At 45.7% G+C, this 70,060-nt stretch overlaps 8 protein-coding genes across 9 annotated transcripts in view; 4 read left to right on the forward strand and 4 right to left on the reverse strand.

Moving 5' to 3' along the window:
• The window catches only part of LOC123044303 (uncharacterized), a 3,206-nt gene extending 739 nt beyond the window's left edge, over nt 1-2,467 (reverse strand). Inside the window, exons 1-4 of one of the 2 annotated variants that reach the window (XM_044467011.1) lie at nt 910-2,467; nt 763-867; nt 364-593; nt 1-257 (exon numbers count right to left, since the gene is read on the reverse strand). The exon at nt 1-257 is cut by the window's left edge and continues 398 nt beyond it. In XM_044467011.1, coding sequence (XP_044322946.1) covers nt 1-257; nt 364-593; nt 763-867; nt 910-2,356 — 2,039 coding nt within the window. In that variant the 5' untranslated portion in view covers nt 2,357-2,467. Of the gene's footprint in view, nt 258-363; nt 594-762 lie in introns of both variants that reach the window. The other variant, XM_044467010.1, reaches the window with a different exon arrangement.
• Nucleotides 2,468-8,377: 5,910 nt separating this feature from the next.
• On the forward strand, nt 8,378-11,346 carry LOC123044304 (uncharacterized). Its single transcript, XM_044467012.1, has 3 exons — nt 8,378-9,575; nt 10,473-10,619; nt 10,815-11,346. Exons 1-3 carry the CDS (start codon nt 8,435-8,437, stop codon nt 11,111-11,113), a joined length of 1,587 nt encoding a protein of 528 aa, XP_044322947.1. The 5' UTR covers nt 8,378-8,434; the 3' UTR covers nt 11,114-11,346.
• Nucleotides 11,347-13,609: 2,263 nt separating this feature from the next.
• LOC123041043 (uncharacterized) lies at nt 13,610-14,934 on the reverse strand (the record flags this gene model as incomplete). The annotated part of the gene is made up of 2 exons (XM_044463743.1): nt 13,610-14,276; nt 14,573-14,934. Coding segments are annotated over 2 exons (735 nt in total), but the record flags the coding sequence as incomplete, so codon positions are not given.
• A 16,155-nt stretch (nt 14,935-31,089) lies between these two features.
• LOC123041044 (putative invertase inhibitor) lies at nt 31,090-31,861 on the forward strand. Its single transcript, XM_044463744.1, has one exon. It carries the CDS (start codon nt 31,132-31,134, stop codon nt 31,654-31,656), a length of 525 nt encoding a protein of 174 aa, XP_044319679.1. The 5' UTR covers nt 31,090-31,131; the 3' UTR covers nt 31,657-31,861.
• A 2,513-nt stretch (nt 31,862-34,374) lies between these two features.
• LOC123041045 (putative pentatricopeptide repeat-containing protein At1g26500) lies at nt 34,375-36,294 on the forward strand. Its single transcript, XM_044463745.1, has one exon. The coding sequence runs from the start codon at nt 34,477-34,479 to the stop codon at nt 36,025-36,027; it is 1,551 nt and encodes a 516-aa protein (XP_044319680.1). The 5' UTR covers nt 34,375-34,476; the 3' UTR covers nt 36,028-36,294.
• A 1,307-nt stretch (nt 36,295-37,601) lies between these two features.
• Nucleotides 37,602-42,468, forward strand: LOC123044306 (disease resistance protein Pik-2). The gene is made up of 2 exons (XM_044467013.1): nt 37,602-38,278; nt 38,875-42,468. The coding sequence occupies exons 1-2, from the start codon at nt 37,761-37,763 to the stop codon at nt 41,339-41,341; spliced, it is 2,985 nt and encodes a 994-aa protein (XP_044322948.1). The 5' UTR covers nt 37,602-37,760; the 3' UTR covers nt 41,342-42,468.
• A 744-nt stretch (nt 42,469-43,212) lies between these two features.
• LOC123044307 (pentatricopeptide repeat-containing protein At1g26460, mitochondrial) lies at nt 43,213-46,980 on the reverse strand. The gene is made up of 7 exons (XM_044467014.1): nt 46,306-46,980; nt 45,568-45,784; nt 44,884-45,363; nt 44,140-44,346; nt 43,890-44,030; nt 43,633-43,819; nt 43,213-43,523 (listed from the first exon to the last, which is right to left on the reverse strand). The coding sequence occupies exons 1-6, from the start codon at nt 46,941-46,943 to the stop codon at nt 43,637-43,639; spliced, it is 1,866 nt and encodes a 621-aa protein (XP_044322949.1). The 5' UTR covers nt 46,944-46,980; the 3' UTR covers nt 43,213-43,523; nt 43,633-43,636.
• Nucleotides 46,981-48,845: 1,865 nt separating this feature from the next.
• LOC123044308 (COBW domain-containing protein 1) lies at nt 48,846-52,746 on the reverse strand. Its single transcript, XM_044467015.1, has 10 exons — nt 52,461-52,746; nt 51,846-52,063; nt 51,136-51,250; nt 50,817-50,906; nt 50,486-50,644; nt 50,289-50,408; nt 49,992-50,102; nt 49,625-49,706; nt 49,456-49,537; nt 48,846-49,223 (listed from the first exon to the last, which is right to left on the reverse strand). The coding sequence occupies exons 1-9, from the start codon at nt 52,602-52,604 to the stop codon at nt 49,482-49,484; spliced, it is 1,095 nt and encodes a 364-aa protein (XP_044322950.1). The 5' UTR covers nt 52,605-52,746; the 3' UTR covers nt 48,846-49,223; nt 49,456-49,481.
• Between the last annotated feature and the right edge of the window lie 17,314 nt (nt 52,747-70,060).

Below are 70,060 nucleotides of genomic sequence, written 5' to 3' on the forward strand. Positions count from 1 at the left end.
TCAACAACACAGACACTCAAGATAGTAGCCTGGACGGTTTCTGTAAGTCGCTCAAAACATAACTCTATCGTGCAAAAGGAGTTGCTAAAGAGCGCTGTATCTAAACCTTCACGATCACCGGGGTAGGTCTGGAAGTGACTGATCAATGCTTTGTCACCAGACCATGTTGTGCCCTTTACTTTGAGTTGGATTTCGAAGTCAACATTGTCCACAGCCACAATCGCACGAGACGGGCCAGTCAGGTGCAAAAAAGGATCCTGCAAGGATCATAATCGTCAGTATAGTTGAATGCAACAAACAACGACACTTGCAGGAAGAAGAAAAAGGAGAAAATGAAGAACAAAATGGAAGACCGTATATTACCTCTAGAGTGAGTTCTTGGTAGTCTTCCCTTTGCCGAGAGAAGAGAATGTTACGGTTGTGATCTACGGCATCTCGGGCAGCGACGACCCTATAGACATAGAGTGGCCACTTCAACTTTCCCTTTGTTTCAACAATCTTGACAGAGTAGATCTGCAAGGCGCTCACAGTGCTAGCAGTGTAGGGGATCAGTCCCAGCGTGCAATGTGTAAAGTGCATAGGACTCAATAAGGCTGCAGCACCAAATTAATGAAGTGTTAGCCATGTTCCAACATGAATTACTTACTTATATGCAATGACTGAAGGAAGGAAGGACGAAAGGGAGGGGGGGTCTGCTTGCATTGCCATTGTTGGAAGATGAATACGATGAGAAGGAATCAATGGGTGTTTAAGTTTACTTACTCAAGTCTTCGAAGTCACTGCGGTCTCCCCATGCAGATTCCCAGCCCTTACGGCGTCTAGCAAACGACCTGTCCTCCAACTCCATCTCCTCTGCCTCATCCTGATGTGAGACAGAGATCCAGTTTGGCGTGTCCTTATCATCCTGATGTGAGACAGAGATCCAGTTTGGCGTGTCCTTATCATCCTGCTCCTGGACTTTGAGAAAGTTGGCTTCCATCTCTAATAGCTCCTTCTCAAATTGGTCAGCCATCGCTAAATCCTCCGGGGTCATCTTCCCCTCCTCCTCCTCCTCCTCACATTCGAGCATCTTCAAATATTTGCGCATCTCCATGGTCATACCCTGCACTTCATGCTCCTCATCGGAATCCAGCACCATCACCACTGCCTTTGTGCTTGATTTGCTTTCGTTGCTTGATTTGCCTTCATTGCTTGAATTGCCCTCGTCCATCACCCTCGATGCATGCGTCTCCGTACTTGATTGGCCTTCATTGCTTGATTTGCCTTCGCTGCTTGAATTGCCCCCGTCCATCATCCTCGACGCATGCGTCTCCGTGCTTGATTGGCCTTCATCTGTCATGGGATCAACCATCTCCATGTACTCCGTGGTACTCTGGTTCTCGTGAGAGTGGACAGTCGCCTGGTCACAAAGGCCACTTATAGGATCCGCTGCCACGAAATGTTCATCCTCCTCATCAGTCATCTGGCCATCAGGACAGTAGGCAGCCATCTGCGGCGTTTCCATGTTTGATTTACAAAGGCCCATTGTCCGATCTGTTACAGATGCATCCACATGTTGCTTGGTTCCCTGGTTCTCAAAACAGTGGGTGCTGGATTTGCCTTTGTCCTCTTCGGCCCTCTGGTCCTCAGCATTTTGGTCAGCCATCTTTTTATCTGCATTCGCGGTTGAATGTAATATATCCAGGGAGATCTTAGATAACCTCTGCGCCGCGTTTAACTGATCGAAGACCTTGTAATAGGAGATAACGGGGATACTGATTTTGGCCAGAATAGATGCCATGGATGCCATCTCGTCGCACAAGGCATCCGTCAGTTGCAATATATAACTGAATAAGCAGTTTAGGCGCTCGCCCTCATCCTCACCGCCGTGGGGCAAATATACATGCTCGGAGTTGGATATGAATCCGGAGGCAGGTTTGATTTTCCCCGAGTCAATCTCCTTCTGGTCGCACCGCTCGGGCATCTGCTCAGAGATGCAACTGACTTGGGAGCTCATGCTCTGGGTATCGCAGTTGGGCAGATCCACGCCCTCCTGACCGGCCATGTTCTCCTCCTTCTCCGCGACCCTCCGCACAGCAGCGAACTTTTTACGCCTCCTCGCCACTGTGCGTTTCGCCTCCGGAACCGAGGCTTTGCGCTCCCTCGCCAACTTCTGGCATGCGATCTCGCTCCTCAGGGACGTGATCTTCCTCGCGATCTCAGGGTCGAATTGAAGAATGTCAGACTGGTTCTCCCTGAGCAAGTTCACCAGGGATGCAATCTCCATCCTCAGGATCTCTGCTTCGGAAGGAACTTCCAGCTTCCGATCCATCTCCCGAGGCGTCCTCACCACTCCTCCCCCGCCGCCACCCGACATCGATCTCTCTTCTCTTTCTTTTTTTGTTGAGATTGCTAACCAGGCTTTGCCGTCTGGTATTCTCGCCGCCGCCGCAGTTTCCGCCTCCGCCAAACTTAGGGTTTCTATGAGGAACGAACGGGGGCCGATGGTTTACGCTTATATTGATCTCACGCTCGACTCCGGCTCGGCCCGGCCCAGACAATCGAGACGGACACCGGCTCACTCGGATTTGCAAAGTGAGACAGTAACCAAACTCGGATTTGCCTAAAAAAACCAATTTCTTTTCTGTAGCCAATGCGGGTGGGGTGGGGAAGCTCCTGGCCAAATCACATTTCACGCTTAAACCAACTCTACTAACTCCCGTCCCTTTTCAAAAAAAAACTCTAATAGCTCCTGATTGGATGGTTAGGATGGTAGTGGTATCCCCAGCCCATCAGAGTTTAAGTCATACACTTGATATTGGTGCTCGCATAACTCCTGTATATTTCAGTCTTCCGGCGATGTTCTTTCAGTAGGAGGAGACGTTACGTCAACTGCGAGGCATTTGTGGTCACTTCGTAAAATCTCAAGATGTTATGCCGTCTCAATCTCTCAAAAGTCCTCACAAGGATAGGGGTGTGTGTGTGTGCGTGTTTTATAAGGATGAGTGCATGTTCATGTATGTGAGCGACTTCGAATGTACGGTGTTAAAAAATAGCCCATGTATCCCTGAAAAATGACCGTTTATCAGAAGTTGGGGTAAAAAAGCCTCATTCCGTAAATCCGAATTTTTGTATGGGTTCTCTTATAATCACCTCTCTTGTCACTTACGTTTGTGGGAAGATGGTCTTCTCGTATAATTTTGATGGGTGAATAACCGTCTAAAACTTTACTAGAGGTGAGCCTTGTGCCGCGCCGGGTAGCTGGGTTGCCACGCCGCTGTTGTCGCCGCCCTGTCGTGCAAGCCCGCCGCCTCCCCTGCCACGCGCCGTTGTGAGGCCGCCGCCGCTCAGTCTCTTACCTTGTCCCACAAGGTCATGCTGCCACGAGGCCGCCGCCAGGTCACGCCGTGACAAGGGCTCTCACCTCCAAGTCGCGCCACCGCCGCCGCTCTGCCCCGCCTCCTCTCCCCTGCGCTGCAAGGTCGCGTCGTCGCTAGGTCACGCCACCTCACTGCTCCGCAAGCCGTTGACACGTCGTCTCGCTAACTTGCGGGCCCAGCATCATGTCACTAACTTGCGGCCCAACACCATTTAGTAAGAAATGGGAGGGAAAATATTTTTAGGGGAACAAGTTTTATGAAAACACCCTTTAATTTATACTGCCATCCCGTAAAATGACTTTGACGGAATGATTTTTACGGGAGCTATTGGAGTTGCTCTAAGGCGCCAAAGAGAGGCCAAATTATTATTTTTTGAGAAATTTTTGATAATCCAATAGAGGCCAAACTTTACAACGCGCACACCTCCCTTTTTGCTAGATCTAAGTGGGCTTGCAGGCCATTATATTTCCTCCCACCGATTTTTGGGGTTGGGTTTTATGTGGTTCTGTTTTCCCTAGTTTTTGCCTGGTGTTTTCGTCTTTTTTTCTATTTTTCGTTTTTTCATTTAAAAAATGCATGATATGTTCATCAATTTTGTGAATTTTTTTGGGAAACTGCATACTTTTCTAAATTTTCAGGAACATTTTCAAATCCATGTTCATTTTTTAATCCATTAAAAATTACAATTGGTAAGTTATTTCAAACTCATAAACATTTTCTAAATTTACATTTTTTATAAAATTATGAACATTTATAGATTCATAAAGTTAATTTAAATCCATTATTCTTTAAGAAAAAGATGAATATTTTATGAAATTGATGGATTTTTTTGAATTTGTAAACATTTTAAAATTTATAATAAATTTTTAAATTTGTGAAAAAACGTGAAATAATTTATATATCATGATTTTTTTTAAATATAGTCTTTTCTCGAATTCATAAACTTTTTTCAATTCATGAAGTTTTTAAACTCTATAGAAAAGCATAGCTAGTTTTTTACAAGCCAGAGTTTTGTTTTCTCACGTCTGAGCCAACGTAACGGGCGATGAGAGCGAATAGATATTGGGCTGTGGCTTATTATTTTATGCGCATGAGCGGCAACGTCCTATTCAGCGGGTGCCCCTATATCTCACCTTCAGCAAGAGTGCAGGAACCTTCGCTGAGCGACATGGCCGACCCAGAAGCGCCGGAGGCCACATGATTTTTTTCTGTTTTTTTTCACTTTTGTTCTTTGCTTTATTTTTGTAATTTAATTTACATTTTATAATATTATAAACATATATATCATAAAAAATTGTACACAAAAACATTTGGAAAATGTGGACCAGACATTTAAAAAATGTTAAATGTGTATAAAAAATGTTTATCACGTATATGAAAATGTATAAAAAAATCTAAAGTGTATAAAATAATTTGATCATGTATTTTCAAAAAGTTAATCAAGCATTTGAAAAAAAAATCTTGAAAAAGTGTTTGAAAAATGTTAAGCAATCATTTGGAAAATATTAAATGTGTATAGAAAAAATGTTGATCATGCATTAAAAAATGATTAAACAAATTTGATCATGTATATAAAAATGTTAATCAAGCACTTGAAAAATGTTGAAAAAGCATTTTTAAAATGTTAAATGTATATAGAAAAAATGTTGACCATGTAGTAAAAACGATGAAAAAAAATTCTCATTTATACAAAAATGTTTATGAAGCATTTGAAAAAAAATGTTCGACAAGTATTTGAAAAATATTAAGCAAGAATTTGAAAAATGTTATATGTGTTTAGCAAAAATGTTGACCATGTTTTAAAAAAGTGTTAATATTGCATTTAGAAATTGTTAATGAAGCATTTGAAAAATGTTAAATGTGCATAAGAAAATGTTGATAATGTATTAAAAAAATTGATCTTGTATTTGAAAAATATTAATCAAGCATTTGAAAGTGTGTATAGGAAAAATGTTGATCATGTATTAAAAAATGTTAATCAAGCATTAGATTTTTAAATGTATATAGAAAAATGTTGACCATGTATTATTAAAATGTTAAATTTGTATTAGAAAAATGTTAAACATGTATTACAATAATGCAGTTGACATATACTCCCTCCTTTTCGGTTTATAGGACTTATCTCAAAATTTTAGGTTTCCGTTTTATAAGTCTCAGTTTGATTGTTCTCTATCATATGTTCAGATTTTAAGGTGCATTAAATCATGGCATGCAAGGATTAAATGAAAATTGACCAATGCATGTACTTCATGCATGCATGCATTGCAACTAATGCATTAGTAACACAATTTTTTGAGGAAAACGAGCGCATTAATTGAGTGTATCAACCCCTATGCATAGATTGCCCCAATGTCACCTCGGGAATCCGCGAGTTGAGTGTCAAAACATATATCAAGTGAATCAATATAATACCCCATTGTTATCACGGGTATTCATATGCAAGACATCTATCAAGTGCTCTCAAATCCATAAAAATATTCAATCCGATAAGAACGAGATCTCAAAGGGAAAACTCAATTCATCACAACAAGATAGAGAGGGAGAAACACCATATGATCCAACTATATCCGACCCGACGTATCCATAGAGCAGTAGGAATCGGGCCTGTCCAGCCCGGACATCCGACCGAAACCCCGGACATCCGCCTCTTCGTGAGCCGCTGGACATCTGGCACCTACTTGTGCAGAGAGACTGGATCAAAGGCCTATGTACCCCTTCATTTCGTCCCAACTTGTACTGGCATTATAAATAAATTATTCCCTCCTCCTTCTAGGGTTAACAAAGGTTATAGCTCATTTGAGATAGAGCTCTGCTCATCCACTTACCACTCTCAGGAGTTAGAGACCTCCATCTGAGAATATCCCCCAACTGGATTCAAGACCCCTTCATGGGAAGATGCTTCTAGGATTCAAGACCTCTCTCCTTTAAGGATTGGGATGAACTAGTTACCCTATGCATCCTGTTGCGTTGACTTTGGATCCTTGTATCTCCTCTTTGTGTATGTGGATTTAGCATATGTGTGGTTGGATCTTGTGTATTTGAGAATTCTTCCTGTGTTCCTCTTTGATTTGCTCTCTTCCCCCCTCCAAGTGTGAAAAGATCGACCATTAGGGTTCCACCCTACATCATTAATTCAATGTCGAGCTCTTCTTGAGTCTTCGGTCTAAAAAAAGTGTGAAAGTGGTTGGGATAATTTTCGATCGAATCCGTTTCTATAAGCTACGGTAGGAGATTTTTGACATCTGGTCTGAATCCAAGTCCGACTAATAGGATACGGTATAGGATATGACACTACTAATATTTTGAGTCTGTTTATTAATAGGATAATCTAACATCTTTAAACATGGATATTCAATTTATGTGTAAAGTTTTAAGTATTAACTACCAATATGTGAATGTCATGCTTATGAGACGAGACATATGCTTATTAGTGATTTATTTGGCTTATTTTAGCATTTTCTAGTGCTTTATGTGTGCTTAAAATGTAAAAGTATAAATACTTTCTCATTGTTTTTGTATAATTTTAGTTTAAAACTTTAAATCATTTGTATATTCCTCGTATATGCATGTGGTATATGACCATATTCGATTCCAGTCTGTCCCATTACCGTACCATGTTTGAATCTGCCATAATTCGGTATTCGAATCTGCACAATCCGGTATTGGAATTCATATACCTCTCGCTTCTGAAAACAAAAATAAATATGAAATAGGATACTGGTATAAGAATTATGCACCTGAATCTGATCTTATTTCACCCTTAATGATACTGATGAAAGTCATGTGACAGCTTTGTTGGCACCGATGATGGTAGAACATTAGGGGTGTTGTTTTCCTCCTTAAAGGCATCGTCGAGTAGCATTGGACACCTTCTCCAGTCTATGCGCTCCACTTAGAAGCGTAAGACTAGTTCTCTGGATTGCACGATGGTCATGTTTTGACATTGTTTCCCTCGTTGGAGGCGTCATCTTGGATGACGACCATGTTTTGACATTGTTTCCCTCGTTGGAGTCGTCATCTTGGAGCCATCGGTGTTTTGTTGGTTGGCCACCGTGTGTGCATAAGGCCTTGTTTGTTTGGGCTTCACCTTTACGGCCATGTATTCGTTATGCTTTTTGGCACTGAAGTACATCAGAATGTGCTTTAGCCAAATACAATAGAAATTGATCGAATCAAATATTGGCTGATTTTTCAAAGCTGATTCCAATAGCTTTTTGATATGAATCAAAGTCTTCTTTGATATGAAGGTTCATACTTTGAGTTAGGAACGTTAGGTTTGAGTTTAGGTTACAGAATGAAGACACGGGTAATGAAATATGGTGGATGCTCTATGTTTTTTCAGAATTATTTATTTCAAGAAACATATGAAATTTAAATGAGCCTACTCCTAGATTGCCTATGCACCAGAAGTAGACATGTCGCAGAATGATGCTCCCACTATTCGGTTTGAAATACCTATTTTAACATAGTTTGATGGTAAAAGGTCTACAATACATTTCTTCTTAGGCCTTATCCGCCACAAAATGTTTTTGGAATGATATTTTTCTGTGTACATGGGATTGAATGGCTGGTAATCACGCCTCTGCATCGATGTCGTGCATGCACATTCAGTTGTATGAATATATGTGATGATAACTCTGATGTCATTTATCCGGCAACAAAACCTCCATTTTCATTTTTCCTTAGGAAGTCAGCTGCAATTTTAGTATAAAAAATGTCATCCTATTCTCTCTTTTCCAGAAAGACCATGATGTCAATCATGGTGCCTGCTATGAGAAATATTCATGATCGGCAGTGCGCGTGCAACTAGGTTTAAATGCATCAAAGTGCGTGATCGAATAGAAACAATGGCGCAGCAAAGCGCACGTTACCCTTAGTACAGAATGAGGCAAATGGAGATTCAACCAAAGTAAAACACTGGAGAAGAAAAAAAAATAAGAGCACTAGAATTAGACATCTCATGGGCCTGGTTCTCGGCCCCTGGCTGAAAAGAGGCTGAAAACCTCGACGGACCGTGCCGCACAGTCGACGGTCTACTACTCCACACCCCCACACCACATCCAGTCGACGACAACATGGCCCGCCGCCGCAGCCGCAGCCGCCGCCGCGCTCGCCCCGCCTCGCCACCGGCGGCGCTGGAAGACGAAGACCTCCTCCGGAAGATTTTCCTGCTCCTCCCGCCTCAGCCCTCCACCATTCCCCGCGTCTCCGTCGTCTGCAAGCAATGGCGCGGCGTCGTCCGCGACCCCCAATTCCTCCGCGGCTTCCGCGACCACCACCGGAAACCTCCCCTCCTCGGCCTCGTCATGGGTCACACCGGGCACCCCTACTTCAGGTCCGATCTCGACCCTCCAGACCACATCCCGCACGAGCGCTTCTTCCCTCCAGACATCCTCAGCATGTACATGGACTTGTTCGACTGCCGCCATGGACGCGTCGTCTTCTTCGACCACCAGCTACGTGAGGTCATGCTGTTTGACCCCGCCACCGGAGGCCGCCGTCATGTGGTCGTTCCACCAGTGTTTGACGAGAAGGATATTGGCGTCTTCAACGCCGCCGTGATTTGCGTTGCCGGCGACGAAGGCCACGTGCACGGCGATTGCCACACCAGCCCATTTCAGGTGGTCTTGATAGGTATCCACGATGACAATAAACGAGCATTTGCCTCTGTCTACTCATCGGAGACCGGAACATGGGGCGAGCTCATCTCAACAGCAGCAATTCGGTATATGCGTGAGCTGAGCCGTCCCAGCACCCTTGTAGGGGATTCTGTTTATTGGGTGTTTGATGGCAATGAGGATGGCATACTCAAGTTTGATTTAGATAAGCATAGCCTAGTTAACATCGAGATGCCGGATTTCGGGGATTATAGCTGCTGGAGCAGCTTTAAGATCATGTCGACAGATGATGGCAGTTTTGGCCTTGCTGCCTTGGAATACCAAAAAATCGAAATGTGGGAGAGGGAAGTCGATTGTGATGGTGTTGCTGGATGGGTGCTGCAGAAGACCTTTCAAATGAACACGATCCTTGGTCTAGGGCCTATGGGAGGAATGGATAATCTCATGTTGGGGTATGATGAAGATGATCGTGCGATTTATGTAAGGACAGATATTGGTGTCTGCATCATTCAGCTTGATACAATGCAGTTCAGAAATCTTGGCAAAGATAATTTCACGACCACCGCCTATTATCCGTACAAAAGTTTCTATACTGCAGGTATTTCGCTCTTCACATTTCCAGAAAACAGAAACATGGAAATAGCCAAATTATTTTTTGCACTTGGTTGCTGGAATACCTTCATTGTCGCAAAGTGTTTGTAACTGATTAACTGTACTCTGTTGTGGCACTTCAATATTCTCATCTTCAGAGAGAGGAAGCAGTTTTAACTAATTTATTCTATAACATTGTGTATAAATCCATTACAGAATCTGGCAAAATCGTAAAAATTAAAAGCTTATTGCTTTCTTTCTATACATACATTATACGATGGTTATGTTCGTATGTACCAATATTACATATCTTTTGAGGATGGGCTGCATATGGCAGTTGGAAATTTGTGAGATACAAACTAAAATTAAGTTTAAACTCCGATAGTGTGATATTATAGGTAAGCAATTTAGTGGTTGTTTGGCCCATTTCGAAGCACAAAGCTAGTAATATTATTCATTCAATTTTTTTCCGATGATATAATGTTCATCTCTAGGAATCTTTCTATTAATCACACATCCGTAATATGAATAAACTTATATGTAATAATTAGCTCTCTTTATCTTCTGTTGAGGAGACCTGCGCGCTGCAAGTCTAAGTGTAAGCCTTTCAGCATTCAGATCTTAGATACTAATTTCTGATGCTGACCTTTTCAATTGTTCAATCTGGTGTGTTTACTGTCATTATTCAAAGAGGCTCATTTAGTTTTTATTGACATTTTCTGTTTCTCAGTTGCCTTCCATCATTTTCTGTTTTTGTATCATAGTATATGCACAAAGCTTATCACCTATTAACACTCAGACTCAAGACACGGAGGTCTGAGTGCACTCTCTTGCATCTTCTTAGTATCCCTTCTCATCACTTCTTTTTCCATTTTCTCAATCTGACATCAGTTCTCCCTGCTAGTGAGTGACTTGTCAGTATGCGAAAGAAGAGTTGGTGGCATCTCCAGATCTCTGGCGAAGGATGAAAGCATCATGGTTCCTGCTTCAAGGGGGGCAGGAGCGGCAGGAGACAATGCCGCAGCTGCTTCGACCCGAACCATACCAGGAGGTAAAATACATGCATCCTGATTTATGTTTCTATAGCCAGTTAGACATTGGCCACTTGGGACTTGGGTATATCAATTAATAGCGGATTTGTGGTTTTCCATTAGCAATATCCGAAATGTAGAATGATCATCTGGGATTGGGGACATTGCAGCAACCGTAGCATGTGGTTTAATCCTTTATTCTTCTCGCTCCACAGATATGTTAGACAAGTCAAACAGCAGAGTTCAAGGAATCGATACAGGTCTTGTGCCAAGCCGGGTACTGACACAAACCCGAATCGACGTGATATTCAAGAAAGAGATGGAGACAAGATCAAAGCTTACCAAAGCTTGGGCAAAATGGTTCCGCAGCAACGGGATTCCTGAAAGTAAAGCAGACTGCCCACACTTCCGCAATGCCATGAAGTTAACGCAGCAGCTAGGTACCCGCTTGCCTGTTCCTACAGGCGGTGAACTAGGGGGCGTAAATCTGGACGCCGAGGAAGAACTTCCGTAAGTAGATGCACATGTTAACTACTTATCCATGGCCTGATGACTCGTGCCTTTGTAAGGGTTAGTTAAGTGCTGCCTCATGAACTGTTCTGTGTTCTGAGTTCTGGTTGCTTATGAACTTTGGTCTAGCGATGTTGAGTTGGTTATGCACCATTTTGGTAATTTCCTCAACTTTGATGTAAGAAACAGCTTTGTTCGTAACTAAGTACAAGTAGGTATTTCATCATATTGTTTTTATTTTGATCTTCTTGCGGGTTATGAAGATATTGGTTATTGTGTGTCTCGGTCACTTGATTGTTGCGTGTGCGTGTGCGTGCGCGTGTGCGTGCGCGTGCGTGTGTGTGTGTGTGTGTGTGTGTGTGTGTGTGTGTGTGTGTGTGTGTGTGTGTGTGTGTGTGTGTGTGTGTGTGTCTGTGTGTGTGATCTTGTAATTCCTAGCTGGTTAATGGCTTTGTTAATTCAAAGCTGAGCTCTTTTTGAGTCTTCGGTCTTAAAAAAGAGTGAAATTGGTTAGGATAATTTTCGATTGAATCCACTTTCGAATCCGTTTTTATAAGCTACGGTAAGAGATATTTGCCATCTGAACCGAATCCAAGTCCGACTGATAGGATACGGTATAGGATATGATACTACTATTGTTCCGAGTCTATTTTTAAAAGGATAATCCGACATATTTAAATAATGATATTCAATTTATGTGTAAAGTTTTAAGTATTAACTAGCAATACGTGAATGTCATCTTTGCTTATGCTTATTAGTGATTTATTTGGCTTATTTCAGTATTTTCTAGTGTTTTATGTGTGCTTAAAGTGTACAAGTATTGAGATTTTCTCGTTGTTTCTGTATAATTTTAGTTTAAATCATCTATATATTCCTCCTATATTGTAGTATGTGGTACTCTTTTTTTTTGCAAGTAAATTCGGGAGCTCTTTATTCAACATCAACAGCTCCAGCAGAATCTGCTAGGAGGCTGGTTACAAGAAAACTTGGAGTAGATTCCAGCCAACACTTTTGTAACATCTAATGTGCTCGCTTGCTTTGCACAAAGATGAGCGGAGACGTTGGCTGCCCTACCAACATGCTGAACTACGAAAGACTTAAAAGAAGGAACATGCTCCCCAATTTCATCTAAGATAGGCGCCACCACCGCACGGGATGTTTGGCGCGAATTCTAGAGATTCACAATCTCCAAATTGTCGGACTCAAGAACCACTTCTGCATAGCCTCTCAGACGGGCGAAGATGACTCCGTCGCGAATGGCAAGAGAGCTTCAGCTATCAGCGGATCCGTGACCCCAGGGTAGGGTTTGCACCATGCCGCAAGGAAGGATGACCGAGATCGAGCAACTCCTCCTGTCCCTCCCCTCCTTGCATCCATTGCAATACTTCCATCAGTATTTATTTTGATCCAGCCCAACTTTGGTGGACGCCAGCCATGGCCAGGTAAAGTACGAGCATGCTCACGAGGCAGCTCCAGAACTGCTAGGGTTTCCCGCACCCTTCTCATGGATTGAATAGGATTGAATGCAGCTTTGTCGTGGGTGATATTGTATCGAGAGGTTCAAATCGTCCACATAACAGTCACTAGAGTCGCTCGTTCAGACTCTGAAAACTTATCATCACATAGGATGTCCCTTGACCAGGTTAGCAGGTGCAGGGTTGGCCTTTTAACATTTAGCCACTTCGGTGTTGCATCCCAAAACTGTCTGGCATGAGGGCACTCCAGTAGGGCGTGCATCATGTCTTCGTTAGAGTGAAGACATATTTTGCAAGTGCTTACCGTCGCAATATGGCGGTATTTCAGAGTGGCTTCAACGGGGAGAATGCCTTGCAAAACCCGCCACAAGAAGACTCTCACTCTGGGAATGACTTTGAGCTTCCACAAACGAGACCACATCTATCTGTCATTGAAGATTCGGTAGTCGTCCCTTCCTCTGGAGCAATCTGCTCGTTGCGAGTTATTAGAGCACGATACGTTGATTTTACAGTGTAGCAACCCGATCATTCGAAAGCCCATGCCAACGAATCATCACCCCCTCCCTGCCTCAATGGAATGTTGAGAATAGCATCAGCATCTGGGGGTATGAAGTTCTCGCGCACCACATCCGCCTGCCACGACCAGTTGTTGGAGTCAATGAGGTCCGTCACAACATTCACCTGAGCAGTACCAATTCTGCGGACCGGTGACATAGAAATAGTGCCCGGAATCCACGTTTTAGATTTGTCTAAATACGGATGTATCAAGTCACGTTTTAGTATTAGATACATACGTATCTGGTCAAATCTAACACAAGAATTTTAGGACGAAGGGAGTATATGACAGTTTTCGGTTCCAACCCGTTCCTTTACCGTACCATGTCTGAATCAGCCATAATCCGGCACTTGAATCTGCTTTCATTGTGCTTTTTGGCACTGAAGTAAGTACGTACATCGGAATGTGCTTTTACCCAAATATACACTGGGAAAATGCTGGAATCAGATTTTGGCTGATTTTTCAAAGCTGATTCGAATAGCTGTTTGTTCTAAAAAAGCTGTACCTGGTCCTGAAACTGAAACAAACACCGCCTAAGTGTCCCTGCGTTGTCTCGGTTAGCGATGCCGGTCGAGTTACAATGATTATACCGGAGCTGAACTGAGCTAAAACATCAGTTTAACCAACAATCTCCTACATACAACAAAATCCCATCAACACGGAATGTTACAATGGTTTCTCCAAATCTAATCCTACAACCAATCTCTCTTTCTTTTCACCCGTACACATTGCACCGATCAATCAGTGCTCCGGCGACCTCCATCTACCGCAGCAGATGGAGCACGAGCAACGCCAATGGCACGGCGACTAGCCGCGCCGAGGCTACCGGGTGTGGTGTCGCTGCCGCGCCACTCACGTCGCCGGTGGCCATGTTGGCGAGCCAGGCGTCGCTGCTGGCGCCCCCGAGGATCACGCCCTGCCCCTGGATGCTGCCACCGCCACCAGTGCCGGCCTCGCCGCCCATCGGCATCGGCATGCTGTCCGGGTTGGCGTCCGTGAACGTCATCCCCGGCATCATCCCCGGCATATCCGTCCCGGGCACCGTCGTTGTCGGCGTCTCCGTCCGAGGCACCGTCGTCGGCGTGGGCGTCGTCTGCGTCGGCGTTGTGGCCGCCGGCACCGTGGTCGACTTCTGGCTGCTCGTGTGACAAAAGGACAGAACAAGGGCACGTGGTGAGGTCACGAGAATGGCGGAAACAGTAAACCAAACGCACATAACGGCAAAGAAAGCTCGTCTTTTATGCCCACCCTGTTCTGCTGCTAAGCTAAAATATCTTGCCTAGATTCAGATCTGCAGATCTCTTCCATTTTAATCACACGGAAAGTCTGTAATCTCTTAAACGGATCAACCCCCCTTGGCAAGGCAAGAACCAACCAGATCCGGACTTGGAAGGTCAAATGGAGGAGAGCTGGGACTGAGAGTGAGGCTGACCTCGGGGTGGCGCCGGGGCAGAAGGTGACGGTGTAGTCGGGGCCGCCGGCGCAGGTGAAGGTGGAGGTGGGGTCGTCGAAGGCGTAGCTGTAGGAGCGCGGGCAGGCCATCTTGAACACCTGCGAGTAGGACGTCGGCCGGCACGTCCCGGGGTTGGCGTACGCGCCGCTGCAGCAGTACTCGGGCCGCCCGAACGCGTCGCACGCGCTCCGGCAGGCCGCGCCGCCGCCGGACCGGAGCTCGGCGGGGCACATCGCGTTCAGGTCCGCCGCGCATCCCGCCGAAGCGCAGGACCCTTTCTTAACTTGCCGGTAACGAGATTGAACGAGGTATTGGGATACCGACGATCGAATCTCAGGCAAGTAACGTACCGATTGACAAAGGGAATTGTATACGGGGTTGCTTAAATCCTCGACATCGTGGTTCATCCGACGAGATCATCGAGGAGTATGTGGGAGCCAACATGGGTATCCAGATACCGCTGTTGGTTATTGACCGGAGAGCCGTCTCAGTCATGTCTGCATGTCTCCCGAACCCGTAGGGTCTACACACTTAAGGTTAGGTGATGCTAGGGTTGTATGAATATGAGTATGCAGCAAACCGAAAGTTGTTCAGAGTCCCGGATGAGATCCCGGACGTCACGGGGAGTTCCGGAATGGTCCGGAGGTAAAGAATTATATATGGAAAGTCGAGTTTCGGCCATCGGGAAAGTTTCGGGGTCCACCAGTATTGTACCGGGACCACCGGAAGGGTCCCGGGGGTCCACCGGGTGGGGCCACCTATCCCGAAGGGCCCCATGGGCTGAAGTGGGAGGGGAACCAGCCCCTAGTGGGCTGGTGCGCCCCCCCGGGCCCCCCTCTGCGCCTAGGGTTGGGAACCCTAGGGGAGGGGGCGCCTCCACTTGCCTTAGGGGGCACTCCACCCTCCCTTGACCGCCGCCGCCCCCCTAGAGATCCCATCTCTAGGGCCGGCGCCCCCCCTTGGGGTCCCTATATAAAGAGGGGGGGTGGGAGGGCAGCCGCACCCAACACCATGGCGCCTCCCTCCCCTCCCTGCTACACCTCCTCCTCCCGTAGTTGCTTGGCGAAGCCCTGCCGGAACCCTGCTGCATCCACCACCACGCCGTCGTGCTGCTGAATCTTCATCAACCTCTCCTTCCCCTCTTGCTGGATCAAGAAGGAGGAGACGTCACGCTGATCGTACGTGTGTTGAACGCGGAGGTGCCGTCCGTTCGGCGCTAGGATCTCCGGTGATTTGGATCACGACGAGAACGACTCCCTCAACCCCGTTCTCTTGAATGCTTCCGCACGCGATCTACAAGGATATGTAGATGCATCTCTCTCTCTTGTTGCTAGATGAACTCATAGATTGATCTTGGTGAATGTAGGAATTTTTTTATTTTATGCAACATTCCCCAACAACCCATGCATATGTGTGACGCCCGGATAATTAGGCTATAGTAATCACGTGTTAATAATGCCAAGCCATCAAAGTTACTGTCGTTAATCTCGCGTTAGTTCAGAACCGATCCAAATTCAAATTTGAAAAAAAGGCAAACAACAAAACTTTTGAAACATTAAAACCAAAATGTTCGGTTTGTGGCAAATAATCCTTACTAAATATTTGTGAAGGAACCACACTTTTATTATGTGTTTTAATGCACTAAAATGATTTAAATATTAGCAAACCTGATTATTTAAATGCCTTTATAGATTGATAAAATATCAAACCAAATTAATTGGGGTCTAGACTTTTGTGGCGGTGGACTAAATCGAAATGTTCAAATTAGATGCAAGTATATATTTTTACAGAACCTAAAATAATAGGAAACAAAAATAAAACAGAAAAGAAAAGAGGAAAATAAAGAAAATACAAAAGAGAAAACAGAAAACAAAAATAAGAGCAAACCCCCCCGGGCCGTGGCCCAACTGGGCCAACACCCCCAGGCCCGGCCGGCCCACCCCGCCACCCCCCTCCTTATCCACTCCCTCCCCCAAACCCTAACCGACAGCCACCCACTCGCCCCCCCCACTCGCTTTCTCCCTCTCCCCCCGATCCAATCGGGATCGGGCCCGACGCCGACGCCGCCCCTCCCGCACTCCCCTGCGCTCCACGCCGCCTGGACCGCGTCGGCCACCTCAACCGCACGCCGTGCGCCTCGTACCCGCCGTCCCCAGCGCCCGTGGACGGCCCGCCGTCGCCGCTCGACGCCGTCCCGCCGCCAGGAACCTCCCCCGCCGGACCACACGTCGCCGCTGAACGCCTCCCCGCCCTCCTCCTCGCCGGTCGTCCCCGACCGCCCCCGAGCACGCTGCCTAGACCCTACGCGCCTCCCCCCCACCGTGAGCATCGCCCCGCTCCTCCCCCTCTGCTCCCGTCGCCGGATCCGCCGCGCCCGCGACCTCCCGTGACCGCACCCCGGCCTCCTCTCCCTCCGGCGACGCTGGCCCCGTGCTCCCCCGCCTCGGCCACGCGCCCCGGCCACCACCGTCGCCCGCTCGCCCTCTGGCCTCGTGCCACCCGGCCCCGCTCTCCGGCATCGATGCCGCCGTCGCTCGGGTCCGCCCCGGCGGCGCCCAACGCCCTGCGCCCATTCCTGGCCGGCGCCGTTCCCCTCGCCGTGGCCACCGGCCTCCCTCGCTCCTCCTCCTCCCCTGAACCCTCACCACCTCGCCCCGGCCTCGCTTCGTCCGCCCCGACGCACCGTCCTGGCCACCCCCCCCTTTTGCTCGCCGCCGTATGGGCAGCTCCTGCCGGCCCGCGTCGCCGGTGGCGCCCTGCTGCTCCCCCGTCGGCGTTTCCCCTCCGGTGGCCGCCCGGCCTTGCCCCGGTCCTCCTCGCCCCGGCGATTTGGGCGATTGCCCAGTCGGGCGCCACACCCGCTCGCCCGCACCCACACCCGTGGCCCGACCCGAAATGGCCTCTGTGCCACTGACCACAGGGGCCCACGCCCCATAACGTTTCATAAAAAAAAGGGAATTAAAAAAAATAATAATAAAAAATAAAATAAAATAAAAATAAATATATTAAATAAATAAATAACAACTAAAATAATTAAAATATTAATTAATTAATTAATTAATTAATTAATTAATTAATTAAGTTAATTAATCCTGATTAGATTAACCTAATCACTAATTAAATTAACTAATCTGTAATTAAACTAAACAGAGTATGACAGGTGGGTCCCACTGGACCCACACGTCAGGTTGACCAGGTCAATGGTCAACGTTGACCTGCTGACATCACTCTGATGTCATGCTAACGTCATACATTCATTTTCGAATTAAATAATTAATTAATTAAATTCCAGAAATTAAGATAATCTTTAGAAAATCATATCTTTTAATCCGTAACTCGGATGAAAATACTTTCTACATGAAAGTTGCTCAGAACGACGAGACGATTCCGGATACGCAGTCCGTTCGTCCGCCACACACCCCTAACCTATCGAACTCGCAACTTTTCCCCTCCGGTTCATCTGTCCGAAAACGCGAAACACCGGGAATACTTTCCCGGATGTTTCCCCCCCTTCGTCGGTATCACCTACTACCGCGATTGGGCACACCTAGCATCGTTACTTGTCATGTCATGCATCGTTATGCATTTGTTTGCATTGTATTCATTGTTTCTCCCCCCTCTTCTCTCCGGTAGACTACGAGACCGACGCTGCTGCTGCCCAGTTCGACTACGGAGTTGACGACCCCTCCTTCTTGCCAGAGCAACCAGGCAAGCCCCCCCCCCCTTGATCACCAGATATCGCCTATTCTACTCTATACTGCTTGCATTAGAGTAGTGTAGCATGTTACTGCTTTCCGTTGATCCTATTCTGATGCATAGCCTGACATTGTTGCTACACCTGTTGATACCTTACCTGCAATCCTAAATGCTTAGTATAGGATGCTAGTTTATCATCATTGGCCCTACATTCTTGTCAGTCTGCCTTGCTATACTATTGGGCCGTGATCACTCGGGAGGTGATCACGGGTATATACTATACATACATACATACTATACAGATGGTGACTAAAGTCGGGTCAGCTCATTGAGTACCCGCAAGTGATTCTGACGAGGGGGCTGAAGGGGCAGGTGGCTCCATCCCGATAGAGGTGGGCCTGGGTTCCCGACAGCCCCCGACTGTTACTTTGTGGCGGAGCGGCAGGGCAGGTTGAGACCACCTAGGAGACAGGTGGGCCTGGCCCTGTTCGGCGTTCGCGGATACTTAACACGCTTAACGAGATCTTGGTATTTGATCTGAGTTGGCTACGAGCTTATACGCACTAACCATCTACGCGGGAGTAGTTATGGGTATCCCGACGTCGTGGTATCAGCCGAAGCACTTCAGACGTCAACGACGGAGCGGCGCGCGCCGGATTGGACTGGAACGCCACTAGGCTAGGTCTGCTTCCGGCCGCCCACGCAACGTGCAGGTGTGCTCAGGGCGATGGGCCCAGACCCCTGCGTGCTTAGGTTTAGACCGGCGTGCTGGCCTCTCTGTTGTGCCTAGGTGGGGCTGCGACGTGTTGATCTTCCGCGGCCGGGCATGACCCAGGAAAGTGTGTCCGGCCAAATGGGATCAAGCGTGTTGGGTAAGTTGGTGCACCCCTGCAGGGAAGTTAATCTATTCGAATAGCCGTGATCTTCGGTAACAGGACGACTTGGAGTTGTACCTTGACCTTATGACAACTAGAACCGGATACTTAATAAAACACACCCTTCCAAGTTCCACAGACAACCCGGTGATCGCTTTTCTACAGGGCGACGAGGAGAGGATCGCCGGGTAGGATTATGCTACTGCGATGCTACTGGAGATGCCACTTGGAGATGCTACTTGGAGGACTTCAATCTACTCTCTTCTACATGCTGCAAGACGGAGGCTGCCAGAAGCGTAGTCTTCGACAGGATTAGCTATCCCCCTCTTATTCTGGCATTCTGCAGTTCAGTCCACCGATATGGCCCCTTTACACATATACCCATGCATATGTAGTTTAGCTCCTTGCTTGCGAGTACTTTGGATGAGTACTCACGGTTGCTTTTCTCCCTCTTTTCCCCTTTCCCTTCTACCTGGTTGTTGCAACCAGATGCTGGAGCCCTGGAGCCAGACGCCACCGTCGACGACGACCCCTACTACACCGGAGGTGCCTACTACTACGTGCAGCCCGCTGACGACGACCTGGAGTAGTTTAGGAGGATCCCAGGCAGGAGGCCTGCGCCTCCTTCGATCTGTATCCCAGTTTGTGCTAGCCTTCTTAAGGCAAACTTGTTTAACTTATGTCTGTACTCAGATATTGTTGCTTCCGCTGACTCGTCTATGATCGAGCACTTGTATTCAAGCCCTCGAGGCCCCTGGCTTGTATTATGATGCTTGTATGACTTATTTATGTTTTAGAGTTGTGTTGTGATATCTTCCCGTGAGTCCCTGATCTTGATCGTACACATTTGCGTGCATGATTAGTGTATGATTAAATCGGGGGCGTCACAAGTTGGTATCAGAGCCAACTGCCTGTAGGAATCCCCCTTTCACACTTCTTGGCCGAAGTTGAGTCTAGACATTGCAAAACTTTTACTAACTTGGCTGTGTGCCTTACGGGCCCACGTCGCCATTGGGTGGTACTAGGATCTTTTACTCCTCGACCTTTACTCTGGGACTCTGAGCTCTCTTCTATTCGGGTTAAATGATTTCGCTAAAAACAAAACTAACTTTAGGTTCTCGCAAGTACTTTCTCCCGGAGAGCCACTTGTTACCAATGACCGCCTGCTGCACCAGAAGATTCCGAAGATACTCTACGATGTGCTCTCGAGACTATGTGCCATTGCTTTTGCAATTCACTTCCATCGATAAATCCCTCTGGATAACTACTTACACCTATCGTTCATATTGTCATCCCCAGTTGCTCTTGTTATTACAAGATGTCCTGAAATACTCTTCGATATTCCGAGAATTCTTTACGCTTACTGCCCTGCAGTTCCTTGCTGCATGAATACCCCTACGGATAATTACTCGCGCTTGCCGAGTATCCGCTCATCCCCAGTTGTTCTTGTGTTTCACAAAAGTCTTCAAAATAATATTCGATCTTCCGAAAACCCTCTGGAGCCTTTGGCTCTTGAAATTCTTGCTTGCTTGCATTATGGTTAATCCATAAGTCTCGTAGTCTTAATGACATTCATTGTCATTATCATTTTGAGTCTGTTGACTCAATATGTTTGCGAATACACGCAATCATCATTGATCCTTATAAATTACCTTTCCGGCTGAGCTTCCATTCTTTTAACTGGAGTTGGTTCTCGACCAGTCCAATTGTCGTTGGTTGTACCCTAAGGCTATTCAACTTATCCATCCCTAATCAGAGCATTGCTTCTGCTCCCTTGATTTGGAAATCATAATTCTGTTGCATTTGACAATTGAGTTAGTCAGTTGTTTCTATAATCTGATCTCCTTGCATTCTTCTTCCTCTAGTTGAGTACCGATACTCGTATCAGATCCTTTGTGGACCATCAAGTCCTTTGTTGGATTGTTATCTGACAGTGTCCTTCACATTTGATCACCTTGTGAGTTCTTCCCCTGATACATAATGCCTTTGTTAAGTTGTATCCTCTGCTTGGCCAACCATGCTCTGCTTTCGGGCTTGTGTTATTTACTCTTGAAACTTGTGGTATATGTTTCTAAGAAGCCCCTATGGGTTGAACATATGCTTTCTCTAAACCGTGTGAACCTGAAAGTTTTCACGAGTCATACTCTTCTAGTGCTTCACCAGATAAAATTTCAACACTGCAACTTCATCGAACGTGAGAAGTGAATGAAAGGTTATGCATTGGAGAAGTGGGAGTCGACCTTGAACTTGTGTTCATGCCCATGGACACGATGTAGATCTTATCATTAAAGCTTCTCTTAAATTAATTATTCCCTTGGTATAAGTACATCTTATATCTGGGATCTGGCCTTTTGCAATCGTGGTTCCGACCATGATCTCCTTTAAATACCATTTCTCGTGCATGTTTAAGCACTTATCTTCTTTAGAGCAATACCCTAGTCCAAACTCTACTTTGATCTGTCGTCGAGTATTACCCCCCGGTATCTCGAGATTATCATGGAACTGCATAAATTCTTATGAGTTCTTCATGAAGTGCTACATTCTCACTGATTCCAATTTTTTCATGGACTCTTAGTTATTAAACACTCAAAGACACCGATAACTGACTCGAGTCCGCACCGCGATTAAACAACTCTTGGTAACCTTCATTACTTACGAGTTTGTACTCGATCACGTCATTCCTAGCCTGATTGGCTATATCATTATCGTGCTAAATTTTAATTGTGCTACCGGGTCCTTTCCGGAGCATAAATTTCGACGGTGAGCTAATCCTATAATCGATCTTCCTCGTCATATCGTTTGTCCTTGAACAACAAGCTTGGTTTCGAGTTTGTGACATACCCATGGTTCCAATAACCTTTCGCTTCATCATTCGTTTGACTGATGTCATCACCGATCGATTACATCTTCATGAAATCTCTCGACAATTGTGTCGTGATCATCATCAACATTCTGAGCTCTTATAGGAAATCAATCGAATCCTGATGAGAAATACCATCCTTGCCCCTCGATGATTTGTGTTATCATCGACAACATTCTTGCCTTCCCCCAACACACTTGTTCGTGTTTTGTGCATACCTTGAGATCCTTGCTATCCAGCATTTGTTATCCTTTACCTTGGAGTATTACCATCTTTTTATGTCAAGAATGTCGTGGGAATTTCACCACCTCTTAAGAATTCTTGATACAGGTGATACTTCTTGCCATATCCGTTCCTCCCTTGGTCCCCGTGTTGTTCTAACCGGAGAACCGACAATTGAACTATTATGCATGACTTCAAAACTTCTAGCAACCCTATTGCTTTGAAGTTAATGGTCGATAATTCATTCTTAGACCATTGGTTATCGAATCACCATTCTAATATTGATCTTGCTACCTAAGCCCATAATTCCGGTGCACCTTTCACCCACTGGTTAATTGCGTATGTTTTCCTTAGGCATACATCATGATATCATTTGATATGACAAATGTTATCTCCTTGGTCACATGATTGTGGAAATCCATCTTTTTGGAAATCTCGAGGAATTGTCGCTGAGACCATCAGCCACCCCCTCATCCTCTCCTTGGTTTACTGATGAACTCTTGTTTCTGAACTTGCATCCATAGTTCAATTCTGGAGAATCTTAACATATCATCTCGACAATTTGGTTACACCTTTTCTTCTCAGGCATCCTGGGTCTGAGGTATCATGACCCTAATCAGATCTGAATCTCGGTCAGATATGATGGTTGGAACATATTTTCAAGAGTTATAACATTGATCCTCATATGACCCGGTAAGGTGATGTCATGCACACCTGACCGGAGGACCAAGTGTTATAGTTTCCTTTTCAGCAAGGTTATCCATTCTTCAATGAGGAAATTGTAAGACTTATTCTATAAGTTGTTCCTGATGGATCCTGTTGTTTCCAAAGTTTGATCTTCACCTGAAGACCATGTCAATGCTATCTCGAAGCATGTCAATGGTACTCCGATTTGCAACAGGAACATTTGAAGCACGATGCTAGATTTATTTATCATTTATCCTAACACCGTTGTATGGGTAATATCATGAGATTCTCCCCCCCCCCTTAACTAAGTGGTTTTCTACTTTATATCCTGTCATGGATATCTTGCTCTGCTTGTCCTTGGGAAGGATATACCCTTGAATTATGTGTTTTAACACATTTTCCTTTCCATTGTTCTGTTTAATCTGATATTCATAATTTCCTTTCCATTGTTGTGTTTGTCATTCTTGTGATCTATATAATCTAAGCAGTAAAGATTCACTGCTTATGTAAACACCTCGATGTATAATTGGTCAGTAAGACCCTGTTACGATTGTTGATGATATTCCGGTAACCACCGATGGACGAGAACTTTGCCTATTGGCCCGCCTCGTTCAACGAGCAGGAAAATGGTTCTCTTCGTCCCTCGCCCTTGGTATCGACGTTGTTGCCGACTTAATCGACAGGCTACCCTCTGACATGCCTTGCTTGCATGATCGCGCAAGACGTCTCCGCCCTTCCTATTTTTAACCCACATGGTGGGCCCATAACCCACAGTTCCACAGGATCGAAACCTGACTCTCCTGTACACCCCCTATTCCCAAAGTTATTCCTCACGCGTGGACTCGTATGAAATTCATGAGCCACCTACCGATGAGATCATCTATTCTGGTATCAGACGCAATACTTACTCTCGTTACTCTGAACCCCTTTCTCACTCTGGTTCAGACTTCGAGCAACTATCTATCCACTTGGAACCTCTTATTGTACCTTCGTACCTTACTCTTGATGTATTCGATATGTTCAGCTCGAGAGATAATCTTACGCTCATTCATGGGTTAACCCCCAGATTGTTTCCCTCATAAACATTCTGTCGTAGCCGAGCTGCCCCTTACCTATTCGCAAGTACGTTGGAGTTCCCGAGAAAAGGACGACATCACCATGATGACCTGAAGCAGAGAAATGAAGACGTCAATCTAATGGATCGACCTCTTCAAGAAGAGCAACCAAGACTGAGAAGATTCGTTAGCATTTCGTAACCAGACCTTTCCCCCTTAGTCCCCCTCTTAAATCTCGGGACGAGATTTCTTGTAGTGGAGGAGAATTGTGACGCCCGGATAATTAGGCTATAGTAATCACGTGTTAATGATGCCAAGCCATCAAAGTTACTGTCGTTAATCTCGCGTTAGTTCAGAACCGATCCAAATTCAAATTTGAAAGAAAGGCAAACAACAAAACTTTTGAAACATTAAAACCAAAATGTTCGGTTTGTGGCAAATAATCCTTACTAAATATTTGTGAAGGAACCACACTTTTATTATGTGTTTTAATGCACTAAAATGATTTAAATATTAGCAAACCTAATTATTTAAATGCCTTTATAGATTGATAAAATATCAAACCAAATTAATTGGGGTCTAGACTTTTGTGGCGGTGGACTAAATTGAAATGTTCAAATTAGATGCAAGTATATATTTTTACAGAACCTAAACTAATAGGAAACAAAAATAAAACAGAAAAGAAAAGAGGAAAATAAAGAAAATACAAAAGAGAAAACAGAAAACAAAAATAAGAGCAACCCCCCCCCCCCCGGGCCGTGGCCCAACTGGGCCAACACCCCCAGGCCCGGCCGGCCCACCCCGCCACCCCCCTCCTTATCCACTCCCTCCCCCAAACCCTAACCGACAGCCACCCACTCGCCCCCCCCACTCGCTTTCTCCCTCTCCCCCTGATCCAATCGGGATCGGGCCCGAGGCCGACGCCGCCCCTCCCGCACTCCCCTGCGCCCCACGCCGCCTGGACCGCGTCGGCCACCTCAACCGCACGCCGTGCGCCTCGTACCCGCCGTCCCCAGCGCCCGTGGACGGCCCGCCGTCGCCGCTCGACGCCGTCCCGCTGCCAGGAACCTCCCCCGCCGGACCACACGTCGCCGCCGAACGCCTCCCCGCCCTCCTCCTCGCCGGTCGTCCCCGACCGCCCCCGAGCACGCTGCCTAGACCCTACGCGCCCCTCCCCCACCGTGAGCATCGCCCCGCTCCTCCCCCTCTGCTCCCGTCACCGGATCCGCCGCGCCCGCGACCTCCCGTGACCGCACCCCGGCCTCCTCTCCCTCCGGCGACGCTGGCCCCGTGCTCCCCCGCCTCGGCCACGCGCCCCGGCCACCACCGTCGCCCGCTCGCCCTCTGGCCTCGTGCCACCCGGCCCCGCTCTCCGGCATCGATGCCGCCGTCGCTCGGGTCCGCCCCGGCGGCGCCCAGCGCCCTGCGCCCATTCCTGGCCGGCGCTGTTCCCCTCGCCGTGGCCACCGGCCTCCCTCGCTCCTCCTCCTCCCCTGAACCCCCACCACCTTGCCCCGGCCTCGCTTCGTCCGCCCCGACGCACCGTCCTGGCCACCCCCCCTTTTGCTCGCCGCCGTATGGGCAGCTCCTGCCGGCCCGCGTCGCCGGTGGCGCCCTGCTGCTCCCCCGTCGGCGTTTCCCCTCCGGTGGCCGCCCGGCCTTGCCCCGGTCCTCCTCGCCCCGGCGATTTGGGCGATTGCCCAGTCGGGCGCCACACCCGCTCGCCCGCACCCACACCCGTGGCCCGACCCGAAATGGCCTCTGTGCCACTGACCACAGGGGCCCACGCCCCATAACGTTTCATAAAAAAAAGGGAATTAAAAAAAATAATAATAATAATAAAATAAAATAAAAATAAATATATTAAATAAATAAATAACAACTAAAATAATTAAAATATTAATTAATTAATTAATTAAGTTAATTAATCCTGATTAGATTAACCTAATCACTAATTAAATTAACTAATCTGTAATTAAACTAAACAGAGTATGACAGGTGGGTCCCACTGGACCCACACGTCAGGTTGACCAGGTCAATGGTCAACGTTGACCTGCTGACATCACTCTGATGTCATGCTGACGTCATAAATTCATTTTCGAATTAAATAATTAATTAATTAAATTCCAGAAATTAAGATAATCTTTAGAAAATTATATCTTTTAATCCGTAACTCGGATGAAAATACTTTCTACATGAAAGTTGCTCAGAACGACGAGACGATTCCGGATACGCAATCCGTTCGTCCGCCACACACCCCTAACCTATCGAACTCGCAACTTTTCCCCTCCGGTTCATCTGTCCGAAAACGCGAAACACCGGGAATACTTTCCCGGATGTTTCCCCCCCTTCGTCGGTATCACCTACTACCGCGATTGGGCACACCTAGCATCGTTACTTGTCATGTCATGCATCGTTATGCATTTGTTTGCATTGTATTCATTGTTTCTTCCCCCTCTTCTCTCCGGTAGACTACGAGACCGACGCTGCTGCTGCCCAGTTCGACTACGGAGTTGACGACCCCTCCTTCTTGCCAGAGCAACCAGGCAAGCCCCCCCCTTGATCACCAGATATCGCCTATTCTACTCTATACTGCTTGCATTAGAGTAGTGTAGCATGTTACTGCTTTCCGTTGATCCTATTCTGATGCATAGCCTGACATTGTTGCTACACCTGTTGATACCTTACCTGCAATCCTAAATGCTTAGTATAGGATGCTAGTTTATCATCATTGGCCCTACATTCTTGTCAGTCTGCCTTGCTATACTATTGGGCCGTGATCACTCGGGAGGTGATCACGGGTATATACTATACATACATACATACTATACAGATGGTGACTAAAGTCGGGTCAGCTCATTGAGTACCCGCAAGTGATTCTGACGAGGGGGCTGAAGGGGCAGGTGGCTCCATCCCGATAGAGGTGGGCCTGGGTTCCCGACAGCCCCCGACTATTACTTTGTGGCGGAGCGGCAGGGCAGGTTGAGACCACCTAGGAGACAGGTGGGCCTGGCCCTGTTCGGCGTTCGCGGATACTTAACACGCTTAACGAGATCTTGGTATTTGATCTGAGTTGGCTACGAGCTTATACGCACTAACCATCTACGCGGGAGTAGTTATGGGTATCCCGACGTCGTGGTATCAGCCGAAGCACTTCAGACGTCAGCGACGGAGCGGCGCGCGCCGGATTGGACTGGAACGCCACTAGGCTAGGTCTGCTTCCGGCCGCCCACGCAACGTGCAGGTGTGCTCAGGGCGATGGGCCCAGACCCCTGCGCGCTTAGGTTTAGACCGGCGTGCTGGCCTCTCTGTTGTGCCTAGGTGGGGCTGCGACGTGTTGATCTTCCGCGGCCGGGCATGACCCAGGAAAGTGTGTCCGGCCAAATGGGATCAAGCGTGTTGGGTAAGTTGGTGCACCCCTGCAGGGAAGTTAATCTATTCGAATAGCTGTGATCTTCGGTAACAGGACGACTTGGAGTTGTACCTTGACCTTATGACAACTAGAACCGGATACTTAATAAAACACACCCTTCCAAGTTCCACAGACAACCCGGTGATCGCTTTTCTACAGGGCGACGAGGAGAGGATCGCCGGGTAGGATTATGCTACTGCGATGCTACTGGAGATGCCACTTGGAGATGCTACTTGGAGGACTTCAATCTACTCTCTTCTACATGCTGCAAGACGGAGGCTGCCAGAAGCGTAGTCTTCGACAGGATTAGCTATCCCCCTCTTATTCTGGCATTCTGCAGTTCAGTCCACCGATATGGCCCCTTTACACATATACCCATGCATATGTAGTGTAGCTCCTTGCTTGCGAGTACTTTGGATGAGTACTCACGGTTGCTTTTCTCCCTCTTTTCCCCTTTCCCTTCTACCTGGTTGTTGCAACCAGATGCTGGAGCCCTGGAGCCAGACGCCACCGTCGACGACGACCCCTACTACACTGGAGGTGCCTACTACTACGTGCAGCCCGCTGACGACGACCTGGAGTAGTTTAGGAGGATCCCAGGCAGGAGGCCTGCGCCTCCTTCGATCTGTATCCCAGTTTGTGCTAGCCTTCTTAAGGCAAACTTGTTTAACTTATGTCTGTACTCAGATATTGTTGCTTCCGCTGACTCGTCTATGATCGAGCACTTGTATTCGAGCCCTCGAGGCCCCTGGCTTGTATTATGATGCTTGCATGACTTATTTATGTTTTAGAGTTGTGTTGTGATATCTTCCCGTGAGTCCCTGATCTTGATCGTACATATTTGCGTGCATGATTAGTGTACGATTAAATCGGGGGCGTCACAATATGTAGTGTAGATCCTTGCTTGCGAGTACTTTGGATGAGTACTCAAGGTTGCTTTTCTCCCTCTTTTCCCCCTTTCCCTTCTACCTGGTTGTCTCAACCAGATGCTGGAGCCCAGAAGCCAGACGCCACCATCGATGATGACCCCTACTACACTGGAGGTGTCTACTACTACGTGCAGGCCGCTGACGACGATCAAGAGTGGTTTAGGAGGATCCCAGGCAGGAGTCCTGCGCCTCTTTCGATCTGTATCCCAGTTTGTGCTAGCCTTCTTAAGGCAAACTTGTTTAACTTATGTCTGTACTTAGATATTGTTGCTTCCGCTGACTCGTCTATGATCGAGCACTTATATTCGAGCCCTCGAGGCCCCTGGCTTGTATTATGATGCTTGTATGACCTTTATTATTTGTAGAGTTGTGTTGTGATATCTTCCCGTGAGTCCCTGATCTTGATCGTACATGTTTACGTGTATGATTAGTGTACGATTGAATCGGGGGCGTCACAGAAGAGTAGCGCATGGGAGATGGCAGCAACTCGAGTCCTGTTAGCTGGTACATGTGCCATGTCCTATTGTACCTCGCCAGCGACCGGAGCAACACTTCGAGGGGCGCAGCCGCCCGCCAGACAAGGTTCCGGCGGAGCCGAGCGAGCTCTACTTAGATTAGGTTTGATGTTGCATGTAATATGGATTTGATGATTTGAAAATGGACTATCTGGTTATGGAATCGAATGTTTGTGTGCTGGCCTGTAACTATACGCGGACGCGTCCGCAGTCGATTGGGGACCGGATGTTGGTACTTGCGTTTTTTAAGCAACCATATATTTCATTAGACAAACTGTTTAAAAAGATTACACATATGGTCACCATACGAGACAAACATGCTTGTCAAGCAATTTTGGACAAAGAATTCCACAACAAGTAAAGTTAATATTCCACCTTTGGAAAAACTTGTGCCTCGCCGAAACGTAGTCCACAAACATCCTCCGCCACCACCATGGCAACACCGGGAAAAGATGACATCAAATTTAAACATGGATGACGGGGAGGTGGGGTCGTTCGGTGGGAGGGAGGAGATGGACGAAGGTAACCTGGGGGTTTCCTTTTAATGCTAGAGATTTGCAATATATAAGATTTTATTTTTGTATTAGGAAAAATTGTAACTGTGATTCAATAGTAGAGTTAATAGTAATAGATAATAAATGATATATTGCATGGGATTGGCAATTTTTTAGTATTGAGGAATATTTTATTTTATTTTGGAGGGTTATTGAGAAAAATCTTTCTTCAATGTTTTAGAAAAAGTGATAGCACATATATGGTGTGATTTTTGAATTTTTTATTACTAATCTTTATGTGATTTAATTGAATCGGCACCTGCCACGAAAAATCAAAGTTGAAAGGTGAGGTGAAAATTAACCATGTAGCATGCTCGGTTTCCAACATGACTTGGTTTCCCTATTTGAATGTTACTGTTTATTTAAATGGAAGGTTATTGGGTGGATTAGGGTGGGGCCCCTGAAAATCAGGGGCGGAGAGATTAGTAGTAGGAATTAGGTGGGTTGGAGTCTTGCATACACATCCCGTGCACACACATACCTTATTCATGTGGTGGGGCCCGATCAGAGAAGCTTGTCGGTTGAGCGGTCAAGCTTTGATGAATTCGCTCGTTGGAGCGCGCGGGCTTGAAAGAGCTTTTCCGGGATATTAGAGTCCTGCATGCACATCCCGTGCACACACATACCTTATTCATGTGGTGGGACCCGATCAAAGAAGCTTGTCTGTTGAGCGGTCGAGTTTTGATGGGTTCGCTCGTTGAAGCGCGCGGGCTTGAAAGAGCTTTTCCAAGATTAGAGTCCTACATGCACATCCCGTGCACACACATACCATATTTACGTGGTGGGACCCGATCAGAGAAGCTTGTCTTTTTTTCTTTTTGAAGTTTGATCAGAGAAGCTTGTCGGTTGAGCGGCCGAGCTTTGATGAATTCGCTCGTTGGAGCGCGAAAGAACTTTTCTAGGATTAGAGTCCTGCATGCACATCCCGTGCACACACATACCTTATTTATGTGGTGGGACCGGATCAGAGAACCTTGTTGGTTGAGCGATCGAGCTTTGATGAATTCGCTCGCTAGAGCGTGCGGGCTTGAAAGAGCTTTTTCGGAATTAGAGTCATGCATGCACATCCCGTGCACACATACCTTATTCACGTTGTGCGACCAAATCAGAGAAGCCTGTCGGTTGAGCGGTGGAGCTTTGATCTTTTTTTCGAAAAGGGGAACACCCCGGCCTCTGCATTAGAACGATGCATATGGTCACATATATAAATCAAAATGAGGTTCAACAAGGTCTTAAGGTCTCGAAGCAAAATAGAAAACGGCAAGCTCACACAAAACCACAACGCCAATAAACAACATGTTGAGCTTTGATGAGTTCGCTCGTTGGAGCGGGCGGACTTGAAAGAGCTTTTCCGGGATTGAAACACACAAAAAAACATGTACGATTACTTACAAACTTTTCGATTTATGATCAACGAATGGCAGTCATTAACGCACGATCTAGTAACTGATTTCTCTCAATAAATACGAGATTTTATCTTGCGTCGTTAAAGACACTAAAGGGCTAGCTAGCTAGATCTGATTGATCTGGTAAAGACTGCAAAAGCAAAAAAAAAAATTGATATATTTCCATATATTACTTATCTTCCTCATCGCTGGTAAAATAGTACGTACTACGTATTGATTTCATTCCAACTGTTCCTTGCTTAATCCATTCTATTCGTTGCCTGCATAAATACACACCGCCGACTGGTGCGACATGATAGTCACGGTGGTGAGTACGACGACAGTCATATGTCGATGGACCCTCATGTTGTTTTACTTCTCACCCTCATCCTCCTCCTGGGTACCGGAGACGGCAGCCTCGCCGTCGGCACTCCGTCCGCGATCATCAGAACCACATGCGCGGCTGTCGGCCAACCCGGCCGGGGAGTGGGTTACGACTCCTGCGTGGGCGCGCTCTCGGCCGACCCGGCCGCCGCGGCCGCCAAGGACGCACGTGAGCTCGCCGTCGTCGCCACCAACCTCACCGTGGCCAACGTCACGTCGACGGTGCTCGTCCTCGACGACCTCGTCAAGAACCTCGGGGACTGCCTCCGCTCCTACAGGGACATGAACAAGAACCTAGAGGGCGCCCTCGGTGACCTAGCTGCTGGGCGCCTCAAAGCGGCGTCCGACAAGCTGCTGCATGCCTCCTTCGCGCCCAGCGACTGCGACATCCTCTTGCTCGAGGGGAGCGCGGAGAAGAACCCGGTGAGCGAGGAGAACAACGACGCCGGTTGGCTGTCCCGACTGGCGTATGTGATTGCTACCTTCTAGGCGCCGAATCCTCGGCACCGACGTCAAGTTTAATTCTTGCCTCACGTAGCTAGCTGGTCGTTGATTTCCATTCGCTCGATCGATCGCAGAAAATGGAATTGCCATTTGTTGTCCAACGTGTGCGATGTCATTTCCACTAGTAGAGTAAGTTTTTATATATAAGTTGCATCCCGATTTTAATAAATTTAGGCTCACTTATAAACCACTTGTTGATGAGTATTCTCGGGAATTTATTATTTAAGGTATGTGATATTTTTCACTATACAAATATGTTACATTTCTCTAGGAACAAATAGTTGATTTCCCTTTATATAAAAACAACCGACTTTTCTATAAAAAAAACAGGTCAACCCTCTCACTCCCTCGCTGCACGGACACAAGCCCTTACTCACATCTCACTCAACCTGCACAGGTCGACACCGCCATGTCTCCTCACCACCGCGTCGCCACCGCCATATCTCCTCGCCACGATGTTGCCGCCGCCATCTCTCTCCTCATAATTGCTAGATATATGGACCAAATTAAAGTTGTACCTTATTACATGCTATTTGTCTCAAATTAAACTACAAACAGACGTGATACAATGAATGTGTATTACTTCCTGATACAGTTTTGTACTATCATCATTTTGTAGACTTATCAGATTGAGCATGGATCAAGTGGACAAATGACAACAAGTGGACAAATGACATATGGAGTGACGGATATTGCAGTTATTGCCAATAGGCCACCTCCAGATAATTATTCCAAGGTTGTAAAATGTTGTTCACAACTTTTTATATCCACATTACAACTTTCGTGCACTCTTCAGCATGCAAGTTGTTCACAACTTTGCTTTTTAGGATGATGACACGAACGTCCACGTGGATCTGGATCAGCAAACAATCAAGCTATGAACAAGCTGAAGGCCGCCTTCACCGCGACCTAAACCGACATGTACAAGGTCATCGCCGACACGCACATCGTCGAGGACTACCGCAACACATTTGCAAACTTGGCACTGCCGCTGTTATCCATGGCCGAGCTAGACCGGCCCAAGGTCCTGAATCACAAGGTCATGTCTAGCACATCAGCTGTTATCCATGGCCGAGCTAGACCGGCCCAAGGTCATGAATCACAAGGTCATGTCTAGCACATCAGCTGTTATCCATGGCCGAGCTAGACCGGCCCAAGGTCATGAATCACAAGGTCATGTCTAGCACATCAGCTGTTATCCATGGCCGAGCTAGACCGGCCCAAGGTCATGAATCACAAGGTCATGTCTAGCACATCAGCTGTTATCCATGGCCGAGCTAGACCGGCCCAAGGTCATGAATCACAAGGTCGTGTCTAGCACATCAGTGTCCAACAGATGTACGTACCGTGAAAAATTGATGTGGCGTTCAATTGATCCGCAACGATGGCGGCGGCGCCTCATTTAGGACCTCAGCGTCGGCTCCTCGATGACTCCTCGGCGCCTGGTTTCTGTCGATGTAACGAATAGATCGGCGGTGTTTCAGGTATCCGCGATGGCAGCGGCTGCGTTTCAGGGATTCATGATGGCGGCGGCGGCGTGGTTCCCATCGCCGTAGCGAATACATTGAGGGCAGTTTTTTTTTTGCGGGCGAGATCAGTTTTCGCCCAAACAATGAAGGAAAATGTGGCCATGAAAAGATCTTTTTTGAATATAGATTGATAGATTGATTAGATTAGATAGATACATTAGGAAAGGATGGGTTTTTTTGTGATGTGTTTCTCTTTGATTTTATGCCCATCGGTTTTGCAGGGGAGCAGGGGAGACAAAAAAAATGATGGGGCTAGGATCAATCGATGGTGGAGGCATTGTTCGGTGGGGAGGGTGATGAGACGAAACGACAACGGACTCTTCCATGAGGAGTAGAGATGTTTGATGAGGGAGGCACCATGAACGAATTTGTTAAGTAAAAGAAAAACTTTACCGCCTAACAAATCGGCGCATGAAAAGCTGCCAAAACAAACCGGCCCATGGACGAATTTAACGTGCACTCTATGTAAAAAAATGCATTTCACTTTTTTTGAGTCTAAAAAATGCATTTCACTAAGTTCAGTAAAAAAACTTTACCGCCTAACAAATCAGCCCATGAAAGCCTGTCAAAACAAACCGGCCCATCAAAAGGCTACCCCCGATACAAAGATTTTTGCATTTTTGCTGATCTGGAAAAAACGACAAGATTTTGTGACTCTCTCCGCTTGTACGGCAGCATTCGCGCCGACGTGCGCCCCAGTATCGCCACTGCATCTGCGTAGGTTTCATGTGCGTTTTTTGTCGGGGGTTCTGCAGGTTATTCGTGGTGACGAGCGTGGGATAAAAACACGATGTGAGGCAAAAATAAACCGATAGAAGTGGTGGTGGTGGGAGGTGGGACGAAGAAAAACCAGACAAAAATAAACCGTATCAGGCTATAAAGTGCTCCATTAGGAGTAGAGATACATGTACAAGGAGTGCGACCCTCAAGGCACCATGAACGACTTAATATTTTTTTTTTTAATTTTTGAGGGAGGCACCATGAACGAATTTAATGTGCACTCTGTGTAAAAGATGCATTTCACCTTTTTGAATTGTTCAGATTGCTTAACACATGTTTTTAGGTGTAAAATGCATTTCACTTAAGTTCAGTAAAAAAATCTTTACCGCCTAACAAATCGGCCCATGAAAAGCTGTCATAATAAACCGGCCCATCAAAAGGCTACGCAGCCGAAACGAGAAAGAGATCTTGCGACTCTCTCCGAGCAGCATTCGCGCCGACGCGCGCCCTCTTCGGTAGCCCGCCTTTTCAGCCACCACGACCCGCGACCACCTCCATGCCTCCGCGCCTCCTGTTCCGCCGCCTCCTCTCCACCGCCGTCGCAGCTCCCGCCCCGGAGGCCGCCGCCGCCGCGCCGAGGCCCACCGACCCGGCGCTGCTCGTCCGCCTCTGCACGATCCTCTACCAGCAGCAAAACGCCCCGGACGCCGCCCTGCAGCGCCGCCTCTCCGCGCTCCCCCTCCCCTCCGCCCCCGCCGACCTGCGCGAGCTCTTCCTCCAGGCGTCCGCGCGGTTCCCGCTCTCCTGGCGTCCCGTGCAGCGCCTCCTCGCTCACCTCACCGCCCGCCACGGCTTCGCGCACTCCCCCGCCACCGCCGCGCGCTTCCTCGACGTCCTCGCCAAGTCCAGCAACGTCGACCTGCTCCACTCCACGCTGCTCGCCCTCCCTCCCGGGCTCCTCTCCGGCGCGGCCCTCCGCGCCGCCGTCCGCGGCCTCGCCCCCGCCCGCGAGGTCGGCAAGGTCTCCGCCCTCCTCACCCTCTTCCCCGAAGCGCAGCGCCCCCGCGTGCTCGCCTTCATCGTCGACGTCGTCTGCTCCGTCTGCAAGCTGCCCGACGTGGCAGAGAAGGTGGTCAAGCAAGCCGAGCACCGGTACGGCCTCGCGCGCTGCGGCAGGTGCTGCGAGCTGCTGGTCGTCGCGTACTGCCGCGCGGGGATGTTCGCCGACGCGTGCAATGTGTGGAACGGGATGGAGAAGCGCGGGATCGAGCCCGGCGCGGCGGCATACGAAGAGATCGTGGTGACGCTGTTCAAGAACAACCGTATCCCTGACGCCATGAAGGTGTTCGATGGAATGCGAAGGAGGGGGCTGTCTGCCGGCCATGGTGGCGCGTGCTACCACGCGGTTGTCTCGTGGCTGTGCAAGGAAGGAAGGACCTGGTCGGCATTCATGGTGTTGGCCGAAATGGTTAAGAGAGGGGTGGAGGTGGACGGAGAGGTGCTGGGGGATTTGGTGTATAGCCTCTTGGCGAGGAGGAGGGTGAGGGAAGGGTACAGTGTCTTTCATGGTGTCAAGGAGAAGGATATTGCACTGTACCACGGGTTGATGAAGGGTTTGGTGAGGATCAAGCGAGCTGGGGAGGCGACTGAGGTGTTCAGGGAGATGGTTGCCAGTGGGTGCGAGCCAAACATGCACACCTACATCATGTTGCTTCAGGGGCACTTGGGGAAGAGGGGCAGGAAGGGCAGGGATCCATTGGTGAATTTTGAGAGCATCTTCGTCGGCGGATTGGTGAAGGCGGGGAGGACACTGGAGGCCACTAAGTTTGTGGAGAGGACAATGTGGGGTGGAGTGGATGTGCCGAGGTTTGACTATAATAAGTTCTTGCACTACTTCTCGAATGAGGAGGGAGTAGCGATGTTTGAGGAGGTTGGAAGGAGATTGAGGGAAACAGGTCATGTTGATCTTGGGGACATTTTTCTAACCTATGGCGAGAGGATGGCCACAAGGGATAGGAGGAGGAGAGCGATGAATGGGCGTTTGACAGCAGTTGAAGATTATAGTTGCTTACCATCATCTCAGGAGTCAGAAGCTAGGAGCGTGTGATGTGTATTACATATCATAGAAGTGTCAAATACAGTACAGTTTTGAGGAACAAACAAATATTTTGTGCTTGCATTTGTCTTACCTCTTGCTTCCATTCTCTTTGGACTTCTGGTAGTACGTGTCTTTGTTTCAAGTGTCTTGGTAAGTTCTTTCAGGAATTAGGAGGATACACGGTTCACCTTCAGCCCTCTCTTAACCATTTCATTTGAACATTCAAATGACGCATGTAAGTTCAAATGACTTGTATCTTAGCATTTTTTGTGATTTTATTTAATTCCGACTTTTAGATGCTTCTTCAAAACAGAATCTTTTAATGAGCATAGATGCTTCTTCAAAACAGAATCTTTTAATGAGCAGTCTTTCTTGAAATAAGAATGTTGCAAGTTAAATTTCTGCACATACATACATTATTTGTGGTAAATAATCACCTATAATTGTTGAAATAACCACGCAAAAGATTTTCCTAACCTAATAATAACATACATAGTTGAAACAACCACCCTAAAGGCCTAAACAAAATTTTAGGCATAAAAAAGGCATCCATGAGTAGCATTTAAAGTTGACATGAATGACGCCTGGATTCAAACATAAGTTACATAACACCTTGATTTGTGTTATTTAACTGAGATTTTTTATACTGATGGTTTGTTCTTATCAATTTTGAGATAAGGTGATGTATCTAATTAGGAAAATTACACACGATGAACCACACCATCGAAGTCTGACAATGTGAAGCCGACATATCCTGAAAGGCTCCTTCAGCTGCTGCTCCCTTTGAATTATGGGGCAGCAAGACAACAACATATCATTGAAAAGTCATAAGATTGTTTGTTGGCAGCAATGGCTGATTCAATGGCCATTGGTTCCATGACTCAAATGACCTGTTGTTATCATCATGATGTATGATGGGATAAATAATTGACGGGCAAGATTGAGCGAGCCAGCTGCCTCCATGTGGTGAAATCTCATAGCCTACAGGTGAAACCATCGCTTGGTTACCAAGTAATCAACCAAAAGCACGCTGGTAAGAAGTCTCATTCATTAAGGTGGCACGTGTATCCATCTAAATGACTTCAAGTTCATATCTTAGCTTTTTTTTTTTTTTGCGATTCTCTCTGGTTCAGATTTTCAGATCCTTCGTCAAAACAGAACATCTGAATGAGCAGTCTTTTTTAAAATAAGAATGTTGCGCGTTAATTTCTGCACCTGCATACATTCTTTTGGTAAATAATCACCTACAAGTTGTTGAAATAACCACTTGAAAGATAAACAACCACCCCTAAAGGTCTAAACAAGTTTTTAGGCATGACGTAAACAAAGGCTTCAGTAAGTATCATTTAAAGTTGATGTGGATGGCACTTGGATTCAAACATGACCTTCTTGATTTATGCTATTTAACTGACATTTTTTTATACCAGTGGTTTGTTCTTATCAATTTTGATTAAGATGATGTACCTAATTTTGAGGTAAGAGATGTACTCCCTCCTTAAACTAATATAAGAGCGTTTAGATCACTACTTTAGTATTCTAAACGCTCTTATATTAGTTTACAGAGGTAGTACCATTCAAGTCAGACAACGTGAATTGGACATTTCCTGGAAGGTGTCCTTAAGCTGCTCCCGCCTTTGAACCATTGGGCAGTAATAAGACAGCGACGTATCATTGAAAAGTCATAAGATGCTTGTGTGGACTATATTGGTATAGGTGTGTGGCCTGGACTCTTCGCTTGGAGGATGGTGAGGAGCATTTCCTGTGCCCCCCACATATATTGCCCAGCCCCATTCAAACAGACAACAGCAGAAACTCTTATCCCCCTTTTGGTACTTGGTAGAGAGATGGAGCATCCTGTTGTTAGCGCTAGTGGGGGAGCCATTAACATACTGTTATGTAAGCTGGGTACGGTGCTCATCCAAGAAGCACAGCTCCTTGGAGGCATCCGAGGCGAGCTGCAGTACATGAAGGATGAGCTTGAGAGCATGACAGCATTCCTGCAGGACCTTGCTGAGGGGGGAAACCGCAGGAAGCAGGTTAAGATTTGGATGAAACAGGTGCGAGAGGTCGCGTATGATGTTGAGGATTGCGTTGATGAGTTTACATATCACCTTGGCAGCACCACGAGTGGTTCTGGCCTTGTCGGGCTCTTCCACAGATGCATCCGTTTCCTGCAAACTGTCAGGGTGCGGCGGCAGATTGCGAAACAAATCCAAGAACTGAAAGCGCGCGCTACAAGTATCAGTGACCGAAACTCAAGGTACTTGCATTTGCGTTCCTTATATAAAATTCTTATGCGTCTTGGCATTTACCCTATGATTTCCCTCTAAATGAAACATGGTAAATGTGGTAGCTCTGTAGCAGGAGGACTGGAGGAAGTATAAATTATGTGTTCTGGTGTTGTGATAAAAATTGAAAAGATTCATTCCACTGTTGCAACTATTGGATAAAATTTTGTAAATACTACCTGTGTCCCAAAATAGATGACATTGTTAAGCATGTCGTCAAACTTTCTCCATCTTTGACAACTGACTAAGAAAAAAAAATGTTTAGATTAGTTGAGTAAAATTGTACCACTGGATTTGTCATGAAAAAAATCACAATATAAACTTTAATTGTCATTTACTTACATATTTATAGAGAACAAAATGGCCAAAGTTGCTCCTTAGAGATTGTGCAAAGTCACAAACATTATCTATTTTGTATGCGAGAGAATGAACTTTAGATGAGAGTAATTCAGCCTTCGAAACTTTATAGCTACAATGTGTTTTTGCTGTAAAAAAACATGAAAGTTCTTTCCTCTTTCCCGTCTACTATGTATGAGCTGTAGCAATAACTTACAAACTCTTCTCGTAGGTATGGTGGTAATCATCTCATTTCTGGAGCAGAAGGAAACACACTTGCTGCACAACCAGCACCATCTTATATTACTTCTCTGGATATTCGTACCCCCGCACTCTTCCCAGAGATAACGGAACTTGTGGGCATTGAAGCGCGTCAGAGTAATATTGTGAATTGGTTGGTGGATGAAAACGTACAGCAACTACTGGTGCTATCTATATTCGGCTTTGGTGGTTTGGGAAAGACAACTCTTGCTATGACGACATATCAGACAGCTAGTGCAAGTTTCCAGTGCCGAGCTTTTGTGACTGTATCCCAGAAATTTGATGTGAAGAGTCTCATAAGGGACATTCTTCGTCAGATTATTCGACCAGTAAATCAAAATGGTCCAGCACCAGCAGTAGACCCACTCAAAGGCATGGAAGAATGGAACGTGGGACAGCTTGCAGATATGCTAAGGCAGCATCTAGAAGATAAGAGGTATCTTATTGTTCTCGATGATATTTGGAGCATGTCAGCTTGGGAAGGTATTCGATTTTGCTTGCCTAACTCACATACTGGAAGCAGAATAATTGTTACCACAAGAATGAAAACTGTAGCACAAGCCTGCTGCCTCCATGAGTATGACAGAAATTACGAAATTGAACCACTCAGTGGTAGTGAATCTAGCGAGTTATTTTTCAAGAGAATATTTGGTAACAGGGAAAATTGCCCAGCTGCCTTCAAAAACATTTCAGAGAGGATCCTGGGAAAGTGTGGTGGTATACCCTTGGCCATAGTCAGCATTGCAGGTCTTTTGGCTAGCACACCCTTGTATAGTTATGATCGCTGGGAGAAGATCTACAACTCTCTTGGCTTGGAGCTGGAAACCAATCCCTGGCTTGAAAAACTAAAGAAAATTCTTGAGCTTAGTTATAATGACCTTCCATACCATTTGAAAACTTGTTTCTTATATTTAAGCACCTACCCTGAGGATTATAAGATCAGAAGGAAAAGTTTATTGAGACGATGGATAGCAGAACGCTTTGTGACAGAGAAGCGTGGATTAAGTGCCTTGGAGGTGTCTGAAAAATATTTCAATGAATTACTCAACAGGAGTATGGTTCTTCCAATTGAAATGAGCTTTGATGGGAAGGTCAAGACCTTTCGAGTTCATGATATAATGCTAGAGATCATTGTTTCAAAATCAATTGAAGAGAATTTCGTCACTTTGGTAGGTCAACAGTCTACTTTAGCTCCTCAAGAGAAGATTCGGCGGCTATCCATTCATGGAGGAAGTAACCAAAACATTGCCACAAGCAAATTGTTAAGCCATGTCCGATCATTGAGTATATTTGCTGATGGAGAAATGTTACAGTTTGCTTGGATAAAACTTCTTAGAATATTAGACTTAGAAGGTTCTGGGTTTGCCAGGAATGGAGATATCGGAAATATATGTAAACTGTTTCAGTTGGAATATCTCAGTCTCCGGAATACATATGTCACTGAACTTCCTGTGCAAATAGGAAACCTCAAAAAGTTGGAGACACTTGATGTCAGGGACACAGCCATAAAGCATTTGCCTCCACACATTACCAATCTGCCAAATTTGTTAAACCTACTTGGAGGGAGAAGAGTTTATAACTACAGTGGTTTGTCTCCCATTTCCAATTTTTGGGGAATGCACATCCCTAACAAGCTTGGCAATTTGGAAATGCTTACAACCCTTGCACAGATAGAGATCACAGGCTCTACTTCCTGTTACATATCTGAATTGGGGAAGCTTTCACAGTTGAGGAAGCTAGGGGTAATGATGTTTGTTGATGACAACATAAACTGGATGTCCTTGATCACTGCCATTGCAAAACTGAGCAGTTGCCTTCAGTCGCTGCTGATTTGGCGACCAGGCGGAGTAATGAATTTCAGGATTCTTGATACACTATCCAGGCCACCAATGTTTCTAAAAAGCATAAACTTCCGAGGTAAGTTGGGACGGCTACCAGAATGGATTGGTTTGCTGGCTAATCTAACTGAGTTGACCCTTCGCGCCACTGAATTGGAATCTGAGGAGCACCTGAAAGTTATCTCTCAGTTACCAAGCCTGCTCTACCTTAGGTTGCATCACAGTGCATACACCGGAAGAGCACTCACCTTCTCCGCGTCAGAGTTCCCAAGTCTCAAAGTGCTCACCATTCATCTTGCTGTATACCAGGCATTGAACCTGAGGTTTGAGGAAGGCACTGCACCTAAGCTCCATAGGCTGGAACTATCTTTCTTCGAAAATGCTTCCATCCGGCGGCCTTCAGGTATCAATTTTCTTGCAAATCTTCAGGAGGTCTTGGTCCACGCCGATCCATGCCGTAAATCGGAAGCTATGGTGCACTATTTGAGGAATGAAGCTAGGAGGAATCCCAACCAACCTACTGTCACTTTCAAGGCGAAACAATGGAAGTCAGCACGGACAGGTCCAGCAATAGATTACAGAGGAAACATCTGGTTTTGATAGAACAGGCGTGGGCTGTACTCTGGACAGTTATTCAAAATTTTCAACGCGTCAATATTTGGTCAGTCAGGTCTCAAGTGCCAATAGTCAAATCATTTTGTTATTTTTGTTTCTGGTGATCTGTACAGATATGTGGACATCAAGGATGAGTTGTTGAGACAGTTTACCGTCCTTTTCTTTTCCAATGGATAAGAGATTTGCAGTGTTACTGAGCATTCTTTGTGGGCGCCTTACTGTCCTGTAGAGTCGATATTTGGATGGCTTCGGTCTCTGCTACCTGGTCGTGAATACATAGTATGTTTTTGGGTTAGCATCACTCTGGAAATCTTGCAACGTCATTGTATTTTACCTGAAAAGAAACATCACACTTTGGTTGCAAATTCGTAACGTTATCTTTTACAGCAGCAAATTTGTAATGTTGCTATTCGTTGTGTGTACGTTCTTACAATGCTTCAGTTGCCCTGTCTGCCATGTAGAGAAGCCACCACTGCTTACAATGCTTCAGTTGCTCTGTCTGCAATGTAGAGAAGTCACCACTGCGGGGTTTTTACTGCTGTGGTAGTGTGGTGTCGACTGTTGGTCGATCAGCCGATGACTGTGTTAAAATCCCCTCTGCGTGCTCTGCGCATCGCCGAGTTCAGTATAGAAACTCTGTAAGCTGTTGGATTCCGTTCCGCGGTTTATCAGTGAAGAAGTCATATAGAGAAGTTTGTGGAGAGGACAATGTGGGGCGGAGTGGATGTTCCGAGGTTTGATTACAATAAGTTCTTGCACTACTTCTGTAGTGAGGAGGGGGTGGCGATGTTTGAGGAAGTTGGAAGATGACCGAGGGAAACAAGGCTTGTTGATCTTGGTGACATTCTTTCTAACCTACGGCGAGAGGATGGCCACAAGGGATAGGAGGGGAGTGATGAATGGACATTTGACAGCTGTTCATGATTACAATTGCTTATCATCGTCTCATAGTCAGAAGCTGGGAGCTTGTGAAGTGTGATATCATAGAAGTTGTGGATGATGTAGTTTGGAGTAATAGAGAAATACTTATTGTTCTTTAGTCTTGGTGTAAGTGTTTTTTTAGGCATGGTTTGAGGACTCGTTCTATTTAATTGTAGGTTCTGGATATAGATGGGATAATTCTATTTTTGTTCAAAAATTTGGAAGAACTACCTCTTAGTTTCTTGTGTGTTTTTTTAGCGGTACCTCTTAGTTTCTTGTGCAGTATTATTGGGTATCCTTTGTGGCTTGTGGGCTACCAACTGGCCTGTATAATCTATATCTGGGTGGCTCGGTCTCTACTATCTTGTCGTGAAAAGAAGCATACGTTTGGGTGGATCATCTCGAAGTTTCGCAACGCCATTGTATCAAACCAGAAAAGAAACACCACACCTCCTTTGCAAATTTGTATTATTATCTGTTATGTGTACGTTGTTACACTTTGTGCGAAGCGAATCCTGCATGGTGGACGCGTTCGAAGCTCGCTTTTGCCTGCTGTGGTCGCTGTGTACCTCCGTTAAGCTTGCCGGCCTCTGCTCTGCAGGTTTTCAGTGAAAATTGTGGCTCGGATCACTCTTTTGGACTGTTCAATTTAACAGGAGTTCCTTGGTCATTTTCCCAAAATTTCTCATAATCTGGTTCGGTCCGCTAGGTAGCAGAGAAATACACGCTGACATACCCAAGGTAATGCTCTTGAGCCATCGGGAATAACTCCATTATGTTCATCAATCGAAAGTTTGACGATCAAAGGTAATCCTGATAATCAGACCAACTAGAAAAGCAGTCTTGCGCTGATAATCCTACAGCAAACAAACCACAAGTACGTCGTGCACTGCACATTACGTAAATCTAGAGTCAGGCAGAATTGGCACGACCTGTGTGATCAAAACAATACAGGAGACATGCAGAAGGATAACATTATGATGAACTGACGTCACATCCATCCTCTGACTGGAAGATAGTGCGTTGAGCAAAGAAACAAATGTATTAGGACCTTATTCTGAAATCCTAACAAATAAATCTCATCCTGTCTCTCCAGCAAAGAAAGAAAGCCTGGGATACTGAAGAATGATTAGGAAAACTGTTACAAAGTATAATTTACAGACTACAGCCTCTGTGCTCTTCGAGTACCGGCAAACACTACACGTGCCTACTTGATTGAAAGAACACCGGCATCATCAAAATCAAACTGGCAAAAACAAAATCAGCAATCAAGGCATAATCAGTGAAAATGTACTGCGGCTGAGGTACTGACAAAAGGTAGAGGTTGAAATCAGGGAAGGTTGCCCAGTACTCACTGCTTCAGTACTCGGCACTGTATTCGATGTTATACAGCAACTCCCTACGGGTCTCACCGCCCATCCGCAAGTTCAACCGTTTGCACAGGGACTGCAGTTTCTCGTCGCTATCAAAGTCTGATTCACGGGAGCAGCGTCTTCGGACCTTCTTAAGAGTCTCCTTTGTAGGAGTGAAGCCCACATCAACCTGAACAAAACGTTGGTTTGAGGGAACCATACATAAGCAATGTATAAAGGGCGAGTTCAGTTCAACTGACCATTTCGTCAAGAACAGCAAGAGCAGCTTTTGGATCTCGGTTGACAAGATGCGCATCGACAAGCAGGGAGTATGTTGTTGCATTTGGCTTAACATCCTCAAGGCTTACTAAATGCTGGAACACATTACTAGCTTCCTCTGTCTGAAACACAGAGGGCAACACATTAAAAGGGATTTTGTTATCTAGCTGCCAAACAGGTACTTTGAAGAGACATAAGAAACAAAGGAAATATGGCCAGCAATAATGATACCTTCTTTAGCTTCCCGAATGCATGCAACAGGGCATTGTATGAATGTATGTCAGGCGTAAGTCCAAAGTTTTCTTTCATTGCCTCAAAAGTTTCGTATGCTCGCTCAATGTCCCAAATATTTGCACAGCCTAGTATAACACAGTTAAGAGCAGCAACAGATTTGTATGGTGGATCCGCAGAACTCAGATTCTCTAACTGAACATAAACCTACAAATGGTAGCCTATAGGTTAGAGCATTCAATCATACTTCAAAAACAAAAAGACATAGCAGGGCAATAAAATGCTTATTCCAGATTATGAAGTCCAATTGACAAAGATCATGCAGTAGTAAGCATGTCATGAACAAATGAAGTCTGGCTAACCATGTAGACGTTGTACAACAAGTATCTTCCAAGTCTCAGTAAGCAAGTGAGTCGCAGTTATGTGCGAATGCAAGCCAAGTCATTCAAGAAATACATGTAATGCTAGCAGAATGGAATTGAGGTACAGAAAGCCACGAGAGATTATTGCCAGTGGAGAGCCAACGCACAATTTCCCACAAATATTACAGTAGTAATGCTGACCAAGTGAAAATAACAGAAGAGAAGAAACTGGCATAATTTTTTTTATAAAAAAGGGAGCATTCCAGCGATGTCACAGCATATAGAATGGATGCAATCATGTCGCCGACGGAATTATATGGTAGATGCTTTTTCTTGAAAGAAGACTCATTGCATCATGAATAGCAAGTGTAAGCGGATCTACCGAGTCCAATGTGGTGAAGCCATCCTTGCAGCAAGCAACAACAAGTGGTTGCAATGAAGTAAATGGTGAGAAGAGCTCTTTATCGATACCCTCAAAGTTCCTATAGGCATTTTCAAATTCACGAAGAGTCCCAAAAGCTCGTTGGAGTTGACCAATTGATGAATGAGCATAAATCTTCGCAAGATAAGTCTCTGGCGTGGGTGCCCTTTTCTGGCGCAAGGACTTGCGTAATATTGACCAAGCAGCGTTCAAGAGGTCACTGCTGCAGGTTCTACCAGCAGCACTGAAAGCTGAGAGTACTAAACCTTCATCGACTGAACGGTGAATAGGGGGTTTAGAACCCTCGCCATGTGCAATCCATCTCGCAAGAAATTCCAAACCAAACATGGCTAGCTTGCTATTGTTAGCTTCAAAAGCAGCTTCTGCTATGTCAATGCACCAGGCCCATTGTGGAATCAAGACTTTGTTCTTCTCTGTTGCCTGAAATAAACCAAATTGCACGGTCATAAATATGGCAGACAAATGATTTTTACTTGACAACTACATGCATATTATAAGGTGTGTGCCAAAAGTATGAATGTCAAAGGCCATCAGTGTAACTCACAAACATCTAAGGAATGAGGTCAACTGTCAAATTCTAAATAGCATACAAGCAATGAATGAACTGTTGTTTAGAATAAGTACCTTGCACTTCTCTATGATTGATGCCAATGTGTCCAAACTCCCAGATTTAACACATACTCGGACATACTCAGCAAATACAGGTGAAGATATCGCGTAGCCTGATTTAAGCATCAATTCCAAATATTTGAAGGCTGAGTCAGCACGGTTGTGTCTAAGAAGCAGATCTACAACCAAATTGTAGGATTCATCATCTGGCACAATTCCTGTTTGCAGCATCCTGATTTCAACAGATAAGAGTGATAGACGATCATTCTGAAAGCCGACTTTGTTGCAGCAACGAATCACAAAAATTTATGATGGCCTCAAAATAACACATTTGGTACAAATGAGAGCATAAGCTACTGCCATGCTAAACATGTAGGGAAAAACCAAAGATAAGCTGTCTCGGCCAGAAAAAACAAAGCTAAGCAGTTAACCGGAATTTTATTAACATCAACCCTCTGCAGGAAAACTCGATAGTCTACGCATTTGGATGACAAAAGCACTTACAAATGTAGTCTCAGGAACTCAGTGAAGCAAATCTCAAACGTGCCATGCCATGGATCAAAGTTCTCAGCGCATTTTTTATAGAAAAAGGAAAAGGAGAATGGGCTTGAGCGCAACGAATATATGACCTTTGCAACTAGCATCAGATCAAGCTATCACCCTACCATGCCAATACCAGACAGAAGAGGATTTGTAAACTACCTAGAGTAGAGTAGAGCAGTTGAGTCGTAGAGAGGCAGAAAGAGGACTCACCGTTCGACGATTTTCTCGGCCCCTTCGACCTCGCGGGCCTTGACCATGGTCTTGAGGACGAGGTTGTAGGAGGCGGTGTTGGGCGCGAGGTCGAACTCGCGCATCTGGTCGGCGAGATCGAGCATCTCGTGCGGCAGGGCGCCGGACATGAGGTTGGCGCGGAGGTAGTGGTTGAAGAGGTCGACGTCGGGGCGGTTGGGCTTGCCGGTGGCGGCGTCGAGGGAGCGGACCCAGGACTCGAAGAGCTGCTTCATGTCCTCCCAGTGCTGCTCCGTCATCCAGGCGGCGAAGGTCTCCTTGAGGTCGGCGGCGCTGCGAGCGGCGGAGAAGGCGGCCATGCGGTGGCGGTCGGGGAAGGCGACGACGGCGGGGAGGAGCGAGGAGGCCGGGCCGGAGGCGGCCGGGTTGCGCCAGTTGTCGCCGTAGAAGGGGATGCCTGCGGTGGGGTTCGGGGGGAGCGGGGAGGGGGGCTCGGCCTGGGCGTGGGCCGGGGAAGGGAGCGGGGAGAGCTCGGGCTGCTGCGGCAGCGCGCGGGTGGAGGAGATCGCGGCGCGGAGGAGGAGGAGGGGCAGGGGGGCGGGGCCCCTGCGGTGGTGGCGGCGGAGGAGGAGCGACGTGGCCGCCGCCGCCGCTGCCATTGTGGCGGGCTAGGGTTTTAGTGGGGGCGCGGGGAGTGGCGGGGGGACGTGGGGAGAGGGAGACGGCGGCTGAGATCGGGTGGGCGGGGGAGTAGGCGGAATGGGAAACAGAAGAGGAAGCCCCGAGCTCTTGTGCGCTGTGGACCTTCCGAAGGGCTGTTTCGTCACTGCCCTTCTTCTTTTTTTTCAGGAAAATAATCGTCCCCGTAGGCGGAATGACTGGACGCCCAGACCATTGACACTTGTGATCCTGATATGAAATCGTGAAGTTTGTTGTACTTGCGCTGAAGCCTCATAAATTATTTCTGTGAACTACTCTCTCTGTAAGAAATACAAGAGCGTTTAGATATGATCTAAACGCATATCTAAATGTTTTTATATTTCTTTAGGGAGTATTATTACCTCTGAGACATACTTTGATACAGAGAAGTAGCATGCGTGTCCTTGTTTTCAGTTAAGATGGATTATGTAAGAAAAACGATTGACTAGTTGTGTTATATAATTTATATAGTTCACGAATATTTATAGTGCTAGTTGTGTTATATAATTTCTGTAGTTCATTATAAAATTGGACTCTACTGCTCGCAGTGTTCGCCGTATAGTATTCTAGTGCGTACTACCCAAATACCAACACTATGATAGTGTTGTATTCAATTCACCGGCAAACGAAGAAGTTCCTACCCTAGCGCCGCCGCCACCAGGCGACTAGGGAGAGGCAACCTTTTCCTCCGATCTCCACCGGCCGGGGCGCTGGCCCCCTCTCCCTTCGGCCGCTGCTCCGGCGACAGGAGAAAGAGGGGACCTCGTTCCTTTGCTTTGTAGTTAGGGTTTTGATTTATAGGTCGTGGTGCGTCGTTGGGGTGGTGGGAGCGGCGCCTGGACGAATAAATCTGCCTCAACTCTACTTCCACACCGGCGGTGTCTTTCATGGCGGAGTCTCGGAGTTGATGGCATCGTGTCTCTGTCGATCCCTTAGATCGGCAGCGTTAGGGGTCATGGATGGTGTTGGCAAGGCGGCGGCGGCGACTCCATCAGGTGTGTCTCTCCTTCTGCTCTGTCCCCGTTGCTGTGGCGTTGTCTCCGACGTCATGGTGGAGCAGGGAGGTTTTGTCGTTCAGGAGTACGCGCAGGTGATTGTCTACGCAAGTGACAGCTGGAAGATGGAGTATCCTGTGTTGGGTCTGTGGTCGAAGGCTGCCAGTTCTGGTTTCCTCCTCCGACGTCGTCGTCGTCATGCGGGGGTGTCAGTTCTGAAGTTCGATGGCGTGTCCGGGGACATGTTGCCCCGGTCTGGTTTTTTCAACGGCTATGGTTTTGCTTCTGGCAAACTACTTTGGAGGTCCGTAAAGCTGCTGATCAGCGATGGAGCCGCATCGAGCTTGGGTGAAGAGGTGATCTGTCTTTTTATCCTTTGGTGGCCACTTCGGTGGTGTCGAAGGAAAGGGACAAGCGCTGGTATTTTGCATAGGATTTTCCTATTCTTTCAGTTATGTATGGTCGGTGCTTACGTGCCTTGTAACTTGATCTTTATTCTATATAAATGAGACACGTATTACCATGCAAAAAAAAAACCCCGGGGTTATCCTATCTCAGTTTTGGGAACACGCCTTATACTTATAGCTCACCTACGCGGCACGCGGCATGGTAGTGTAAGCTCGAAATTGTTCTGAATTGAGGTAATTAGTCTCAGAATTAAGCTCGAAATTGCAGTTACAAGGTGACTAGCAGCACGAAGAGGCGACGAATCATGGAAGCAAGCTACGGCTCAAGTAAGGTCTCCAGTATCCCCCCGTCTGCATCAACCGATAACCGATGCACGCAACCATCAGCTTGGATATCACTAGAACCAAAATCCTTCCATAGGGAAAGGGAGCTAGCTGCTTCCGTATCGCCCCCGAAAAAGAACCAAAAAGTTCACTTCGATTTAGGTCTTTCTGCACCATATTAGAACACATCCTCTTATGATTGGATACATTTTCCCTCTGCAAAACCGAACACGGTTGCATTCGCTATACCGAACATATACAAATGCTCAGTATAATACCTTTCTAGTGTATCAGGGAGGTGCTCCCGTGTGTTAAGAAAAAAAAAGGGAGGTGCTCCCGTGGCACATAGCCTCACAGCAGCAGTTGAAGTCGTCTCTTGATCTCGGCACTGCAAACTGCTTCGCCTCTACTGAAGATTGTTCAACAGAATGTAACTTCGGGGAACCATACGAGAACACCCTAATCTCAGTCCAGGCTGTGTGAGCCTCCATGAAGTATTCAGTGACAGAGGTACCTGCGAGCACAGGGGATACAGTTATTAAAATGCAAAATACCGATAGGACAGAAATACGGATTATGTAAACAAAGTGCAAACACCATGCCTGTTTGCAAGCAGCAACTCATGATGATAAGCAACGCAAAAGCCTCAAACAGCAAAACCATACATACCCGCTTGCAAGGTGTTCCCCAAAACAGAAAACGTGAACAAGAATCGTCAAAACGGAGGACAAAGATGAATGACTTACAAGGTGACGTGCAAATCATTCGATAATCAGTGCTTGCAGCGACTAAATGAATCTTGGAGGATACTGATATCCAAATCACGGCCTGTAGCAAAATAGGCATGGAAAGATTCAGGACTGACTTGTAACTTGAAAGTAATGGATGATCAACTATCATATTTTAAGATTATACCTATGAAAACTATCTTGTTCATGCGAGATTGTGTCTCCGACCATTCTCGAGCTGGCACAACCTCATAGACTTCCCTCACTGCCTGCATAAGGGCAAAAACAGACTTTAGCAATGACAATCTGTTCAACAAAGAAGACATACTTTGGTAACTTCGTATTGCAGAGAACTGGGTAGAAACTTTCGTCAATAGCTCTAGCTTATCATGTACAACCTCCGTCCCAAATTAGTTGACTTAGATTTGTCTAGATACGGATGTATCTAACACTAAAACGTGTCTAGATACATCCGTATCTAGACAAATCCGAGTCATCTAATTCGGGACGGAGGGAGTAGTTTTTTCAGATGCCTTGTAATATGTCATAAAAACCTGTAAGGTATGAAGTTGGTTCGAATTATGGATATTTAAAATCCCTTTGCAACGATATATATCCATGTTGGACTTCTTCTCCCAAAGAAGATCTTCAAGCCATGATTCCACCTGTAAAGCAAAATGCATAAGGCAAATATGTAAAATGGATGTCTTTCCGGACTCCAATTCTAAGTGCACGGATGAATGAATAAAATACTCTATTCAGTTGTTTATAACTGCTTGCAATAATGTGTTATAAACCTACCCTCAGAACATAGACATCACTGACACATCTCATTCAAGGAGATAAGGTACCTTAGTCAAGTAAACTGGATCCTGTTCATAAATGCACAAGGTGGAAATACTGTTATCATGGCGACTATTAGGTGGTGCTGATTTACTGTACTCCAGAAGCTCTTGTAGTTGTGATGAATTCTAGGGGAGGAAAAACAAAGTAAGTCGGAGAAGCATCAAAAGGTAGTGACCAAATCAGACTTCAGTAGTTTACTTACCTTCACACCATATGCCTGTCGATCAAATATTGTATTTAAATCAACCTGGCACCGCACAGACCGCACCACTGTAACAAGCGCATTGACATCATGAATTTGCCTTTCCAAATCCTCAAGATCGTCTTTTACTAAGTCAATTTTGTTTAATATCACAACATCCTGTTACACAAGAATTGAGACTCTGTTATATACGTTTTGATAATTATCACCAACAAGAGAAATTTTAACTGCATCAGCCCATAGGGATCGACACAAGAATCTCAGATTCAAGAAGCAAGACCCCAAAAAGAATATGTGAAATGAGAGATCGATGCCAAAAACAACAAATTACCGCAAATGCGATTTGGTGAAATGCTTCAGGAAATGAGGAAGAGTTCGTGTGTTCATCAATTTGCCGCCTGAAGTTTTTTGCATCAATAACCTGATCATATACACTAACATGTTCAGCAGGAAAGAGTGAAATGTGATCTCATTTTATAAGTTCTGGTCCGAAGAGCAAATGCCAGAGAAATAAGCATTTATCTGAACTTGTAAGATATTGGCAGAATGACAAGCTTAAATGAGAAACTTCACTGCAGCTACAAACTAATGATAGGAAACTGTGGCAACAAAAAGATATCACATAACAATAGAAAGCGAACTAAACTAACCGTAATGATAGAGTCTAGTCTGATTGATGACTCCAATTGATCGTCCAGCCAGAGAATGGATACAAGTGGTGCAGGATCAGCCAAACCAGTTGTCTCCAATAATATATGATCCATTCTGCAGCAGATGTAATGAGTCTGACAGGTTAGGAGAAATTAAATTCAGATTTGCGTCATCGTAAATTACAGTGCATTACTATCAAATCCAACATTGAATGGAAGTCGATGGAAGAGCATGACCTATGAGACATTTCTAAATACAAATATACAGCGGAACAGACCAGTGCATTACTGCATTGAATTAAAGAAGCGTTGAACCTATTTTTTAGAATAAGAAGCACTTCATGTAGAACTAGAATAGGAAAGCAGACAAATTTAGACACAGAAAAAATGGCCCCTTTGCAGGAATAAGCAGGGTACACATAATTTGACTTGAGGTAAAAACAGAACTTCAACACCAAGTCTGGAAATTGCCCCCCCCCCCCCCCCCCCGCCCCTCCCACATTAAGGAATAAGCAGGGTACACGTAACTTAAAAACAGAATGTCAACACGAAGTCAGCATATATAGGTAGACAATTTTGGTGACTCAAAACATCACAAGCAACAAATAACCAAACAATCGATTAATGATAGTACTGTACATATCTACAGAGTCCTATGTTGTATGTTAAGTACCCATTCAAGATACTAGATAGGAAAATGTGTCTCTTACCTCTCCTTAGTCTGCACAAGTTGCTCAAGTGCTTGAACCAGGCTGTGTTTAACAGTGCAACAAACGCATCCATTTGCTAGCTCCACCCATTCCTCAACAACGGCACCACCTTGCCCCTCATTGATCATTGCTCTTTCTACTCCAATTTCCTCTCCAAACTCATTCAGTATTACCGCTATTCTTTTCCCATGTTGTCCACTCAAAATGTAGTTGACTAACTGAAAGTTTTAAGCACGGCGAGTAACTGTTAACCACTGGGGTTCCAACTAGCTCAACTAATAAACTGACTAGGAAAGTTTAGAGCACAATTGTGAAGAAAGGGGAAAAAAAGGTGATATACAGCCTAAAGTATCAACATAATAACATTAATAGGACACAAATACAGGCTCGTGCCAGTGATTCCTCGTAGGACACAAACACAGGCTTAAACTACGATTCAATTTTGGTAAAATTAGAGGCATCGTTGTCAGTAAGGAGTCCGTAGTAGCTGGCAATTTGTCTTTGGTCGTATATGCAGCACCAGGATATCTCGCGCCTACTTTATACAGAAACAGTGGATGGATGGGGCAGCGGACGGGGAGGGAAGCGGGGTTAAGGCACGCAGAGGAATCTCACCGTGGACTTGCCGGCGCCGAGGTAGCCGGTGATGATGGTGACGCCGACCGGCGCAGAGGCGGAGGAGGAAGCGGGAACCAGAGGAGAGGTCGTCTGCGGAGGGAGCTCGACGGCGAGGGGAGGGCAGTCGTCGTCCTCCTCCATAGCCGCCGAGAGCTCGAGAGCTTCGCCGTCAGGTTGCTAGGTTTGGGTCTTTGCGGTTTTGACTCGTTCGTGTACGTGAGAAATAAGGAGACGAATAATCATCTTAGACCTATATAATCCAAGCCGGCGCAAAGACGTTTTCCTACCCTAGCCGCGGCCGCCACCAGGCGACTAGGGCGAGGCACTTTTTCCTCCGATCTCCACCGGCCGGTGCGCTGGCCCCCTCTCCCTTCGGCTGCTGCTCCGGCGGCAGGAGGGAGGGGGGACCCCGTTCCTCCGCTTTGTAGTTAGGTTTTGGATTTGTAGGTCGTGATGCGTCGTTGGGGTGGTGGGAGCGGCGCCCGGACAAATAAATCTGCCTCAACCCCATTCCCACACCGACGGTGTCCTTCATGGCGGCGTCTAGGAGTTGATGGCATCGTGTCTCTATCGATCCCTCAGATCGACAGCGTTAGGGTTCATGGATGGTGTTGACGAGGCGGCAGCGGCAACTCCATCAGGTGTGTCTCTTTTTATGCTCTGTCCCCGTTGTTGTGGTGTTGTCTCCGACGTCATGGTGGAGCAGGGAGGTTTTGTCATTCAGGAGTACGTGCAGGCGGTTGTCTACGCAAGTGACAGCTGGAAGATGGAGTATCTTGTGTTGGGTCTGTGGTCGAAGGCGGGCAGTTCTGGTTTCCTTCTCTGACGTCGTCGTCATGCGAGGGTGTCAGTTCTGAAGTTCGATGGCGTGTCCGGGGACATGTTGCCCCGGTCTGATTCTTTCAACGTCTATGGTTTTGCTTTTGGCAAACTACTTTGGAGGTCCGTAAAGCTGCTGATCAGCGATGGAGGCGCGTCGAGCTTGGGCGAAGAGGTGATCTGTCTTTTTACCCTTTGATGGCCGCTTCGGTGGTGTCGAAGGAAAAGGACAGGCGCTGGTATTTTGCATAGGATTTTCCTATCTTTTCAGTCATGTATGGTCGGTGCTTACGTGCCTTGTAACTTGATCTTTATTCTATATAAATGAGACACCTATTACCATGCAAAAAAAATCATCTTAAACCTTTATTTTATTAAGTGTTTCCCCTTTTCTTTCTTCTCTTCTCTAAGGCCATACCCATCCTGTCTGGCCGCATCCGTTTGGGCCCTAACGGACACACGACCCGGTCCAACGCGCAACCCCATCCTCAAAACTTATTCGTTTTCGGTCCGGCTCGACTCATTCCAGGCGCATACTTAGGCCAGCTTTGCGGTCTGCGGACAATGAACGAACGGGGCATGCGTCCTCTCCGCGGCCCATGTGTCGATGGTCCAACTACCTCCCACCGCTCGCAGTCAATGCGCACGGGTGGTTGGGCCTGCAAGTCAGCCACAAAGGCGCCCCCGACCACGTCCTTTTTTATGGGCAAGCCGTGGACTTCCAGTCGTCGTCCCCGCCCACTCTCCCCCCCACTGCCTCCCCCATCGGCAACATCAAAAACCCTAGCCACTGTCGACCCCGCTCCCCTGCCGGCCATGGAGTTCTGGAAGTGGCACACAGGCAAGAAGGCCAAGCACGACCACGAGGCCGACTCGTCTTCTGGTAGCGCGGCCAACCACTCCACCTCTTTGGCGTCGTTCTCCATCTCCCCTCCGACGATTGCGCCACGCTTCCGACCCTACGTCAAAGTGGAAGTGTGCCACCGCTACTGGGAGACAGGCACTCCGCGGCCGTGGTAAGATGCCCACCTCCCCGATGGATGGCATCTGAGCCCGGTTCTGGTGCCTGATGACCCACAAGTATAGGGGATCTATCGTAGTCCTTTCGATAAGTAAGAGTGTCGAACCCAACAAGGATCAGAAGGAAATGACAAGCGGTTTTCAGTAAGGTATTCTCTGCAAGCACTGAAATAGTAGGTAACAGACAGTTTTGTGATAAGATAATTTGTAACGGGTAGCAAGCAATGAAAGTAAATAAAGTGCAGCAAGGTGGCCCAATCCTTTTTGTAGCAAAGGACAAGCCTGGACAATTTCTTATAATGAGAAAAGCGCTCCCGAGGACACATGGGAATTATCGTCAAGCTAGTTTTCATCACGCTCATATGATTCGCATTCGGTACTTTGATAATTTGATATGTCGGTGGACCGGTGCTTGAGTACTGCCCTTTCTTGGACAAGCATCCCACTTATGATTAACCCCTATTGCAAGCATCCGCAACTACAAAAAAGTATTAAGGTAAATCTAACCACAACATTAGACATATGGATTCAAATCAGCCCCTTACGAAGCAACGCATAAACTAGGGTTTAAGCTTCTGTCACTCTAGCAACCCATCATCTACTTATTACTTCCCAATGCCTTTCTCCAGGCCCAAATAATGGTGAAGTGTCATGTAGTCGACGTTCACATAACACCACTAGAGGAGAGACAACATACATCTCATCAAAATATCGAACGAATACCAAATTCACATGACTACTAATAGCAAGACTTCACACATGTCCTCAGGAACAAACATAACTACTCACAAAGCATATTCATGTTCATGATCAGAGGAGTATTAATATGCATTAAGGATCTGAACATATGATCTTCCACCAAGTAAACCAATTAGCATTAACTACAAGGAGTAATCAACAGTACTAGCAACCCACAGGTACCAATTTGTGATTTTGATACAAGATTGGATACAAGAGATGAACTAGGGTTTTGAGAGGAGATGGTGCTGGTGAAGATGTTGATGGAGATTGACCCCCTCCCGATGAGAGGATCGTTGGTGATGACGATGGTGATGATTTCCCCCTCCCGGAGGGAAGTTTCTCCGGCAGAACAGCTCCGCCGGAGCCCTAGATTGGTTCTGCCAAGGTTCCTTCTCGTGGCGGCAGAGTTTCATCCCGTAAGCTTGCTTATCATTTTTTCCAGGGTAAGAGGCTTCATATAGCAGAAGATAGGCACTGGAGGGCCAACAGGGGGCCCAGGAGACAGGGGGCGCACTCAGTAGGAGGGGCCCCACCCTCCTGGCCAGGGTGTGGGCCCCCTCTGGTATTTTCTTCGCTCAATAATTCTTATTAATTCAAAAAGTGACTTCCGTGGAGATTCAGGATTTTTGGAGCTGTGCAGAATAGGTTTCCAATATTTGCTCCTTTTCCAGCCAGAATCCCAGCTGCTGGCATTCTCCTTCTTCATGATAAACCTTGTAAAATAAGAGAGAATAGCCATAAGTATTGAGACATAATGTGTAATAACAGCCCATAATGCAATAAATATTGATATAAAAGCATGATGCAAAATGGACGTATCAACTCCCCCAAGCTTAGACCTCGCTTGTCCTCAAGTGGAAGCCGAAATCAAAAAATATGTCCACATGTTTAGAGATAGAGGTGTCGATAAAAATAGAATACAGACATGAGGGCATCATGATCATTCATATAACAGCAACATATATAGATTTTATCATATGAGTTCTCATGCTCAAGTAACAATCTATTCACAATGTCAAGTATGGTTCATGAACTTCATTAAGAACTAGCAAACTATAATCTCAGTCATTGAAGCAATTGCAATTTATCATAACATCAGAAAGAGTCAAGAATAGAGCTTTTCAGCAGGTCCACATACTCAACCATCATATAGTCTTCTACAATTGCTAACACTCACGCGATACTTATGGTTATGAAGTTTAAATCGGACACTGAGAAAGATAGGGGCTTATTGTGTTGCCTCCCAACGTATTCACCTTTAGGTGATGTCAACAATAATAGTTCATGCTAACTTACATCCAATTGAATATATGTATCAGGATCTTACCAACACGAGGTGCTTGCCAAAGGATAAAATGAAAAAGGGAAAGGTGAAGATCACCTTGACTCTTGCATAAAGTAAAGACATAAGTAAAAGAAAGGCCCTTCGCAGGGGGAAGTAGAGGTTGTCATGTGCTTTTAGGGTTGGATGCACAAAATCTTAATCCAAAAGAACGTCACTTTATATTGCCACTTGTGATATGAACCTTTATTATGCAGTCCGTCGCTTTTATTACACTACAAAAAAAAGACACATCAGTAACATTTTGGGCCGAGCGAATTTTTTTCTGTCATACATATGACACTTCTATGACGATAATTGTGACAAAACCCGGTATCATCATAGATGTGGTGGGCTCCTACTTCTATGACAAAAAATCATGACAGAAAATGGGCTTTTCATCCTGGGCGGGCCGGAGACGCAGCTGCATGACATTCTTTGGGCCGTCCATGACGAAAAAAACCGTAGTAGAAGCGAGGGGGAGGAAAATTTTGGAGAGTTCCCGATTACGGTGGGAGGTCGGGGGCCGAGCGATGCGCGTTTCTCTCGTACATGTACGCGCGTGTGTGCGAGGCGTTGGCTCTAACTGAACTCGAGCGAGGCATTGGGCTCTAACTGAACCCGAGCGATTGCACTGCAGGCTACGCGTTACTGAACCCGAGCGATCGATCGATGGCTGTTAACTGAACCCGATCAAGCGATTCCTTCGCTACTGCTGCTAGCTGAAGCCGATCGCTTGTATGAACAGTGAGTGTTACGGGGGAGGGGGGGTTGGATGAACAGTGAGCGGTGGCGTTGCCTCTAGATGAACAGGACCCCGTGGTGTGGAGGGCTGGATGAACAGTAGATGATGGAGGGGTGCCCGTGGAGGGGTGGTTGAACAGGACCTAGTGGTGTGGAGGGCTGGATGAACAGTAGACGGTGGAGGGGTTCCCGTGGAGGGGTGGTTGAACAGTAGCCGGTGGAGTAGCGCGCGGTGGAGGCTGGATGAACAGGAGCCCGTGGAGGCTGGATGAACAGGAGCCCGTGGAGGTTGGAGGAGGTCGACGGTAGCCCGTGGAGGCTGGAGGAGGTCGACGGTGGAGATGAACAATATCCCGTGGAGTCCCGTTTTGCGATACGCCACACCCCTCCCGATGAACAGGACCCCCGTTTCGACCGTAGCGCTCCAACACAAGTCCGTTTCGTCCGTTTTGCGGTACGCCACACCCCTCCCGATCAACAGGACCACCGTTTCGACCGTAGGAGGTCCGTTTTGTCTGTTTTGCGGTACGCCACACCCCTCCCGATCAACAGGACTCCCGTTTCGACTGTAGGAGGTCCGTTTCGTCCGTTTTGCGGTACGCCAGACCCCTCCCGATCAACAGGACCCCGTTCCGAACGTAGGAGGTCCGTTTCCTCCTTTTTGCGGTATGCCAGGCCTTTTTCCATCGCCTGTTCCGCCCAAGCCCTCACGATGAACACGACGACGCATTCCCTTCCGACCCAGCCGGTTGGCTCACACGCGTTCTGTTGCCTCCCGATGAACACGACGCATTCCGTTGCCTCCCCATGAACATGACGCATTCCGTTGCCTCCCCATGAACACGACACATTCCGTTGCCTCCCCATGAACATGACGACGATGCTGTTTCTCCGTTCCGACCCAGCCATGTACACGAGCCCTAGCCGTATGTATGCACACATACGTGGCCGTATTTTCTTTCTTGCACCCTGGCCGCTGTACATACGTGTACATGCTACGTACGTGCCTCTACTACGACACGTACGCGCCTCTACTACGACACGTGCGCGCCTCTACATCGATGAGTATATATGTACGTACACCTTCGCGACCAGAATGACAACATTATGTGCGCTTCGACCAGGTGGGTCCCGACTATCAGGCACTTCCTTGCCTGCAAAGATGTAGCTGGTGGGTCCCAGCAGTCAGGGGGGTGAATTGTTTTTTTTGCCCGGACGCACTTCCTTGCATGCGAAGATGTAGCTGGTGGGTCCCAGCAGTTAGGGGGGCGAATCGGTTTTTTTCCCAGATGCACTTCCTTGTGTGCGAAGGTGTAGCTGGTGGGTCCCAACAGTCAGGGGGGAATCGTTTTTTTCCACGAAATACGGTGGCTCGTCCGGTGGGTCCCAGCTGTCAGGTGGAGAAATAATTTTTTTGCGCGTAATAAGGAGGCACTTCCTTGCGGCCGCCGTGGACCCAGCTGTCAGCCTCTCCACGCACAGTACTATTTCGATGGAAGTCGGTCGTTGACCACATTGACCACGCCGCGCCGAGAGCACCACGGCGGTGGACGACGGCGAGGCCTAGGAAGTGGACGACGCGAAGCCGGGGAAGACGCAGCAGTGGATGCCCACGCGAAGAGGAGTACGAGGGTTCACTGGTTCGGCTGCGGTGTGAGGCTGCCATCGCCGCAGAATAACAGGGGGTGTAGGTGAGTAGAGGGATGGCCTGGCTAGCGGTGGGAGTAGTAGGGGGCGGTGAGGCTGATACGTCTCCAACGTATCTATAATTTTTGATTGTTCCATGCTATTATATTACCCCTTTTGGATGTTTATGGGCTTTATTTTACACATTTATATCATTTTTGGGACAAACCTACTAACCGGAGGCTCAGCCCATATTGCTGTTTTTTTGCCTATTTCAGTATTTCGAAGAAAAGGAATATCAAATGGAGTCCAAACGGAATGAAACCTTCGGGAGCGTTATTTTTGGAACAAATCTGATCCGGAGAGCTTGGAGTGCAAGTCAAGAAGCCTCCGAGGGCCCCATGAGATAGGAGGGCGCCCCCCCTCTAGGGTGCGCCCCCTGTCTCGTGGGCCCCTCGGGCGGCCACCGACGTACTTCTTCCTCCTATATATACCTACGTACCCCGAAAACATCCGGGAGCACCACGAAACACAATTTCCACCGCCGTAACCTTCTGTATCCGCGAGATCCCATCTTGGAGCCCTTGCCGGCACTCTGCCGGAGGGGGAAGCAACCACGGAGGGCCTCTACATCAACATCCTTGCCCCTCCGATGAGTTGTGAGTAGTTTACCACAGACCTGCGGGTCCATAGTTATTAGCTAGATGGCTTCTTCTCTCTTTTTTGGATCTCAATACAATGTTCTCCCCCTCTCTTGTGGAGATCTATTCGATGTAATCTCTTTTTGCGGTGTGTTTGTCGAGATCGATGAATTGTGGGTTTATGATCAAGTTTATCTATGAATAATATTTGAATCTTCTCTGAATTCTTTTATGTATGATTGAGTTATCTTTGCAAGTCTCTTCGAATTATCAGTTTGGTTTGGCCTACTAGATTGATCTTTCTTGCCATGGGAGAAGTGCTTAGCTTTGGGTTCAATCTTGCGGTGTTCTTACCCAGTGACAGAAAGGGTTGCAAGACACGTATTGTATTGTTGCCATCGAGGATAACAAGATGGGGTTTATATCATATTGCATGTGTTTATCCCTCTACATCATGTCATCTTGCTTAATGCGTTACTCTGTTCTTATGAACTTAATACTCTAGATGCAGGCAGGAGTCGGTCGATGTGTGGAGTAATAGTAGTAGATGCAGGCAGGAGTCGGTCTACTTGTTATGGACGTGATGCCTATATACATGATCATGCCTAGATAATCTCATAACTATGCGCTTTTCTATCAATTGCTCGACAGTAATTTGTTCACCCACCGTAATACTTATGCTATCTTGAGAGAAGCCTCTAGTGAAACCTATGGCCCCCGGGTCTATCTCTTATCATATTTGCTTTCCATCTACCTTTATTTGCAACTTTACTTTTTGCATCTATATTAAAAATACCAAAAATATATTTATCTTATCATACTATCTTTATTAGATCTCACTTTCGCAAGTGGCCGTGAAGGGATTGACAACCCCTTTATTGCGTTGGTTGCGAGTTCTCAGTTTGTTTGTGTAGGTGCGTGGGACTTTTGAGGAGCCTCCTACTGGATTGATACCTTGGTTCTCAAAACTGAGGGAAATACTTACGCTACACTTTGCTGCATCACCCTCTCCTCTTCGAGGAAAACCAACGCAAGCTCAAGACGTAGCAAGAAGGATTTCTGGCGCCGTTGCCGGGGAGGTCTTCGCTCAAGTCAAGACATACCAAGTACCCATCACAAACCCATCTCCCTCGCATTTACATTATTTGCCATTTGCCTCTCGTTTTCCTCTCCCCCACTTCACCCTTGCCATTTTATTCGCCCTCTCTTTCCCAATCTCCTCCTCTCTTTTCGCTTGCCGTTTTTTTCTGTTTGCTTTTGTGTTGGATTACTTTTTGCCATGGCACAAGATAATACCAAGTTGTGTGACTTCTCGAATACCAATAATAATGATTTCCTTAGTACTCCGATTGCTCCTCTTAATGATGTTGAGTCTTGTGAAATCAATACCGCTTTGCTGAATCTTGTTATGAAAGATCAATTCGCCGGCCTTCCTAGTGAAGATGCCGCTACTCATCTAAACAATTTTGTTGATTTGTGTGATATGCAAAAGAAGAAAGATACGGATAACAATATTGTCAAATTGAAGTTATTTCCGTTTTCACTTAGAGATCGTGCTAAAGTTTGGTTTTCGTCTTTGCCTAAAAATAGTATTGATTCTTGGAACAAGTGCAAAGATGCTTTTATATCTAAGTATTTTCCTCCCGCTAAGATCATCACTCTTAGGAACGATATTATGAATTTTAAACAACTTGATCATGAGCATGTTGCCCAATCTTGGGAAAGAATGAAATTGATGCTTCGCAATTGCCCTACTCATGGTTTGAATTTATGGATGATCATACAAAAATTTTATGCCGGTTTGAACTTTGCTTCTAGAAATCTCTTAGATTCGGCCGCGGGAGGCACCTTTATGGAAATCACGTTAGGATATGCTACGAAATTGGTTGATAATATTATGGCTAATTATTCTCAATGGCACACCGAAAGATCTTCTAGTAAAAAAGTGCATGCTATAGAAGAAATCAATGTTTTGAGTGGAAAGATGGATGAACTTATGAAGATGTTTGCTACTAAAAATACTCCTCTTGATCCCAATGATATGCCTTTGTCTTCCTTGATTGAGAATAATAATGAATCTATGGATGTGAATTTTGTTGGTAGGAATAGTTTTGGAAACAATGCTTATAGAGGAAATTTTAATGCTAGACCGTTCCCTAGTAATCCCTCTAATAATTATGGGAATTCCTACAATAATTCTTATGGTAATTTTAATAAGATGCCCTCTGATTTTGAGAATAGTGTGAAAGAATTTATGATTTCTCAAAAGAATTTTAATGCTTTGCTTGAAGAAAAATTGCTCAAAGTTGATGATTTGGCTAGGAATGTTGATAGACTTTCGCTTGATGTTAATTCTCTTAAACTTGGATCTTCTTCTCCAAAGCATGATATCAATGAGTCTCTCAAAGTAATGAGAATTTCCATTGACGAGTGCAAGGAAAGAACCGCCAGATTGCGTGCTAAAAAAGAAAGCTTTATAAAAGCGTGTTCTTCTAGTTTTCATGAAAATAATGATGAGGATCTTAAAGTGATTGATGCGTCTTCGATTAGATCTATGTTTTGCAATATGAATTTTGATGATTATGGGAGTGATGATGAATTAACTTTGCCTAGAAGGCGTCCCAAAAATTCGGAGTCTTTAGATCTTGATGTTAAATTTGGTGGGAATCCTCAACTTCTAATAATATTGTACTTACTATCTCAGATTTCAAGGAATTTGATTATGATAATTGCTCTTTAAAAGGTTGTATTTCCTTGTTGCAATCCGTTGTTAATTCTTCTCATGCTTATAGTCAAAATAAAGCTTTTACCAAACATATCGTTGATGCCTTGATGCAATCTTATGATGAAAAACTTAATTTAGAAGTTTCTATACCTAGAAAACTTAATGATGAGTGGGAACCTACTATAAAGATTAGAATTAAAGATTATGAGTGTTTTGCTTTGTGTGATTTTGGTGCTAGTGTTTCCACGATTCCGAAAACTTTATGTGATATTCTAGGTTTCCATGATCTTGATGATTGCTCTTTAAATTTGCACCTTGCGGATTCCATCATTAAAAATCCTATGGGAAGAATCAATGATGTTCTTATTGTTGCAGATAGAAATTTGGTGCCCATAGATTTTATTGTTCTTGATATGCAATCTTTCTTGCCCTATTATTCTTGGTAGACCTTTCCTTAGAACGATTGGTGTGATTATTGATATGAAGGAAGGGAATATTAGATTCCAATTTCCATTAAAGAAAGGCATGGAGCACTTTCCAATAAAGAAAGTTAAATTACCTTATGAATCTATCATGCGTTCTACTTATGAATTTAGTGCCAAAGATGGCACTCGTTAGATCTATCTTTGTTTTTATGCCTAGCTAGGGGCGTTAAACGATAGCGCAAGTTGGGAGGCAACCCAATTTTCTTTATGTTTTTTGTTTTTGCTCCTGTTTAGTAATAAATCTTGCATCTATCTTCTGGTTAGATGTGTTTTTATCTTTTGATTGGTGTTTGTGCCAAGTAGAACCTATAGGATAACCTACGATGATAGTTGATTTGATTCTGCTGAAAAACAGAAACTTTGCGCGCACGAATATAATTTTGTTAAATCACAGGAACGTGATTTTGCGCTGATTCTTTTTTCTGATGTTCAATAGACAAATTGTCCAGGACTTCCTATTTTGGTAGGATTTTTAGAGTTCCAGAAGTTTGCGTTAGTTAAAGATTGCTACAGACTGTTCTGTTTTTGACAGATTCTATTTTTCGTGTGTTGTTTGCTTATTTCAATGCATCTATGGCTAGTAATTCAGTCTATGAACCATAAAGAAGTTGGAATATAGTAGGTTTAACACCAATATAAATAAAGAATGAGTTCATGGCAGTACCTTATGTGGTGGTTTTGTTTTCTTTCACTAACGGAGCTTATAAGATTTCCTATTGAGTTTTGTGTTGTGAAGTTTTCAAGTTTTGGGTAAAGCTTTTATGGACTATGGAATAAGGAGTGGCAAGAGCCTAAGCTTGGGGATGCCCATGGCACCCCAAGATATTCAGGGATAGCCAAAAGCCTAAGCTTGGGATGCCCCGGGAAGGCATCCCCTCTTTCGTCTTCGTTCATTGGTAACTTTACTTGGAGCTATATTTTTATTCACCACATCATATATGTTTTGCTTGGAGCGTCGTGTATTATATTAGTCTTTGCTTTTTTAGTTTACCACAATCATCCTTGCTGTACACACCTTTTGGGAGAAGCCTATTTGATTAGAATTTGCTAGAATACTCTATGTGCTTCACTTATATCTTTTGAGCTTGATAGTTTTTGCTCTAGTGCTTCACTTATATCTTTTAGAGCACGGTGGTGTCTTAATTTTGAAGAAATTGCTAGTCTCTCATGCTTCACTTATATTATTTTGAGAGTCTTTTAGAACAGCATGGTATTTGCTATTATCATAAAGTTGGTCCTAGAATGATGAGCATCCAAGTTGGGTATAATAAAAACTATCATAGAAAGTGAATTGGATGCTATGATCAATTTGATGCTTGATAATTGTTTTGAGATATGAAGGTAGTGATATTAAAGTCATGCTAGTTGAGTGATTATGAATTTAAAGAATTCTTGTGTTGAAGCTTGTGATTCCTGTAGCATGCACGTATGGTGAACCGCTTTGTGATGAAGTTGGAGCACAATTTTATTTATTGATTGTCTTATGAGTGGCGGTCGGGGATGAGCGATGGTCTTTTCCTACCAATCTATCCCCCTAGGAGCATGCGCGTAGTACTTTGGTTTTTGATGACTTCTAAATTTTTGCAACAAGTATATGAGTTCTTTTGATTAATGTTGAGTCCATGGATTATACGCACTCTTTCACCCTTCCACCATTGCTAGCCTCTCTTGTATCATGCAATTTTCGCCGGTACCTTACACCTACCATTTACCTTCCTCAAAACAGCCACCATACCTACCTATTATGGCATTTCCATAGCCATTCCGAGATATATTGCCATGCAACTTTCCACCGTTCCGTTCATATGACACGCATTAGTTTTGTCATATTGCTCTTTGCATGATCATGTAGTTGACATCGTATTTGTGGCAAGGCCACCTTCATAATTTTCATAAATGTCGCTCTTGAATCATTGCATATCCCGGTACACCGTCGGAGGCACTCATATAGAGTCATATCTTGTTCTAGCTTTGAGTTGTAAATCCATAAAAGTGTGATGATCTTCATTATTAGGGCATTGTCCTAGTGAGGAAAGGATGATGAAGACTATGATTCCCCCACAGGTCGGGATGAGACTTCGGACTTTACAAAAAGAAAAAAAAGGGAGAAAGGCCAAAATAAAAAAGAAAAGGCCAAAGAAAAAAAAAGAGAAAAAGAAAATAAAAAAATAAAATGAGAGAAAAAGAGAGAAGGGACAATGCTACTATCACTTTTTCCACACTTGTGCTTCAAAATAGCACCATGATCTTCATGATAGAGAGTCTCATATGTTGTCACTTTCATATACTAGTGGGAATTTTTCATTATAGAACTTGGCTTGTATATTCCAATGATGGGCTTCCTCAAAAGTGCCCTAGGTCTTCGTGAGCAAGCAAGTTGGATGCACCCCACTTAGTTTCTTTTGTTGAGCTTTCATATATTTATAGCTCTAGTGCATCCGTTGCATGGCAATCCCTACTCATTCACATTGATATCTATTAACGGGCATCTCCATAGACCGTTGATACGCCTAGTTGATGTGAGACTATCTTCTCCTTTTCTGTCTTCTCCACAATCACCCTTCTTTTCCACATATAGTGCTATGTCCATGGCTCACGCTCATGTATTGCGTGAAAGTTGAAAAAGTTTGAGATTATTAAAGTATGAAACAATTGCTTGGCTCATCGGGGTTGTGCATGATTTAATACTTTGTGTGATGAAGATAGAGCATAGCCAGACTATATGATTTTGTAGGGATAACTTTCTTTAGCCATGTTATTTTGAGGAGACATGATTACTTTGATTAGTATGCTTGAAGTATTACTATTTCTTATGTCAATATGAACTTTTATTTTGTATTCATTTGGATCTGAACATTCATGCCACAATAAATAAAATTACATTATGAATTATGCTAGGTAGCATTCCACATCAAAAAATTCTTTTTTATCATTTACCTACTCGAGGATGAGCAGGAATTAAGCTTGGGGATGCTTGATACGTCTCCAACGTATCTATAATTTTTGATTGTTCCATGCTATTATATTACCCCTTTTGTATGTCTATGGGCTTTATTTTACACATTTATATCATTTTTGGGACTAACCTACTAACCGGAGGCCCAGCCCATATTGCTGTTTTTTTTGCCTATTTCAGTATTTCGAAGAAAAGGAATATCAAACGGAGTCCAAATAGAATGAAACCTTCGGGAGCGTTATTTTTGGAACAAATCTGATCCGGAGAGCTTGGAGTGCAAGTCAAGAAGCCTCTGAGGGCCCCACTAGATAGGAGGGCGCCCCCCTGTAGGGCGCGCCCCCCTATCTCATGGGCCCCTCGGGCGGCCACCGACGTACTTCTTCCTCCTATATATACCTACGTACCCCGAAAATATCCGGGAGCACCACGAAACACAATTTCCACCGCCGTAACCTTCTGTATCTGCGAGATCCCATCTTGCAGCCCTTGCCGGCACTCTGCCGGAGGGGAAGCAACCACGGAGGGCCTCTACATCAACATCCTTGCCCCTCCTATGAGTTGTGAGTAGTTTACCGCAGACCTACGGGTCCATAGTTATTAGCTAGATGGCTTCTTCTCTCTTTTTGGATCTCAATACAATGTTCTCCCCCTCTCTTGTGGAGATCTATTCGATGTAATCTCTTTTTGCGGTGTGTTTGTCGAGATCCGATGAATTGTGGGTTTATGATCAAGTTTATCTATGAATAATATTTGAATCTTCTCTGAATTCTTTTATGTATGATTGAGTTATCTTTGCAAGTCTCTTCGAATTATCAGTTTGGTTTGGCCTACTAGATTGATCTTTCTTGCCATGGGAGAAGTGTTTAGCTTTGGGTTCAATCTTGCGGTGATCTTACCTAGTGACAGAAAGGTTTGTAAGGCACGTATTGTATTGTTGCCATCGAGGCTAACAAGATGAGGTTTATATCATATTTCATGTGTTTATCCCTCTACATCATGTCATCTTGCTTAATGCGTTACTCTGTTCTTATGAACTTAATACTCTAGATGCAGGCAGGAGTCGGTCGATGTGTGGAGTAATAGTAGTAGATGCAGGCAGGAGTCGGTCTACTTGTTATGGACGTGATGCCTATATACATGATCATGCCTAGATAATCTCATAACTATGCGCTTTTCTATCAATTGCTCGACAGTAATTTGTTCACCCACCGTAATACTTATGCTATCTTGAGAGAAGCCTCTAGTGAAACCTATGGCCCCCGGGTCTATCTCTTATCATATTTGCTTTCCATCTACCTCTATTTGCAACTTTACTTTTTGCATCTATATCAAAAATACCAAAAATATATTTACCTTATCATACTATCTTTATTAGATCTCACTTTCGCAAGTGGCCGTGAAGGGATTGACAACCCCTTTATTGCGTTGGTTGCGAGTTCTCAGTTTGTTTGTGTAGGTGCGTGGGACTTTTGAGGAGCCTCTTACTGGATTGATACCTTGGTTCTCAAAACTGAGGGAAATACTTACGCTACACTTTGCTGCATCACCCTCTCCTCTTCGAGGAAAACCAACGCAAGCTCAAGACGTAGCAGAGGCCTCCGCGGTATCACAGCCGGCCACGAGAGGCAGGAGCATGCGGCACGACGGGCGCTGCTTTGGGCGGCTGGAGAACAAAGACCAGAGGTTGAAGAAGCACTACGGCCGTTGGATGGACATCGTACGGTCACTGGAGTATTGACTAAGTTAACAAAGCCCTCCGTCCCCGTCAACTTAGTAGGCCCACAAGTCAGCCTGCCACTATACTGGGTCCCGGCTAGCAGGTGGAGTATTCATTTTTTTTGCGTAATAAGGAGGCACTTCCTTGCGTGCGAAGATATAGCTGGTGGGTCCAAGCTCTCAGCGGCAATAACGTTTTTTTCGTGAAATACAGAGGCCCTTTCGGTGGGTCCCAGATGTCAGGTGGAGGAATCATTATTTTGCGCGTAATAAGGAGGCATTTCCTTGCGTGCGGCCGTGGACCCAGCTGCCAGCCTCTCCACGTACAGTCCACTTCAGATGCATGTCGGTCGTTGACCATGTTGACCAGGCCGCGCCGAGAGCACCAGGGCGGTGGACGACAGTGAGGTCTAGGAAGGGAACAACACGGAGGCAGGGAAGACTCGACAGTTGTTTCCCACGCGGATGGGAGTACGACTGTACGAGGGTTTACTGGTTCGTCTATCATCGCCGGAGAATAATAGCAGGTGTGGGTGAGTAGAGGGATGGCTAGGCTAGCGATGGGAGTACGGTGGGGCGGTGAGGCCTGCGCGGTAGCACAGCCGGCCGCGGGAAGGAGGGAGCAGGTAGTCCCGCCGGCGCTTGTTTGAGCGGCTGGAGCAGGAAGAGCAGAGATTGAATAAGCACGACGACCGTTGGATGGACATCCAACAGTCATTGCTTGTGTGTCAACCTTTTTTTTACGAAAGCCTCAAATCTGTGGAAAACAACATACATCCCATCTGCCATTATTTCTAATAATTTACAGCCCATTTGCTAATTCTTAAGGTTTTTTTAGCCCATATTCTTTTTGTTAGCATTACAACCCATATTGTGGCCACGGTTAAAAAATTATATGAAATTTTGCATATTTCGGTGCGATTCGAACTATTTTTAATCCTGAAATTTCGACTCACATTCAAACTGATTTTAAAAATAAATGTATATCAATATAAAATCCAAAAAATTCTCCACGCATAAAAATTAATGTAATTTAAAATCTTGAAATAAAAAAAAGATATTTGAAACTAATTGCCGGTTTGATGTGTTTTAAAAATGTACAACCCATTTCTCATTACTGATGGGCCATTTTCTCGGCCAGCCAAATGAAAGCTCTCCTCGTCTTGAAAGATTTGCAGCCCAACAAGCCTGACAAAGCGACTTACTTGGCAAATCACAAAAAAACTGGGTTGTGGCCGTGGACCCAGTTGTCAGCCTCTCCACGTATAGTACTCTTTCGATGGAAGTCATTCCTTGACCATGTTGACCACGCCGCACGGAGAGCTGCTACGTCTTGAGCTTGCGTTGGTTTTCCTCGAAGAGGAGAGGGTGATGCAGCAATAGTAGCGTAAGTATTTCCCTCAATTTTTGAGAACCAAGGTATCAATCCAGTAGGAGGCTGCTCAAAAGTCCCATGCACCTACACAAACAAACAAAGAACTCGCAACCAACGTAATAAAGGGGTTGTCAATCCCTTCACAGCCACTTGTGAAAGTGAGATCTAATAAATATAGTAAGATAAGATAATATTTTTGGTATTTTATAATATAGATGCAAAAAGTAAAGATGCAAATAAAAGTAAATTGGAAGCAAATATGATAAGAGATAGACCCGGGGCCATAGGTTTCACTAGAGGCTTCTCTCAAGATAGCATAAGTATTACGGTGGGTGAACAAATTACTGTCGAGCAATCGATAGAAAAGCGAATAGTTATGAGATTATCTAGGCATGATCATGTATATAGGCATCACGTCCGCAACAAGTAGACCGACTCCTGCCTGCATCTACTACTATTACTCCACACATCGACCAACTCCTGCCTGCATTTAGAGTATTAAGTTCATAAGAACAGAGTAACGCATTAAGCAAGATGACATGATGTAGAGGGATAAACTCAAGCAATATGATATAAACCCCATCTTGTTATCCTCGATGGCAATAATACAATACGTGCCTTGCAAACCTTTCTGTCACTGGGTAAGGACACCGCAAGATTGAACCCAAAGCTAAGCACTTCTCCCATGGCAAGAAAGATCAATCTAGTAGGCCAAACCAAACTGATAATTCGAAGAGACTTGCAAAGATAAATCAATCATACATAAAAGAATTCAGAGAAGATTCAAATATTATTCATAGATAAACTTGATCATAAACCCACAGTTCATCGGATCTCGACAAACACACCGCAAAAAAGAGTTTACATCGAATAGATCTCCACAGGAGAGGGGGAGAACATTGTATTGAGATCCAAAAAGAGAGAAGAAGCCATCTAGCTAATAACTATGGACCTGTAGGTCTGTAGTAAACTACTCACAACTCATCAGAGGGGCAAGGATGTTGATGTAGAAGCCCTCCGTTGTCGATTCCCCCTCCGGCGGAGCGTCGACGAAGGCTCCAAGATGGGATCTCACGGATACAGGAGGTTACGGTGGTGGAAATTGTGTTTCGTATGCTCCCTGGATGTTTTTGGGGTATGTAGGCTTATATAGGAGGAAGAAGTACGTCGGTGGACGCCCGAGGGGCCCACGAGACAGGGGGCGCGCCCTATAGGGGGGGCGCCCTCCTATCTCGTGGAGGCCTCGGTTTCTTCTTTACTTGCACTCCAAGTCCTCTGGATCACGTTCGTTCCAAAAATCACGCTCCCGAAGGTTTCATTCCGTTTGGACTCCGTTTAATATTTCCTTTCTTCGAAATACTGAAATAGGCAAAAAACAGCAATACGGGCTAGGCCTCCGGTTAGTAGGTTAGTCCCAAAAATGATATA

The sequence above is a fragment of the Triticum aestivum genome, chromosome 2B (assembly GCF_018294505.1).
Source record: "Triticum aestivum cultivar Chinese Spring chromosome 2B, IWGSC CS RefSeq v2.1, whole genome shotgun sequence".
Lineage (NCBI taxonomy): Eukaryota > Viridiplantae > Streptophyta > Magnoliopsida > Poales > Poaceae > Triticum > Triticum aestivum.

Bases quoted from the DNA above. Each gene is read 5' to 3' on its own strand.
- LOC123044306 (XM_044467013.1), top strand. From the start codon at position 37,761: ATGGTGAGGAGCATTTCCTGTGCCCCCCACATATATTGCCCAGCCCCA. The intron at 38,279-38,874 runs GTACTTGCATTT...CTCTTCTCGTAG, and splicing joins ATCAGTGACCGAAACTCAAG to GTATGGTGGTAATCATCTCA.
- LOC123041045 (XM_044463745.1), top strand. From the start codon at position 34,477: ATGCCTCCGCGCCTCCTGTTCCGCCGCCTCCTCTCCACCGCCGTCGCA.
- LOC123044308 (XM_044467015.1), bottom strand. From the start codon at position 52,604: ATGGAGGAGGACGACGACTGCCCTCCCCTCGCCGTCGAGCTCCCTCCG. The intron at 52,064-52,460 runs GTGAGATTCCTC...TAAAACTTTCAG, and splicing joins TCGGCGCCGGCAAGTCCACG to TTAGTCAACTACATTTTGAG. The intron at 50,103-50,288 runs GTACCTTATCTC...TTTGCTTTACAG, and splicing joins ATCCAGTTTACTTGACTAAG to GTGGAATCATGGCTTGAAGA.
- LOC123044307 (XM_044467014.1), bottom strand. From the start codon at position 46,943: ATGGCAGCGGCGGCGGCGGCCACGTCGCTCCTCCTCCGCCGCCACCAC. The intron at 45,364-45,567 runs GTACTTATTCTA...GGTTTATTTCAG, and splicing joins CAATCATAGAGAAGTGCAAG to GCAACAGAGAAGAACAAAGT. The intron at 44,031-44,139 runs GTATCATTATTG...TCTGTGTTTCAG, and splicing joins CATTCGGGAAGCTAAAGAAG to ACAGAGGAAGCTAGTAATGT.
- LOC123041044 (XM_044463744.1), top strand. From the start codon at position 31,132: ATGTCGATGGACCCTCATGTTGTTTTACTTCTCACCCTCATCCTCCTC.
- LOC123044304 (XM_044467012.1), top strand. From the start codon at position 8,435: ATGGCCCGCCGCCGCAGCCGCAGCCGCCGCCGCGCTCGCCCCGCCTCG. The intron at 9,576-10,472 runs GTATTTCGCTCT...TCTCCCTGCTAG, and splicing joins CAAAAGTTTCTATACTGCAG to TGAGTGACTTGTCAGTATGC. The intron at 10,620-10,814 runs GTAAAATACATG...CTCGCTCCACAG, and splicing joins GACCCGAACCATACCAGGAG to ATATGTTAGACAAGTCAAAC.